General features: G+C 45.5%; 1 long non-coding RNA gene across 2 annotated transcripts; it reads left to right on the forward strand.

Annotated features, from left to right (window-relative positions):
• The first annotated feature begins 15,702 nt into the window (after positions 1 to 15,702).
• Positions 15,703 to 41,436, forward strand: LOC146813803 (uncharacterized). Of its 2 annotated transcripts, none has more exons than XR_014962445.1 (3): positions 15,703 to 15,726; positions 33,993 to 34,146; positions 41,041 to 41,436. It is a non-coding gene; the product is annotated as an uncharacterized LOC146813803 (long non-coding RNA). The 2 variants fall into 2 exon arrangements; XR_014962446.1 differs by lacking the exon at positions 15,703 to 15,726 and adding an exon at positions 16,167 to 16,279.
• Positions 41,437 to 72,089: the final 30,653 nt, after the last annotated feature.

A 72,089-nucleotide genomic window follows, 5' to 3' on the forward strand; every position in this document is an offset into this window, starting at 1 on the left:
AATAAATTAGATTAAGAGAAGAGTATAAATAAAAGTATCGAATTACCAAATACCCAAATTCAACTAACTGATTCATCGCCAAATGAGGGGAATATCACGAGGTTTGAAATTAATAAAGGTATTCAATGTATATTAGGGTTTAGGTGAAAAGATATTCCTTTCATGTCAGCGTATGGAAACGTATCCCTCCCGGGAGAGCAGATCAATGAAGTGTGAGTGTTGGTGTTATGGGCCCCACCAATGAATGTATTGAGTTAATGTGCTATTGCAATATTTGGTCTGTGACGAAGGGAGGATTTGACATTCCACGCTGCATCAGTTTTTCTGGTAGCAGAATGATGGTTGTTATTGTTTTGGTTTGGTGATTATAGCTTATAAAGTGCTTATTGACTATTGGTTATTGATTGATATTGGTTTATGTACTAACACTCTATGTTGAGTCGCGTCGAGTTCTATGTTGTTTGCACGGCTTCTGGGATGTAGGAAGTCGGAAGTTTGTAACGGTTCCGTAGTAGAGCAGAGGTAAGCGCTGCTCTCGGGAAAGACGGAATTGTTGTTGCCCTGTAGGTACACAGGGAAAAACGTGTAACGATTGAAGTTGCATTGTCTGGGTTCGATCCGGTGACATCGTCGTGTGTTGCCATTAGAAATAACTCCTGTATGAAAGAAGTGTATGGTAGCGATGGTCACCTGTGAAGTTTTGGTCTTAGGTACCAGGAGTCCAAATGGCACTCCGATAACGCTTATCACTAGAAAGGTAATAGGTGCTCCCTAAGCTAGTTAGAAGGATAAAGTAGAGGGAGGTGCTACTTTATCAACGTATGTCATAATTCTGTAGTAGGACAGATTGTTCGCTGTTCTCGGGAAAGACAGGATTCTGTGTGAATTTACTACATTCTCTAGTGTGAAAGTGTGTGAATGTGAAGGCATTCGGGTTAATTGTGAAACTCTAGTTTTATTTCTCAGGAGCATTGGGTCTCCAACCAAGTGTTTTCATTCTGGAGAAACGGTTAGCTAATGCTTGTTAGAAGAGTAAGGTAGAGGGATGTGCTGCTTTATCAACGGAAGTAACGATTCCGTGGTGGGCCAGAGGTAAGCGCTGCTCTCGGGAAAGACGGAATTCTCATGAGAAAGGTCTATTGCTATTCCTTGGTTAGCGAAGCGGACAATGTTAGTGTTTTATGTTGTTACTAACAGAATTGTAAATTTGAAACAAAACTTACCGAGTGGATTTTGTAAAGGAGGGGTAGACAGGAGCAGGAGCTGCGGCAGCGGCTGCTGACGTCAGGACGACCGCGCTGGGATTGGCCAGTCAGTCGGAAACGTAGAACGCTCCGGATTGGTGCGTTAGTGTACGCCGCGCTAGGAGTGGAGAAGCACAGGGTGACGTAGATGCTTCTGTGTGGTGCGTTAGTGTGAGCCGCGCTACGATTGGACAGAATAGCGGTACAGTTGTAAGGAGAGACTAGCGATACACAGAAGACAGGAAAATGTATTACGATCCACCAGAAAAAGAGAAAAAGTCCTGGTTTGGAAAAATTAAGAAGTGGTTTAAGAAGGACAAACTGATTGTGACAAGGGAAGGACAGTTACTTCCTCCACCGAAAACCCCCGCATCCTTTATGGTTGCGAAATATGGATATCATACTTGTATTTGGTTAGACAATTGGGTAAAGTATAGAAGAAATGACGGAGTCCTGGCTTTCCCAGAACATGGTTCATTTAACTTGGCAGTTCTGAGAAATTTAAGAGAGAAAATTATGAATTTAGAAACAAGACCTAGACCAACGCAATTTGAAGCATTGACAGAATGGGAAGAAGAGATGCATGACCGAGAGAGACAGCGGAGTGGCGGAAGGTTTGGTAGACCATACGGATATGAGAATCATGATGATCGGATGAGAAGGTGGCGGAATGCTAGTATGACTGAAGGATTGTTTCCTGTAAGAACAGCAGAGGATAATGGAGGAAGAAAATGTACAGAGAAAAGACATAATGTGGAAACGAGAGGGTATGGAGTGAATGAATCAGAGGACGATGTTCTTGATGACATGTTCTATAAAAATCCACTCCCATATCGGTCAGAACCAGAAATATTAACCCCAAGTGCCCCAATGAAAGAAACTTTACGAATCATAAAATCGGAACCAGAGTTCCAAGATTTGGGAAAAAACAATTCCATTAGAGAGGTAGAAAAGAAATCCGGAGGTTGAATAAATGGTGAAAATTCAGCGGAACTAGCAAAGACAACCTTAGAATTAACAGAGAAAATAAGAGAATTGACCAAAAATCTGGAAGCTGTAACAGTTCCAGTGACGATAGGTCCAGTAATGCCTATTTTTGATAAACAAAAAGATGTCGAACATTGTTTAACGGTCCCTTATAAAAGCAATAAACAGGTTGAACAACCAAAATTGAGTCAAAATGATAATCCATGGAGACAGACAATAAGTGTGATTGAACCAAATGTTTCCAATAATCCGTTTGTAGGCCAGAATTGTGCAGAAAGACGTATAACAACAGTGGAGTCAATATTAGAAACACAAAAGGATTCTGGACAAGGAAATGTAGAGAAGTCAGTAGGACCATCTACAGAGGAATTAAGTGAATGGTTGAGAAGCTTGCAGAAGAAAGACAAAGAATCTCAGTCAATCGATGTGGCCAAACTACGAATGGCACTGGAAGAGTTAATAGTAGGAACTATCCCTACGGAGAATTTAGAAACCTACCAGGATGAGTAGTTGTTATTTCTGTGTAAAAGCATAACTTGGAGAGCAAAAAGTCTCCATGAAAGATTAGAAGAAGTGGCAAATGAAATGGGTATAGATATTGAAAAGGTAAAAGCCCTACAGAAACCATATCGAATAGATTTCACTGAAAAGGACATTGAAAATATGAATACCGCAGGACAAATGAGTCAGATTAAGGAAATAATTATTTTGTTGAGAAAATGGGGAGATGTGGACAAATGGAAAAGTAGATGGTATCGAAAACGAGATGATGTTTCAGATAAAACCTTTTCAGCTTTCCCTGTTAGAGAAAAAGAGACGGTAGTAACAGAATGCCCTATGAGAGAAATTCCAGGAAGAGGATATGTACATGTCCCATGGACTGGGCAAGATATTTTGTCATCTACAAATGACTTCCCTCGACTACGTGAAAAACCCGTTGAGTGGTATAGACAGGTGGACAGATTTGTAAAATTGTCCAAAGTATTGTGGATTGATCTAAACAGCTTGTTTGACATAATAGTACCAGCAGATCGATGGACAGAGTGCAAAATCATGATAGATTGGCCAACACAAGAATACCCAAGCGATCCAAAAACAGGGGCTCCAGACCCCGAGGTAATGAAGAAATACGAACAGGTTATTGCCTTTCTGAAAAACAAAGTACCTCCTAAAGAGACAGATTGGGTGAAAATTGACAGAACACATCAGGAAAGCAAAGAGTCAGTACACGCATATTATGAAAGACTGATCTTGGCCTCTAAAAACAGTTTAGTGAAGATGAAAATCTGAGTGAAAAGGATTTAAATCATTTTGTATACAGATTTGTATATGGTCTACGTCCAGAAATTAGTGAGATGATAAAACAACATACTGTAGATTGGCAAAATAAGAAAATAGATGAAGTATTGAGACATGCTAAATATTTCAGTGATGAGATTGAAGCAAAACAGCAAAAATTGAAAGAAAAGGCTATGTGGGCACAAGTAAAGGTAGCGGAGAGACAGGAAGCTCAATTAGCAGAACAAGCGAATAATACGGGATCAAGACAAAAATGTAGTCCTGGGAAAGGTAAAGGAAATATAGAGGAAGCTAAGCAGAAATTTCCATGTCATAATTGTGGTAGGATAGGGCATTGGAAATACGAATGTAAATTTCCCCCAAGTACTAACGATGAAAATGCATCATTGAATCCACAGGTGCAGAATGAGGTGAGTGGTCAACCGCAGCAACAGCAGCAGGTTGTTACCCAACAGAATCAGGTGCCAAAACCGCCATTTCCACAGAGCAAAAACTCTCAGAAATGTAGTCATGAAGCTGGATTTTACAATGAAGAACAGGTAAATAAGCTACCGCGCGCTAGCGCTGCTTCGCAGTATTGGCTGCAACACGATGAGAGTGATTCAGAAGAGGTTTATTGACGGTGCCGGAGGGAGAAAGAAGAGTGCGTACTTGGCGCAACTCTAGAAGTAGACCAGACAGGCCCATTTGTAGATGGAAAGGTTAATAATGAAAATATTACTTTCCTAGTTGATACTGGTGCTACTCGATCAACTGTTAGATCAGCTGATGTTAAGAATCTTCCTCTCTCGGATGAAACGATCCAAGTAGTTGGTGTATCCAACAGGCAGATTAAAACTTACCTTACAGAACTGGTGAAAGTGAGCATAGGAAAATTTTCTGAAATGCACCGCTTTGTCGTGTGTGATACCAGTCCTGTAAATTTATTGGATAGGGATTTGTTGTGCATAATGAACTGCACTATATTTTGTACCCCGGATGGAATAGCATTTGAAACCCCAGATGATTATGTGTTGTATAAAATGACAATGGCAAACAGGGAGAAGGAGGTTACTGAAACCTATGCTGTATTTAATCCTGATGAATTACCTAAAGAATTGAAACAGTCTGTAAAAGCAGAAGTTTGGGATTTCACAGGAGAAGATGTGGGATTAATGAGGAATATAGATCCAGTAAAAATAACAGTAAAGGAAGGTATAATTTATCCCAATGTCCCTCAATATAAATTGACACCTGAAATAATTGAAGGAGTAACTCCTGTGATTGAGAAAATGATAAAACAAGGAATTGTGAGAGAAATAATGAGTAGTCCATGTAATTCACCAATAATGGGACTGAAAAAGCCTAATGGGAAGTTCAGGATAGTACAAGATCTAAGAAAGATAAACTAAATCATTGTGTCATGCTGTCCCATTGTACCAAATCCATCTGTGATTTTATATCAGATTCCCCATGATGCAGAATGGTATACAGTGATTGATCTATGCCATGCTTTCTTTTCCATCCCATTGCACCATGACAGTCAACAAATTTTTGCATTTCGTTTCGGCGAGCGTATTTTGGCTTGGTGCCGAATTCCACAGGGGTATACAGAAAGCCCCTCAATATTTAATCAGCTATTGAAGAAGTCCTTGGAAAGTCTAGAAATGCCCGAAAATTCAGTGTTAGTTCAATACATCGATGACCTTCTTGTGGCATTGAAAACCCGTGAAGCTTGTGAGGTAGACATGATAACCTTGCTAAAACATTTGGCAGATGGAGGACTAAAGGTGTCACCATCAAAATTACAATTTTGTAAGAAAGAAGTACAATATTTAGGACATAACATTGAAAAGGGACTGAGAAAAATAACAATAGACAGAATCAGGATCATAAAAGGAATGAGAGCACCCATGACCCAAAAAGAAGTGAGAATGTTTTTGGGAATAGTTGGATATTGCCGTCAATGGATCAGCAATTTTTCGTTGATCGCAAAACCTTTTGGTACGACTGACGAGAAGCGATGTGAAAGATCCCATTGATTTGAACAAGGAAGAATTGGCAGCATTTAAATGATTGAGAGATGGACTGTGTGAAGCACCTGCATTAGGTATGCCTGATTATGAGAAAGAGTTTGAGTTGTATTGGAGTGAGAGAAATGGATGTGCACTCTCTGTTCTAATACAGAAGCATGGAAAACTGAGGAGATCAATTGCATATTTTTCATCAATGCTTGACCCAGTAGCTGTAGCCCTACCTGGGTGTTTGAAAGCAGTAGCTGCTACATGTCGGAGTTTGGAACAGAGTGAGGGAATTGTGATGGGCTATCCTGTGAAAGTGTTTGTACCTCATGATGTGGCGATCCTTTTAACAAGGAGTCGTACTCAGTATATGACACATAGTCGGCTGACTAAGTATAAAAAGGTCGTATTAGGCGCAACAAATGTAAGTCTTGTGAGATGCTTGAATGTGAATCCTTCAACATTGCTGCCTGATGCTGAGAATGTGGAAGTAAGAGATGAAGCAGATTATGACTGTCTGGATGTACTTGATTTCTGTACAAAACCACGACCTGACATAAAAGATGAACCCTTTTTTTCTACTTAATTACAGCTTCTCGACAAAAACACGCGTGCAGCCCTGATTACTACTAATGGCATAACGGGCTAGAAAGCTTTTTTAAAACCATCATGCAGCTTTAAACGGCTCGCAGGCAATAGTAATTCCATCCGGTCCATAGCATCAAGAATGTTTACTTGCATTTGCTACCACGTTCAAGAATTGCTACATCCCTTCCTCGTAATGGAATTCCACCGCGCTAACATTATGAGAGCCATAAATTCTGCTTTGCGCTTGTTTCCTCCTTTCCTCTATTAAGTTCCGTACAGTGTTTATTAATTTAGACCCAATTAATTCATAGATGGTGCAGAGAGCATCACTATAGCATCACCAACCTGGGTTGATATTTATATTTAAATGGTTATAAGAGAATATACCATTGTGCCTTTCTTTCACTCTTCTTTAATTTCAGCTAAAGGTACCGCTGACCTGACTGCACACAACGAAAGTGGTAAGTGTACCACTTCTAGTAGTCGCCACAATGTGCGATTACAAACTCACCGGTCCTGAAGAAAGGCTATGGATCCTCACAGACAATAAGGCTGAAACATGTCGACCAAGACCAAAATAGTGCGGTAGATCAGTAACTCAATCTACGCACGCACCACTCTGTTTTTTTACCTTCCCACCCCACCAAATCCATTAAAGCATTTGCCTATATGGTAGTGTAGGGACTTTTAACTCACTTCACACCAGCACACCACCCACCTTTTTTATCTCTGGACGCTACTGCAATACCAGTTGGTCAACCTCCGGGTGGAGGTCAGCATATTCAAAAACTAAACCCTATGATGATGCTGTCACGATACAGAAAGGCAGAGAATCAAGATATACCGCCCGTATCTTGTGTACGTGAATGAGGGTTTTTTAGACGGATCAGTAACAAATTCGACCCTGGTACACAGGACAATTGGTCCATTCCCTCCCTTTTTGATTTTTGTACTGACGCATGGAAGCCGAATGGACCATAGCTTCTCCTTCTCTCCATCTTGATTAAATTGTTTCAATATAGAATGTAGTCAGTAGTTGACAAGATAGAGTGGCACTTATCTTGACTGCAGGGCAGCGAAGAAAGAGGCAGGAAGATGGTGCCTCTCTATTCTGTTTTGGATGACCATAGACAATTGGTGGGTTTGATAGAGGCGTGATTCAAAGCCTCATGGGAAATGTAGTGTGTTTTATGTTTACAGTTTTTTGATTGGCTGATGTTTTTTGTGAGTAGTAAAGATTGAGAAGCATAATTGGAGCCTCTGGTACTGCCATAGAATCATTTCCATCATGAATCAGGAAGTGACAACACTGGATTTCTCATCTTCCATCCTCAAAGGAAGTGACATCACTGGATTTCCAATTATCCATCTGCACAGGAAGGAATGTCACTTCTCTCCCCTCCCCGTACCTACTTAATGGCTGTCACAACGTGAACGTACAGCGGCCACGCACACAACAAAGTGCCAAAGGCAAGCCTGCCTGTGCCTGTCCACACCTAGTGCCAATAACTCTGGACCTCCACCCTCCTGCCTCTACCATGCTGTGACCCTCTGCGCCCTCAACACAGTCCGCTGCTCCATATGCTGTTGCCTCGCCCCATTATACAACACCATGGAGGCATTCCGCTTTCTGCAAGTTTTCATGCTCTTACCCACCCCTCAAAGCACCAACAGCACCCAATAACCAACTATCTCACACTCACAGTACCACAGCCACCCACACAACACTCCACACTTGCATGCATACTCCTCAACATTCGCTCAATCACCAAGCATGTCAAAGAGACCTTTGACCAACTGCAGACCAATGCCCATAAAGTGCTTTTCCTCACAGAAACCTGGCTGAATGCCTGCATCAGCACCTAACATCACCTCAGCCATCCCCTGAGGCAGAATTGCCATCATCCACGAGAACACCATCAGCTGCACCACATCCACAAACGTGTCATCCTCAAACATGGAACACCTGACGTTCAAGCTACAAGTCACAGCCAACTTCACCCTAAGTGGCACTTTGAAAACAGTTTTTATTTATACAACAGGTATCAATACTCTGAGAAAAATACATGGCACATAGTAAGTTTGCAGGCTTAGTGAAAGTTAAAACATTCATGAGCAGCAACAAGTAATAGCATATTTCTCCATCAATTCTCACTGGGACAAAAACGGGCACGGGACTCTCTTCACGCTTCCCCTCCCACCTTGTGGATTCTAGCTCGGGAGTGGCAGCTGCCAGGTCCTTCCCCCCTTGTGTATCTGACTCAATCTTGGGTGTAACTATTATCACAATCATCGCTCCCTATTTCTAGACCATAGTGTATCAGCCATGGGGTCCAATTCTTGGTGAATGTCTTGGGGCAGCCTCGAGCTTTGTATGTCAGCCTTTCTGCAACCATCTACAAGTCCATACCCGTCCTCCATTCTGCAAGTGTGGGAGGATCAGGGCCCCCCCGGTGTTTAGCAACGTCCCTTCTGGCCACCATAAGACCCAGGTTGCACAAAGATAACTTTGCGCAGGGCAAATCAATCTCAGTAGAGATTCCCTTGAGCACATATTTGGGCTCCCTTTGGAGTTAGGTCTCCAGCATCGCGCTCAACTCCCCCAGTATCTGGTAACAGTAAGTTGCTATATAGGGGCAGTCCCACAGTGTGTGTATGTATGTGCCACATTGGTTTTTACAACTCAGGCAATTGGGCAAATCTGCTCTCCCCATAGTGTGAAGGCGTACCCTATCGAAGTATACTCTATGGAGGACCTTGTATTGCACCAAGCGCAGTTGCAGCTTAATCGCAACTACTCTTGGATGCATTTGTGCCTCTTCCCAATCGATATCTGGCAATGGTCCCGTTGTGCCTTCCCATCTAGCTCTAAGGGGCCCCAACCTATCAGGGATGATATTGATTAATGTTTTGTAGGTCCAAGATATCTGTTTATCCTGGATTTCCTCTTGTAGCAATCTGCCTTCAAGTAGGGCAAATTTGGGGATCTCTGTAAGGTCTACCACTTCCGCTCTCCAGGCATGTTGCAAATGAAGGAATTTATGCCTTTGGGAATTATGCATCTGGAACGCAGCCTGGAGTGCCTCAAAGGAAAGCAGGGTCCCCACCTTGAGAATTTCACCCAGTGTGGAGATCCCCACCATTTCTCATCTTTTAAAACCCTGGAGCCTAATCATTTCAGGCAGTCTCGCTCCTTCTCAGAGCGGTGTTGCCTGTGTCAGTTTATTATTCCATTTCATCTGATGTTCAGCACTTTTCCAGGCCTCAATGACCCTCTGCGTGGCTGGAAGCAATCTGCTGGTGCCCAACCCCCCGTATAGATAATGCAAATATGAGTGCTGTGGGAAATGCAGCCTTTCTAAGGTGTATGTGGGGTGATCAGATGTGCCGCCCAGTAGTAAGCCTGTATCTCAGGTAAAGCTATCCCTCCGTTGTGCTGATTACATTGAAGTGTAGAGAGTGATATGTGCGGATGCTGTCCGTCCCAAAGAAGGGTACGTAATTCTGTGTTAATAGCAGTGAAAACGGACTCCAGGATTCAAGAGTATGTGTTTTGCAGTAAATATATGAATTTTGGGAGTGTTATCATCTTGTACATGGCCGCCCTCCCAAGAAGTGTCAGAGGGAGTCGTCTCCATCTCACCACATCTTCCCGAAAGTCGACCAGCACCGGCTTGACATTACGGGCGATGCACCGTGCGTTTTCAATAGAAACATAGGGGGCATGGGAGTCCCCGACATCAGGGCATTCTGTTATGTGAGTCAACTCCAGTGGCTATCATACTGGACTGCAGGTCATTACCTCCATGAGATAGGGATGACGCAGCAAGCATTGGATCAGGGTATCCTTTATACCCTGCTGTTGCCTGGGGGCGGACACCACCCGCGGCTCCCACTTTATTGAAAGTAGCACTTATTTACAGGCAAAAAGCAATACAGTACACTAATAAGTTACTCCCCTACACCCCCTAACGTTCCACTGGTAGGGATCCCCACACCTATAGGAGTAATCACAGCTAGAAGCATTTCCAGATGAAACGAGAGGGATTGAATACTGTTGGGATGCTATTTGCTGACACTATGCTACTAGATCACGAGAACTTTGCAAAAGAACAAGGCATTCCGCGTTCCCTTTATGCCCTACATACGAGCATTACCAGGTACATTAAGCAGAAATGGGCGCCGGATAGTAAGGAGACCCCCACAAACAAATTAGTACATACACTAAACTTCATGGGTAATGGAAGACACTTGACACAATGGCTGTACAGGGGTATTCGTTCCCATGCGGCAATTTCATTTGTAGTGCTTAGAGATAAATGGAATGCTGACATTGGTAGAGAAATAACAGACAAGGAGTGGGAGTGCCTTTTGGGGTACCCCAAGAAGGTCTCCGTAACACCAAATTTAAACTCATTCAATATATGGTGTTACATAGGGCCTATCTTACACCGCACAGATTAAGTAAGATTTACCCAGAGCTGGGAGTTCAGTGCCCCCGTTGTCTTGCACAGGCTGCCGAACTGGTACATATGTTGTGGGCCTGTCCGTGATTGGTCACCTTCTGGGCAACTGTTATAAAGGTCCTAGGGACAGTAAGAAATATAGTAGGGGGGTGACACGGCAAAATACTGCATACTGGGGCTGCGTCATAAGTGCAAGAAACAGACAGTTTCTTGCACTTATGACAGTACAATCCTAATTTGCTAATTTAGCTCTGATATTGACAAAACGATCAATCACTATGAGGTGGAAGTTCGCGCTGCCCCCTGCAACGCTCAACTGGTATGAAGAAGTGGTCAGGTGGGGGAGGGCCGAAAGCATGGCAATAAGGAGGGAAAAGTAGGGGTTTACGGAAGACTCCAATTTCACTGGAATGGTATGCAATGCTAGAACTTTTTCGCATCCTCTGAACCCGTAGCACCATGATATGCTGTAGTGTAGATATTTACCAATTATTCCAAGAAGTAGATATAAAAACAGAACCACCCAGGTACTAACAAATCAGATATACACACAGCTGCAGGCCATGCATTTAGGAATATATATGTGAATACAACAGAACCAAACGATTTCTTGGTCTACGAGAGGACAGGGGTGAGTCTGGGAGGGGGCGGGCGAGGGAGGGATTAGAATCCTAGATCTAGGGAGGAGAGAGGGAAATTTTATTCTGGCGTACAGACTATTAATATACCTTCGCTGCAAATACTGTTACTGTGATATCTAAACCTGCTACCACAGCCCATACTGTGAATAAACCTTCTGTTGATTATATATGCTGTAATGGTTGACCTTTGTTTACAGTATGGAACACTTGTATGAACCCATAAATGTATGATTCGCTGTCACGCCGGATTGTTAAGCATGAAAATCAATAAAGTATGTTAAAAAAAAGCAGTGGAAACGTAAAGCCCCATGTACCGGAAGCCCTCACTGCCACCGGGATTTGTGTCGGTATGTTATCCACTTCGAGCGGGCCCCCCACAACGTAAAGACTAGATTTATCCCAGTGGATAAGGTAGCCAGAGTGTTACCCGAATTCTCTGAATGACTGAAGTGTCAACAGGAGTGTCACAGCTGGGTCACTAATATATAATAATATATCATCCGCATAGAGAGAGATTCTCTCATTCTCATGAGTCCGGTGTCATCACTAAAGCTGCGCACGTCTGGGTGGGCCCGGTTTTAGCACGCCTGTGGTTCCAGTACTAGCGCAAATAATAATGGGGAAAACGGGCAACCCTGTTTGATGCCCTTTTTCACTGGGAAATCGGCTGACGTCTCACTATTTACACACACCGTGGCTCTAGGGTTAGTATATAACAAGTCTATCCATGCCACGAAAACAGGTCTGAAGCCAGACCTCAGTAAGACTTGACGCATAAAAGGCCAATGAACCGCGTCAAAGGCCTTTTCAGCATCTAGGGAAAGAGAGGCTTAAGGGCCGGTCTACTCCTGACTATGTCTAGCCAGTTGGCTAAAGCGGGTAGAGTGCTTGGCCATACAGCCCGATTGATCACAATGAATCAGCAAGGTAATCACCGTGAGCAGGCGTGATGCCAGTATTGAGACCAGTACTTTGGTTTCAACATTAAGTAGTGATATCGGGTGGTACGAACCGCAATCGTGGGGCTTTTCACGGGTTTCTGGATCACAATTGTGGCTTGACGCAGGTCTGGTGGTAGTGTCCCTTCCTTAAGGGCAGTGTTAATAATTTCCAGGAGGTACAGGGCTACTAGGTTGGCACTGTATTTGAAAAATTCAGATGGCAATCCGTTTGGAGTCTTCCCGGGTATTTGCCTCGAGATAGCGCCTCTTGTAGTGTTAGATCTTTGTCGAGGACCAGTCGATCCTTGTGTGTGACTTCGGAGATACAGACAGTGACAAGATACTGCACGCTAATACGGAGCCCTTTATGGGAATCCTCATAGAGAGCTCCGTAATAGCGTGCAAATGCATCTGTCACTGCACTTGCAGTTGTGTGAACCACCCCAGTCTCATGAATCTTTACTACCCACCTTGCCTTCCTCTCTCTATTACCCAGCAACGCCATGAGTTTCCCGGCTCTATCCCCAAACTCATAAAGTCGATGTTGCATGGCCAGAAGCTGTGATCTCACCTCCCTCTCCACTAATGTTCAGTACTCCCTGCACGTCACCGCTATCTGGTGAAGCAACTCTTCTTCTGGAGTGGGGCTAATGCACACCTCCAGGTCGAGGAGTTTCTGTTCCAGGACCTCAATCTGATGTGTCTCTAGTTTTCACTTCTGGGCTATTATGCCCTATCTCGCAGCACAGCCTTATATGCCTCCCATAATGTTACTACCGAGGTCACTGTGCCCTCGTTTTCTCTGAAGTACAGCTCCGTAGCTGCGCAGATTTCCTTGGCAACCCTGTGTGCGTGTAGGTCCCATGCTGACATACTCCTAAGTAGCACTTTCATCTAAAGGCCACCAGGACTATGCACCAACTTCACCACTCACCCTCGATGCTAGCAATTACATCCTACTTGGAGACCTGAACCTCCACCTGGAAATCACGGAGAACCTCAAGAGCATTCATTGAAGACCTTGGAAGCCTGTCCCTCACCCAACAAGTAAAGGGATCTACCTACTTTGCAGGACACCTCCCGGACTCTATTTTCACCAGCATCAGTAACACCAGAGTTAACGAGCCCACACTAGTTCCCTGGGCAGACCCTCCCCATGTCAAGATCATTATCTCTTTTTCGGTTTAACGCACACTTACCACCGCCAGACCAGGCCCCCAAAACTGAAACAGCATTACTGACAAGGACTGAGACCCTGCTCTCAACACTCACCGATCAGAACACAGCAACAGCCTTCCTAAGCCAACAAGAATTTCAACAATTGGATCTACCACCTGGCTCCCTTTAAACACAGCAATACAAGATTCAGATCTCAGGAAAGTTAGTACACAGAGGAACTCAGCGTAAATGGGGAATGAGACAGAACAATGCAGACAAGAGCATGTTGATGATACCACCAAATTATCCGACCCACCAAATGCGCAGCTCTGGCAGACTGCATCGATGCCAGCACCAACAGGAGCAAAGAAATCTTCATCAATGTGAAAGTTTCACCTCACCATTGGCTGCCTCCAACTTTATCTCCCCCTCGCAGGACCTCCGCAACAATCTATCTCAATTCTTCAGCAACAAAATCACTGCCATTTACAGCAACTTCAGCCCACAACCGTACCTGACAGACCTCACTAAACACCTCCCGATCTTATCAAAAGAACCAGTGCTAACCATGTGGCCAATTATCTCCCCAGAAGAAACTACCGCCACCATGAAGTCCATCCACTCAACTTCCTCATCGGACCCCTGCCTCCACCATCTTACTCCAGAGGACTGAAACCCATCAGCGCCATGCTCACACCCAATCTGAATGCCTCCACATCTTCCACAGCCTTCCCAGATGCTTGGAAACACGCAACTGTCCTCCAATTGCTGAAGCAACCCTCTGCAGACCCCTCAATGCTTGCCAATTGCAGACCGATGCTGCTATTCCCAGCCAAGGTCTTAGGGAAGATCATCAACGGACACCTCACTGAATTCCTCAACAACCATCAACTACTTGACACCACTCAGTCTAGTTTCAGACCCAAACAGGGCAGGAAACTGCCCTCATTGCTTCCTCAGATGACATCTGCATGACTCTAGACATGGTGTCCCTCATCCTCCTAGACCTCCTTGCAGCATTTGACACATTCTCCCACTCCATCCTCATCCAATGCCTACACCACATCTGAATACAAGGAGAGGCACTCCAATGGATTTCTTCTTTTCTGATGGGAAGGACACAGTCAGACTTCTGGCACTGTACACCTAGGACGCACGCGACCTCTTCTGCAGAGTTCTCCAAGGATCCTCTCTGAGCCCAACCTTCTTCAACACATAGATGATTCCTCTAGCCAGCATTATCCACTCTCACGATATTAACATCCTCGCCTACACTGGTGACACGCAACTCATTCTCTACCTCACGGACAAGACGCCTAGTACCTGGATCAAGTTCAAAGCCTGCTTGACTGAAATCACCCGCTGGATGATGACCATCTAACCAAAGCTGAACAGCGATAAGACGGAAGTCATGATCTTCGGGAAGAGCACATCACTGTGGGATTCCACTTCGAGGCCAACAGAGCTAGCAGTGCTAGGATACCCCCCCCTCCCTCCCCCCCCCCCCCGGGTGATAGTGTGCGCTACAAATCTGCATAGCATAACACATATAAATTATCAATTATTGTGCAAGTCACCACCAATGGCAGAAACCTTTATGCAGTGCCTAGCAGTGTGACAACAATGCTGAGACCTGCTTGAATAGACTGGCTTTGAATCATCATTCTCAATGAATGACTTCCCAATTACACAATGGGAGGGAAATGGACAACACATTACAGGGGGTAATATAAGCATGCCTTTACAGAATGGTTGAATGGCTTTTTCATAGATTAATAGAGATGGTGGAAAATTAAAAGCTAAGCAAGTTGAAGAGCATTCAGACTCACGCCCAGTTAGTGTTTGAACTCTGCGCGCTTCAGTTTACACAGCGCGGGATCATCTGAGGCACAAACCGTAGCCCATGCCAAGGATAGACTACCTGAGGGCGGGGAACCTGAGGGAGCGGATTAGTGAGCACAAAAGAAAAGTCGTTGGGGCTGGTCAAGAGCAAGAAGGATCCGGATGCCTCAACACTCATCTGTCAACATGGGATTTAATGTACAGCACCATTCTCAAACTCCTGAGAGGCCTCCTTCGCAGCACGAACATATGCAGTGAGCACTGATCGAGCCAAGCCCGGCACACAGAGCCAAGAAAAGGCAACAATGCTGGGAGTAGGAACACCGAGGGCCATTAGCTCCTGGCATCAGATTAGCTGCAAGCGCCTTCATTCAAGTCTCGAGGCCCTGATGAGTTGCCAGGGCTGCATCATGGCGGGAGGATCCTGGGAGTTCACGTCAATCCAATCAGTACAGGCGGATTGAGGATCAAGGTGCGCAGGTGCAAACCTAGCCGTGACGCAACAGAACATTGTGCGTAGTACAACGCGGGAACGTGCCAACATCATGCTGGGAGTAGAGGTATCCCCCTTGAAAGCTCTTTTCTTCTCTTCTCTGTTTTTGGAAAATATATCTTTATTTATTATCGTATTTCCATCATCCTCTAGCGAGCTTCTTTATCTTTCATATGATTCATGGTTTCCATAAATCGATGCCCTCCGCTGGGGTCGCGCCATAGCTCTTGTAAATGGAATACTCCGAGGCCAGCTGCTATCTCGCGCCAACGGCTGGCTTTTGAAACCGGGTGTGGGCAGCGTTAAAGCTCCGCGCGCTGATGTTATCGCGGTGGAAACATTCACGCAGATGTAACTCTTGCGCGAGACTTCATCAGCCTTTGTGGACGAAGTGATGAAATCTGGCGGGCGCCCAAGCTACGCAAAGGAGGCACGGCCCAATGTGTATGAAAGAGAAGTTACGAGCCTCAGAATGGTGGCTGGCCAAATAGCTGGCTTGACTTCCCTGCCTAAACTTGTAAACAATGTCAATTAGTTTTACATAGACGCAGTAGACACCAGCCACATCCTTGAAGATCGACGTTTCATAAGCCCTGCCCTGCGTAGCCGAAGAACTGAAGGTTCGTGTTCTTGCATCTGCTATGTTTAATAATAATGCTATTATTATTATCATTATTGTTCTCTGTCATGTTTGTTTTGTCCCCGTCAATGGCAAAGTGTCAATTTTGAATCTGTCACTAGCAGCCACTTCTGCACTCTGCTCTTCCTGCTAGGTACCTCTATGTTAGAGAAGAGAGGCAACTGGTCATGCAGTATCATCCCCAGAAGTGATTTTGGGGGTTGGGGGTGCAAAATGGGCCACAAATAAAACAGGGCAAAAGTCCTAACAAGCATTTACAATGCAATATGTCTCGCATTTACAAAAGTTAGAGCTATTGGCATTGTAAATGACAAACCTTTTATTTATGTGTTGGTTTTGAAAACAGATAAATAAATGGCATTGTCATTTACAATGCCAATAGCTTAATCTCTCGCAAATGCGAGACCTGTTGCATTTGCAATCCAATAGTTCTCGTATTTACGCAAGTTTGAGCTATTGACATTGCAAATAACAATGCGTTTTATTTATGTTTCAAAAACCAAAACATAAATAAAAGGCATTGTCATTTACAATTCCAATAGCTCAAACTCGCGTAAATGCGAGACCTGTTGCATTGGAAATGCTTGTTACAGCAGGGCATAAACAGCAACAAATTATGGAACCCCAGCCATTTTGGAAGCTACCAACACAAGGGTGTCTGATTTCTGGCGAGTTATAAAACAATTACAGCCACATTGCTATGGCCCTTTGATATCCCCAACCTGCCCAGGAGGCTTCAAAGGTTCCTACAGTACAGTTTCTGGAGACTCAGCCTAAACACGGACAAGATTCAGGCGCACAAACACACTTATATGGCACAACGGAAAGGAAAGGCGTCCCCTGCAGTGGCCTGGTAAGCAATGCCTTGGGCCCTGTCACTTTTCTATTTACAAATTAAGCACTGAACTATCCGTACATTGTGGGTGAAATCTGAGAGGAAAAAAACCCAGTAACTCTAGTGCCTTTTTTAATACAACACTTTGGAGCACTTTTCTGCATATTAAATATCTGGTGTTAGCTAAGCTTAGTAGCTGTAATGGCGCTCAATGTACTGACCCCCGTAAGCATAGAAGGCTGAACTGATTTTGAGGTGATGTGAACCTGTCACTTTTAGATGTACATGAATATTAAAATTACTGAGCAATCGCGCAGGCTACATTTCTGGAAGTGCAACCACAATAAATTTGTTCCACCACTACTAGACACAGCCCCCCCTTACCTAATGAAGGTAGCCTCCCCTGACCCCCCAACCTCCCAATTTTTTTTCGATAAAAACGTATCTATAACAACTTTAAAAAAAAAAAAAGGATAACACACTAACCATGTGCCTCCATCTGAAAGGATACCTCCCTGCAACCCCTTGCTTTCATTTGTCCACCAATGCAATCTATGCACTTTAATCCCGTGTCAGATGAGTACACGCACCAGAAGGATGGCAGAAACCCTGACCTCCAAGTGATAATATGGACAACTATTATAGTCAAATAATGTAAGATGCTGCTTTTTGGTAGACTACCTAGAACATCTTACACTGCAGAATATAAACAGGAAAGGCATGTGTGCACCAGACAGTGGTATATAATAAAAAATGCTAATTCGGAAATGGGCTACAGAAGTGCACTCCCTTCCTTCCGAGTAAGAAGGTGACGGTGCATAAACACTGGTATAATGCCGTAATACTTCACAAGTAAATGCAGTTACAAGTTAATTCCCGCAGAATGGGGAATAAGTGTGAAGATCAGTTTTTTACCAAGCTGTATTTCACACAGTATTTTATTTTTATAGGAATTAATGGTAGGAGGTAAATCTGAGAGATGGCCTGGGGGCGGGTCGGGCATCTGGCAGGACTAGATAAGAAAGGAAAGGAAGCTGCTTTGTGGGTAAGTAGTACATACTCCCAGTGTGCTGGTCAGGGGTGAGGCAGGGTCCAGTAAACAGAGCAGGGCTGCATTGTATAAAAAAAACACAGAAATTGACACAAACACACAGTGAGAACACATGGCAGCGACAGGGTGGGTGGGGGAGCTAAATGAAAGCAGGCTCATGTAGAATATAAGAAAGGCATGCAGCCCCCACCCCTTTACACCCAAGACCCCTGAAGCACCTGCTATCCTTAGGAGGGGGAGTATGTGGGGCTACAATGCCTCATGCTTCCTGGGAAAGTACATTTGAATGTAAAGGAACAGCAAAACTCGGGGTAGGTGGGGGAATAAAATAAAGTGCAGCGGCGGTAATTAAGGTTTGAGTCCCGGCGTGGGCAAGAAAAATGCTAATTAGGGAAGGGGCTATAGAAGTGCACTCCCTTCCGAGTCTGTTGGGGCAGCGAGTGGGGGCTGGGTGTAGCTGCACACGTCCAGCCTGGCAAGGCAGAAACTAGGAAAGGGGGATTTGTGGCAAGAGAGCAGAGAAGCGGTCTCCGGAGGCAGAGAAGGGCTGCAGCCGTTCCCTCCAGCTCCCCCTCTCCGTCTCTACGGTGGTTGCCCGAGCATGGGGAGATGGAGTGCCCGCTCTGCCTGGCTCAGTGCTGGAGGGGCACGTAGGAGGCTCGGTTGGGCTTGCTCTCGCTCAAGGCTGAGCTGGGAGGAGGGTACGGGAGGGAGGTGTGATGGCTGCGGGGCTCCTTCCCATCAACGGGGGGTTGATGGGAAGGAGCTGCGCCCATGTACGCTATAACACTACCATATAATATGCAAAAAAAAAAAAAAATTTTCCTAAGCATTAGTTAAGAACAACAAAAAACAGCCCCAACCACCAAACTATTTTTAAAACTTGCACCACTGTTCTCTGCCCGCATCCATACAAAGCACACGCATCTCCGTAGATTGTAAATAGAGTGAGTTTGAAAAAGAAAGAGTTAGGCAGAGATTAAGAGAGAGGGGTGGGCAGAAACAGGAAAAGAATATATGGAAAGCGGAAACGAGATAGGAGAAAAGAGAAAGGTATAAATACAGAAAACGAGAGCGTGGCATGGACTGTCCAAACAAAAAGCATATACACATCATGGCAGCAGCCAGGAAGAGAGGCCCTAAAGAAGGGGGTGTTGTGATCCTCGGGGGCGTACATGGCACAGATGCGGTCCCCATGCCAATAAGAGTTTCCAATGACCAAATCTCAACTGAAATGTAAATTGAAACAGCACGAGGGGGAGGGGCCGCGAGGATGGCTAAACTAGGCATCTCGAAATAAGCCCCCACCAAAGGAGGGAAAGCACGGCGACTCTGCGCGCCCCCGCCAGCGCACTGTCTGGAACACACGCGCAAATCACAACATACAGTGAAAAATGCACTTTGCCAATCCTGAGCTAAAATTTAAACTAAATGCACGTAATCAGGGGCACAGGAGTAGCACGTTCTGGCATGCACAAGGACAATGTGTAGGAAAGCACCAGCAATGCTCTGAATTATGTGTTTTGGACCATTCACAAACAGTGACCAACCAAATTGTTATACGTGAAAACAGACTAGAGAATTTCGACATCTTTTTGGGCACGAGCTACAGGTTCCATCCGCAGGGCGTATTTCTTTATACCGAAAAGCAGCAGCCTGCTTTTTAAACCAGTAGTGCTGTCAGTGTGCTTTAATTTGATTATAAAAGAAAAAAGATATGCTTCTGGATGACAGAAAAGCATTTGGAAAAGTACCAGCCAGGCGCACAAGCGTCGTTCAGTACAGTGAAGGAAACTGGAGCCGGGGCTTCCGGGGGTGACGCGGCTTCTTTAAATGCCGCGGGTTGGTCATTTCTACGCTCTTTCAACACCGACTCAATTTGCTTGGAATTTATCCAGTCCTGCAGAGAGGTAGACTATTGTATCTTTTAATCCATTGGCTGGAAGTCTTTGTGTGGTAGAAGCCACATCCGTTTAATGAGAGACAGACGGCAGAATGCAATAACAAGCAATCCGCTATGACGTATTTGCTAGGCTTTTCCTGCCTAGCCACTTGGACGGCCTCGTCTGCGAAAAGGTTTCTTGTCTTTATGGGGCCATGTGTTTGGCCCCATAAAGATAAGAAACCTTTTGCGACCAACGCAAAGCAAGTGAGTCCGTCCAAATGGGACGGCTCGAAAAGCCAAGCAAAAACGTCATCGACACCTCTGTTCCAATGGCTGGCCACCGTTTAGCATAAATGGTGACGCCGGCCAATGGAACAGAGGGGCGGGGCTTAAAGCCCCTTACAGAAAATACCCTGTTAACACTAAATCTCGCCAGCGAGACTGCGCATGCGCGCAGCCTACGCCAGGCGAGACCTAAAAAAGAAGTGGGGGGACTAACTTAGGCAGTATGCAAGTGACATCACGGCACATCGCACGTAACAGGAAGTGGCATCACAAGAAGTGACATCAGATCTTAAGCCCTCACATATAAGTTTAATAGGTCTATAATGGGTACATTTGAACGTATTTCGACTATACATGCAAACCCTCCTGGTGTAGGCAGAAGATTCACACTTTTGTTAGCTACACTAAAACAATGTTGCCTTTTGTCAGCGTAAATCTTCCTTTAACGAAGGATTGAACAAACTAACTCCACCGCCAGCGTACCCACCAAGTGTAATATTCCATATGCAGCACATTTCCATGTAGATGTGATTCCTTTACCTAGCTGCGCACTCCGGAGGTGAGACCACTCTCGTATGCCAAGTATTCTTATTTAGCCTTAACCACCTGCACTCATTTTAGGAGTTGGGGCAAATTCTTCACCAGCAGACCATGACCCAAAGCAAGAGAGAGACAGAAAGGGAAGAAAGGAGAGGGAGAAAAAAACAATGATGAAGGTGTAAAAGGGGATGAAAAAACAACTTACAAGAATAAGCAATTTTCGGATATTAAAAGAAAAAGGTTATTGCAGCCTTGGCATTCAGCAATAGGACCCTAAGAAAATATTGGGGGCTCTGCCTTTATGCTTTTGAAAATGACACACTTCCCCCCCGACCCCCCCCCAATGTTACCGCCACATTTAGCAGCAGACATCTCTCATGTTCATATTGGTGGCATAACTATATCTAAACCTCCTTCACATTTACAAGAGCAACCTGATAGCTCATCCTGGATTCAGTACCACCAGAATGCCAACACAAAGTTTGGACCATAAATTTCAAAGTAAGAGTAACCAGCTCCACATCAAAAATAAGTGTAAGCTGCACAGTATCCAATGATGAAATGGAAATGAGTTGGCCTAAAGGCTAGGGCGGTCGACCTCGAGCCTGGGGAACTGGATTCGAGTCTCGGCAATGACGCTGAACATCCTGTGATTCTGGGCAAATCACATAATCTCCCCGTGCCTAACCAAAATGAATGTGTGTCCTCATGTAACGTAACTGGTGCTATGTAAAGCGCTCTGATACCCGATTTGTGTCAAGTTCGCGCTATATAAAGCTCTAAAAAAAAACATGATGACAAAGGTAACTCACAAGAAAAAGGCTATGCAATACCAGCCCCAACTAGCACTTTCAAGAAAATATTGGTCGTCCAAGGGAAATATTACTAGTTTTCATAGTAAAACTACCCAAGTGGGGAGATGTAGGAGCAGCGGAAGACACCACAAACTATCACCAGTAATCAGAATCTACTACACTAGACTATGCTCGCTAAGAAGACCTATGTATATTCTAGACATGTTACACTGCTAACATGGTGCACCAGAGACGGTCTATTTGACCTACATGTTTACAGTAAGAATAGCTTGTAGGCTCACATATTCACAGTAACCTTATCCTGAAGGACTCTGCCCTCGGTAAGCACACATGATCTTTCATTTCATAGCTAGCATAACTATGAATTACATCTGTGTCCCAGACCTAAGAGCAGTAAAACAACAAAGCTAACCTATGTTATTGTTTTAATACACTACATTGCAAACTTTGCAAAACCACTGCAGTGGGTAGGTGTGAGATGGACAAACAACAAAAACAGCCATAACTCGGCAGGGTAACAACTTGGCAAACTATAACACAGCCATATCTAGCGCTCTCAAATTTCCAGAGTTACAAAAATGCAACTTGTCTTCCTTTCAAAGAAAACAGCTCTTTAACACTTAGGGCCTGATTATGGCAGTGAATGTTCACCGCCATCGTGTGGCCATTCTCCGCCCACCAGATAAGGATGGCGGGCGGTGTCCTGGCGGACGGAAAGCCCGTCAGCCACGGGTCCAATGCAGGCAATCGTTACGATTGCCTGTCGGACCCATCCAGCATACCTAGAATGGTGGCGGTGCCTAGCCGGCATCATCCGCCACATTAGGATGCTGCATTCCGCCAGCACCCGTTGCAATGGTAAACATGCACAATGCCACCTCTACAGTGGCAGTCGCATTGTAATTACATGTGCCGGACCGCCACCATATAGGTGGCCGGTCCCAATTTCCGGGACGATGGCGGACGGATTTAGTCCGTGCGCCATCGTAATCACCCACTTAGTGATTGCAACTGGTATATAAAGCATACCATTTCAAATGTTTGGAAATAAATTTTTGGGTGGTGTGACAGATATAGATACTTCTGCACAAAACTGAAATACTTGGGTCATATAGGAGCAAGCAGGATTATGAAAGGCAGTCCTTATTTGAAGTGAGAAGTGCACATTTGCGGCATCTGCCTGCCACCCACGCTTCAAACTCATGTGCCAAGAATTAAAGACAAAGCATTAACCTTTGATGCAAAAGAGGAGAAATAAAGATATGCCCATCAAAATGGCTGACATGAACAATGTGAAAGCAGAAAACATTGGATCAATTCTAGCTTCCCAGCTTGACCAAATTCTGTAATCCTAGGCAAATCTCTCTTGTGTTTGATTTAATAGGCTCTAATGTTGTACCATGTATAATAAGAATCTAGGATGCGGGGAAAGGAAAAACCAAATAGGTTTGCGGCCGGTAAGAGATGTTTGATGAAAGTTTGACTATAAGGCCCGCCTTCTCCTTACGCTCATGGAGCTTTAAACAGGACGCTGCTAAAGAAATGATAACATAGGGGGTCATTACGATGGCAGACAGACTTAAGTCCGTCCGCCATCGTCACAGGAATTGGGACCGGCCACCTATATGGCGGCGGTCCTGCACATGGAATTACAATGCGACCGCCGCAGTACCACCCCCTAGTCAGTTTCTGCAATGCGATGCACGGTGACCTCCCGTCCCACAACAGGGTTTGCACTGCACTCTCAATATTATTAAAATAGGAGTCTGGTACTTTGAAGATTTTTTTTGCAAGACATACACAAAGCGAGGCAGTGCTAGCATTTTAAAGAGAGCTGCCCTTCCCAGAAGAGTAAGGAGAAGGGTTCACCAATTTCGAACATCTGCCTGTAAGCGGGTTAGGGGCCCTTGTAGATTAACGTCATAGAAGAGCGAGGGGTCGGGGGTCACATAGATCCCCAAGTAGCGAAATCCCTAAGCAGCCACAGAAACCTTGCAGCCCTTGGGTAGTTTTGGTATAGGACCGTAGGTCAGGAATAATATGGATTTAGTCCAATTTATGGTGTATCCTGAGTGGTTGCCAAAGAAACGGAATATGTGAAGGATGCAGTGGATTGATGCTGTCGGGGCTGCTATATATCCTACAATATCATCAGGGAGAGTCTATCTTTGTGACGTTCTGTCCATTGTAATCACCTTATCAGGGGCCCCCCCTCACCCACATCACCATTGGTTCTAAAACCAATGCAAAAATAAGCGGCGACGGAGGACATCCCTGACGAGTCCCCCTGCTCAACTGGATATGCCGGGACGTATGTCAATTAACCACTATTTGCGCCTTGGGGCTGGTATAGAGGAGCTTAATCCATTTCAAATAATTAGGTCCGAAACCCATTCGCTCCTGGACTGCGAATAGGAATGGCCATTTGATGGTGTCAAATGCCATCTTGGCATCGAGTGACAGCAGTGCTGCATCTTCCCTTTTCGTGTCCGCCCTGTCCAGTACTCCATGCAGGCGACAGAGATTGAGGGTAGTATGCCGCCCCGGCATGAAGCCTGATTGATCGGTATGTATTATTTTTTCGTTATGGGGATGAGCCTGTTTGCCAACGCTTTGGCAAGGCTTTTTGCCTCTGCAGTGAGCAGTGGGATGGGCCGGTATGAGCCGCATTCTTCCGTTGGCTTGCCCTGCTTGTGAATCGCTACTATCGAGGCCAGTCTGATCTCATCTGGTAGGATGCCTTTCTGATAGCTGTCTAAGTACATGACCCGGCGGTGAGGTGCCAACTTAGTAGCCATTAGCTCGAAGAGCTCAATTGGGAGCCTGTTGGGTCCCATGGCTTTACCAGAAAGTATGTCCCAGATAGCAGCCTGTAACTCTTCTTCTGTGATGTCTCCCTCCAGGGCTTCCCGCTCCTCAGGAGACAGGGCAACAACTGGGATTTGGGCTAGGAGGTTTTTAAAATCAAGAGCAGAGGATGTGGTAGTGGATGTGTAAATTGTTTCATAATGAGTGGCAAATGCCTCTGCTATTCTCTGAGGGTCTATTAATTCTTCTCCCCGTGCCCCCCCTCAAGCAGTGGACCCAGTGGGTTGCTTGATCCCTCCTCTCAAGCCAGGCCAACAACTTTCCCACCCCACTCCCCGTGTTCATATATCTTATGATAGGTGGCTTTCTGTCTAGCCCTAGCTGCCTCTGTCATAAGCTGTCTACAGTCTTGTCTCTTGGCATCTAGTGTTTGCTTGATTAAATCGTCGTTGGTTTGGGCCAGCTTCTTTTCATCTTTGAGTATTTCCCCCACAAGCGTCTCTATACGCTTCGTTTGTTCCCTTTTATGCCCACCATCAGAGCAAGCGCTCTGCTTTTTATGACAGTTCCAAATCCACCCCAAAGGGATTTCGGCGAAGTCAATGATCCCACATTCTCCTTGAAATAGAGATCAATATCCTTGAGCAATTCTGTTTTAATATGTGGGATTTTTAGGGACCATGGATTAATAGTGAGGGTTGTGCGTCTGGGTTGAGAGTCCAGCACCATCCGAGCCAGGACTGGGGAATAATCGGAAATACCCCTCGCCAGACACTTGGCCTCAACAAAACCAGGGGCATCCATTGTGTGTGTGTGAGAAAGTTCCCTCTTTCTTGCATGGTATGCCCCCACGTTTTGCTGAATTGCTGATGTTCTTTGACTGAGTGTGCCCTGGGCTCCTGCTAATCAGGTACACAGGGCCTATGTTCCTTCCCTAAAACTGCATTGAAGCCTAAACCCAATTGGCATCTCTGGCCACATGTCAGCCCCTGGTAAATGGTACCACAGGTACCCAAGGTACTGTGACCAGAGAAGGCCTCTAAGGGCTGCAGCACTTATTGTCCCACCCTCAGAGGCCATGTACCCTCACACTCACACACTGCCTTTGCAGACTGAGTGCCTAGGTGCAGAACAAAGTGAAGAGTCAACGTGGCACACATCCCTGTGTGCCATGCCCACAAACCACTGCCCTGGCATACATCAGTCACCCCTCTAGCTGGGTGCCCTATGCCAGTGATGAGGGTACAGGTGCATAAGCCCTGTACCCCTATAGTGCCCAAATCCATTCCTGGGCACTGTAAGTGCAGTGCTGCCATTAAAGAGTATATGGTGCTGGGAGTTTGTCATAAGAACTCCACAGCACCATAATGGCTACACTGAAGACTGGGAAGTTTGGTATCAAACTTCTCAGCGCATTAAACCCACACTGATGCCAGTGTGGGATTTAATGTAAAATGCACAACAGAGGGCATCTTAGAGATGCCTCCTGAAATTCAACCAACTCCTAGTGACCTGACTGAGTGGCTGCTTAGGCTGCCACCACCAGACATGTTTCTGGACCCCTGGGTAAAGAGCTTGCTGCTCTCGGGGGCCTGAAACAATGCACATCCTGGGACGAGGTGCCAAGCCTCCCCCCCCCCCCCGAATGGGCAGGGTTCACGAAGGAGAAGCTTCAAAGGCATGCTGCCATTGTGAGCCTCTCCAGACCATTTGCTCCTTTCAGCAACTGGTCCCCACTGGAAGTGAGGAAGAGAGGTGTGCCCACCTCTGCCAACTACCCTAAGGTGGGGGAGGCGAGGTGAAGCACAACTTCTATCGATTGTTCCATTCAGCGTTAGGTTAAAGTCACCTCCAATTACCAAAGTACCCACCGGGAGGTCTTGGATAAATTTGCTTAGGTCTTCTAATGTGGCTTGTTGTGTACGAGGAACATATGTAGACATTAGACTCAACGGTTTCCCTTTCCATGTACCCATTGCAGCTGCAAATCTACCCTGGGGATCCACCCACGTTTTACGAACCATGAATGGGCAGGTCTTGCGGATAAGGATGCCTGTCCCTCGGGAGCCAGAGGTGAACCCAGGGTGGGCTGAGTTGGTATCCCCTTCGATTCAGGGCTTTGCAGGTGTTGCCAACAAGGTGGGTCTCCTGCAATAGAACTATTTTGTGCGTCTGACGTTTTAAGTATTGGAGCACGATACCCCTTTTAAGTTTGTCCACCAGTCTGTTGACATTCCATGCGAGGAACTGTAGCTCCCTTCCCATCCTGTTATTCATGGAGGTGTACGTGTGCGTTTTTGACGGCAACTTCTTGGCCTATATGTGAAGTTCTCTCTTCCCTGGGGAGTCCAGGACCAGGAGCACCCCTCACCGCACCCTGCAAGTCTCAGGATTATTGGGCTTTTCTCCCTTCTTGCTGTAATGACTGAGCTAAATCATAACTCGAATACCCTCCTTCCCCAACTGTAACTAACACAACCCCCCTGCACGGCAGATCCATAGCCACCCGCCTCCCCAACATTGCAGAGTGCATGTCGCCACCCCAAAACCTAGTAGGTGCATAGTCCGAGCCCTACCCCGGCATCAATTAACTACGTTCGAGCTTGTGAATCATTTGATGAGAGAAGGCTATCTCTCCACCCCATATTTCTTTCATACTTTCGTTACATACTGGTTCGGTACTGACTGTCTTGTGATTTAAGAAGTTCACCATTTGAGTCTGCTTTGTTTCTAACTCTCTCCAGGTCTCGACTCATTGCTGTTCAGTCTTTAGTATCCCGATTCCAAATCCGTGCCATCGAGCTTGAGCCTGGGTCATCTGGTGCGGCACTCGGCTTGTGGTCCTGGGTTGTTCCTTCGCGCCCACTGGTCTATGTGTGCTTTTGGGCAGTGCACCAGCCCTCTAGCCAGTCCCATGCCTCTTCTGGACCAGCGAAGAACCACACCTTTCCTTCCGCTTCAACTCTCAACTTGGCAGGGAACAACATGGCATACCGTAGTCCTTTTTCCCAAAGGGCCTTTTTGATTTCCAGGAAACTGCAACGTTGTCTCTGAACTTTCAGTGTGAAATCAGGAAAAAATGTGATTGTGCTATTTTCAAACTTGATCACTGGGTTTTTAGGTGCCGACTGGAGAATGGCGTCTCTATCGCGGAAATTGAACACTCGCGCCAGTAGGGGTCACGGGGTTGCGCCCGGCTTTGGCCTTCTCCCGGGCACCCTGTGTGCTTTTCGATCAAGAAGTATCTAGAAAGGCCGTGACTTTTATTGGTTCATGACTAGATCTTCCACGAAGAGATCAGCTGCTGGGCCCTCTGCTTTCTCCGGCACACCTAGGATTTGGACGTTATTGCGCCTAGCTCTCCCCTTGTAGTCATCCAGGTGGCTTTCCATTCTTTCCGCTGTTATTTGCAACTTATTGACTTGTTTTTTAAGTAAGGTTGTGTCAGATTCTAGGGACTTAGTGGTGACCTCTACTTCTTTGATTCTGGCATTTGTGTTTCGAAAGTCCGCCCTGATTAGGGAAACTTTGGAGGAGACCATATCTATCCTGCACTCCAGGGAGGTGCGCACCGTCGTGATTGCAGCCATAATGTCTTGTAATGTCAGGTCATCTTGTTTCCCTAAACACGCCGGCGTTGCTCCCTCTTTTTGTGTGTCCCCGGTACCTTTCTCATTCCCTGTTGCCATGCATACTTGTCTAATTTTGTATGCAGCAAGGCGCGGCCTCCTTTTCCTCCCGCCATTGCTGCGTGCTGGGTCTCCTCAATGGGGATCCTAGAGGGGGCCACCGCCTGCACGGGCCAATGCGGAAGGGCCTTGGTCGGCCTGTCGGTTTTTACCAGCTCGCTCCCCCCCAGGCGCGTGCTGCCCAAATGCAGCTGTGTCTACTGGGCGCTGTGCACCTCCTACCCCAGTGAGTCACGGTGGTCCCTGCTCGTGGTCCGGTCACTGCTTATTTACTTTGAGGACCTCACGTATGTGCTCCCCAGTCTTGGCTCAAAATTAATGTTGAAGCAGTATGCGGCCGAGTGATCTTATTTTTGGGGGCCGGGCAGGGTGTCTCGATCCCCGGTATCTCCCCCTCAATCGCCTCTGTACCTGGGCTCAGTATTTCTACCCTCCAGGCGCCTCAGTCGTTTCCAGGGCCAATACGCAGTTGTTTTCCTGGTTACGCATGTTGGCACCGGTCAGCTCTCCAGCCCAGGCCGCACCCGATGGTTTTGGCCAATTCACCCAGTGTGGGTCCTCCCCTTACTTGCTTTCACTGCCGCCAGGACTACAGCGGCTAGCTCTGATGTTATCTTCCACCACCTGGTCACCAATGCAATGCGGTGAGTGATCCGTTTTCACTCCGCCCTTGGTTCTGTGCGGTGATGCACCTCCAGGCAGCCTAGTGGGCCGGCAGACCAGCCTGTCTTCCTTTCTCCGCGGAGTGGGTTTATTTTCCACTCTGAGCCCACACCCTGGGTCAGTCTCCTGTCCACTGGACCCACAGTGCGCCAATGCCGCCGGCGACATGACACCGCCGGGCCACAGACGGAGAGTTGTAGACGGAGGCCTCTCGAGTCCGTCGCCCCGGTACGATTTTCTTGCTTCTGGGTGGAAAATGTTCGATCCTCGTGGCCCGGGACGACACCAGGGGGGAGTCAAGGTGTTGGACTGTTTGATGTCAGCCCTCAAGATCTGATTATGATACAGATAAGTACGATGCCAGGCGTAGGGGGCGGAGCTGCGTTAATGTGCGCCCATCTTCTTTGGCAGTTGGCCACGCCCCCCTCCGCCCGCCATCCTTATCTGGCGTGCGAAGAATGGCCGCACGATGGCGGTAAACCCAGTGGCCGGTTCACCCCCATCGTAATGAGCCCCATAGTGTCCAAATGAGTTGGTATGGATGGCATGTATGAGTATGGTGAATGAAAGTTTCACAACTGGATGGAAACAAATAAGATACTATCGGGATCCTTGTGAGATCTTGATGAAAGCCAACTAACCCCTTGAGGCATTGGTGTGATGGCTGAAACATGCTGACCCAGGGTTACAGAGGATATTAATTTTCTTAGTGCATCCCCACCTATTTTTAACTCCGTCAGGGTGCCCTTTGAGACTATAATTAACACTGAGCAACCCCTAGACTATTTTAAATCTAGGATCCCGCCCAATAACCAAAGAGCTACCTTGGTAACCAAGGTTCAGCCCACCCAGCTACATTAGGTATCCAAACGAGGACTCTATGATGACACTTGGAATTCCAGTGGGTGACAAGCCTTTTTATACCATAGGGTGATCCCCTTGGGCTGGCTGGTCTGGAGAGATAGGCCAAGCACAGTAGGGGTTCGCTCCTGTTGTATTCTATGGGTAGGTGTTTGGGAAGGTGAGCAAACCCTGTATCACTTCTCACTCACTCCTTTGAATATAGTAATAAGAATCTAACCCACATATATAATGCATTTGACACTTGACTTTCATGTGGATTTTACCTGCCAGCCACAATCTAACCTCATGCACCAAGAATTTAGGACAAACATTGACCTATGAGGTTAAATAGGAGAACTAAAGAGATGTCTATTTAGTGACTGAATTGCACAAAAGGAATGCAGAAAATCTGTGTGCTGCCCATAACCTACATATGCCAGGTGGGGTCCGTGTTGATGATTGAGGGCTGTCATCCTGGTTCATTGCTCTATCGAGAAGAGGGCCATTGCACTATGCAATGCTGTGACCTGAAGGGGACGTTTTGCTGTGTGCGATGTCACAAACACGGTGCCGTGGTGAAGTGAGAAGGCTGTCGCCCTGGAGCAGCGTGCAGCTTTAAAAGAAAAGCAAGTCATTACTCGCAGGGGAAGATCAACAATTCAACTTCCCAACTATTTAGGAGGACCCAAGATCTGCAGCTGGATTCAGGGAAGCTTACCATATAGGTAGAGGAGGGTGTGGATGCCTACCGCCTCTAACGTAGCATCCAGTCTTCTGCCCACCACCCTGCCGCAAACTTGTTACAGGCACTCCGATCCTCCACTCCAGCAGGAGCGGGAAAGACTTAATACTGGGCCACCAATATTGGGCTTGCTCTGACTGACACACTACAGTGAGGAGGCACTTTGACTTTTTCAAAGCCATCAAGGAACTTCTAAGACTTGAGCTCACTAGCGGGGCCTAGCTGGAATGCTGCCTCACATAAATAGGTAATTACCTCGATCCTTTTACAGGAAAGTGGAACTTGAGTGCTGATTCAAGGAAAGCTAATGTGCCTGCCTTTAGAAGACTGCATATATTATTTGCACACAAAATACATGGGTGGATGTAAGGGAACGCCAATCCACCCCCATGTAAAACCTACCTGACACACGGTAACGTAAGGCAGCGCAATGGGCTGCCTTGTGTATTTTTTTGTTCCCCAAAGCCACGCAAAAACCATCCTATGAGGAGGCTATTTCCTCTTTTTATGTGTGCTGCAGAATGCAGCCTGCATGCGAAGACTGAAATAACGAGGAGAAATGGATATATTTCTCCTTGTTATGGCAGGACTCTGGTAGACTCACCAGTTTGGTGCGCCCTGCACTGGGATAAGTAGCACTATATAAGAAAAAATATTTCAGCACCTCCAAAGGGGAAGTTAAGCAATATATATATATATATTACCTACTGGCGGTTGCCAGTAGGTAGTTATAGTTAGGACCCTGTTTCCATAGGAAAACCGCAACATTCTATTTTGAATAACTTTGGCGCCGGTCGACGAATCCTCGTGAAATTTTCAAAATAGGTGGGGCGCTATGCTCCGCTCCTACCCTGAAAGTCTCGGGGTGATTCGTCAAGCGGGGGCTGAGATAAAAGGGGGGTCCCAAAACGCGTTTTTCCCATGCATTTTTCCATAGGACCTTTAGACACAGCTACAGCCCGAACGGCTGAACAGAGTTCCTTGAAATTTGGCAGAGAGGTAGTCTACAGGTCAAGGAAGTGCCTTTTGTAGGTTTGGTGTAAATCTGTTCAGTAGATTCTGAGAAAATAGCCTTTAAATCAATATATATATCTGAGCCAGCTTACGGTGCGCTTACGGTGCGCTTACCGTACGCGTACGGTGACGTGCGCGAGCGCGATTCTGATTGGCTGTTCGATCTAAGTAAACATTCGAATCGGTCGAAACCAGGAAGCGGCGGCCGCCATTTTCTCTCTCGCACTCTGAGGGGGGCAGCAAAAACAAAGACAAAAAACATCTAAAGGGGCAGTATATTCAGTTCTTAACCAGCCAGCATCGATATAGGTGTCCCCAAACAACCCCCAAGCCCAAAAAAACAATTTTATTTATTTTCGAAAAATCGCCGATTACGCTTACCGTACGCGTACGGTTAAAATTATTAAAAAAAAAAAAATTATCCACACTATCCCCACCCCGTGTGCAAATGGTGCCCGTAGTGCACCATTTGTGCATGGCATCTAATTAATTGGAAAGTACAAATGAATACCTTTCACAACGAAGCGCATAATATGTCCCCCATGTGCGCACGGTGCGCGAAGCGCATCGTGCGTACATGGGCCATCCCGCGTAACGTGGGCACGCGGTGCGCGCAGCGCACCGCGTGACCACCGTGCGTGCACGGCACTAACTGCGTAAAGTGGGCGCGCGGTGCGCGAAGCGCACCGCGCGCGCACGGAACGAACTGCGTTAACTGGGCGCGCACGCCACGAATGGCGTAAAGTAACTTAGCATTTAAAAAACCGTACAAATTCACTGAAAAAACCATAGGTTTCACACACGTTATAGTTAGGAATTAGCATTTAAAAAACCTTGCAAATTCACTGAAAAAACCATAGGTTTCACACAAGTTATAGTTAGCTGTACATTTCACTCGTAAAAAACCAATGAAATTCCCCCGTTATAGTTAGTGCAGGCAACTATAACTCACGCGACCGCAATCCTCTGCTGATGACATATGTGTCTTTATGAAAAAAAAATATTTGTAATATATGTATAGCTAAAATTTAATGGAAGAAGACATGGGCAAATAAGTGTCTAAATACAGTATTAGCATCAGCAGAGGATTGCGGTCGCGTGAGTTATAGTTGCCTGCACTAACTATAACGGGGGAATTTCATTGGTTTTTTACGAGTGAAATGTACAGCTAACTATAACTTGTGTGAAACCTATGGTTTTTTCAGTGAATATATATATATATATATATATATATATATATTCACTTAAAAAACCATAGGTTTCACACATGTTATAGTTAGGTGGACATTTCACTCGTAAAAAACCAATGAAATTCCCCCGTTATAGTTAGGTCAGATAACTATAACTCGCACGCCCGCAATCCAGTGCTCATGACGTCACATATTTCATCACTCATGACATGGTCAGTGGCATCACTCATGACATCACTGATGACATCATCCTTGTGATAGAGTGGCGGTCGCGTGAGTTATAGTTATCTGACCTAACTATAACGGGGGAATTTCATTGGTTTTTTACGAGTGAAAAGTCCACCTAACTATAACATGTGTGAAACCTATGGTTTTTTAAGTGAATTTGCAAGGTTTTTTAAATGCTAATTCCTAACTATAACGTGCGTGAAACCTATGGTTTTTTAAGTGAATTTGTACGGTTTTTTACATGCTAATTTAAAAAAAAAAAAAAAAATTATTGTTATGGTTTTTCACCGATTTAAAAAAAAAAAATGTTTTTCCACCCTTCGGTGTCCTTTAGGGACCTCCTGACAAAGGCTAGGGGGTCAGGAACTCTCTACCCTGCCCCCTTTTCACGTTCGCCACCTCTCTTTTTCACTCTCGCACCCACAACAATCAAAATGGCGGCCGACACTTCCTGATTTCGACCGATTCGAACGTTGACTGACATGTAACCACCAATCAGAATTACGCTCGCGCACGTTAGGGTGCGCGCACGGTGCGCGGCTATAGATATGTATGTGCTTTTAAATGCAATTTTCTCAGGAACTACTGATCAGATTGACTCCATATATGCAAAAGGCACTTCCCTGACATGAGGACTACCTCTCTGCCAAATTTCAAGTAATTCTGTTCAGCCGTTCGGGCTGTACCTTCGACTAAAGGTCCTATGGGAAAATGCATGGGGAAAACGTGTTTTGGGACCCCCCTTTTTTCTCGGCCCCCGCTTGACGAATCACCCCGAGACTTTCAGGGTAGGAGCTGAGCGGAGCGCCCCATTAGTTTTGAAAATTTCGCGAGGATTCGTCAACCGGCGCCAAAGTTATTCAAAATAGAATTTTCAGATTTCCTATGGAAACACGGTCCTAACTATAACTATCTACTGGCGACCACCAGTAGATAATATATATATATATATATATAATACATACAATTTATTTTGTGTGAATACTGGGAAAGACCAACACATCTGACATTCCTACATTGCATGCATACCTTGTAAACAGGGACTGAACAAAGTGTGCTATGCTGACAAGATGTAAGTCTTTGTTTCCTCTGTATTTGCATCTAGGTGTGAGGCTCCTGACTGCTATCAGCCAGGAGACTCGAACAAAAGGAGACCTGAAGACCCCTCAAATTGGGCCAGGCAAAGCCAACCCTCACTGCACACTGCCAAAGGACATGAGGAGTCGAGGCCGACTACCCACAGAAAACTGTTACACAAGGTATATAATAAAAAAAGTCACGGAAAAAAAAACAGAAGCTAAGATTAAGTTATTGTTAGCTTTGATTATAAACGGGTAGCTTTTCTTTTCTTAAATCCATTCAAAGGTTTTTACTCCAATCATGAGCAAAGCTTCCTATGGGAGTTAACCTCTTCGGTGCCCGTGACGAGCTGGACTCGTCATGGGCCGCGGTGGCGCTGTGCCCATGACGAGTCCAGCTCGTCACAAACCCCGCCCGCTAATGTAACGGCCGGCACAGGGCGGGGAAAGGGGCGGGCACCGAAGGGGTTAAAAAAAAAAAGCATCTGTTTTGACCCTCTTAACATTTTTTTCTACCACTTTGTTGTTATAATTAGGTCAGACTTCCCATAGGAAAAGTGGTTTTTGATTAGTTAATAACTTTGGTGCCATTTGATAAATCTTCCACAAACTTTCCCAAAAAATAAAAAAATCATCCACCTCAGCTCATTTCTGGAAAGTTTCGAGGTGATCTTTCAAGTTGGGGGGCCTTGAAAAGCGTGGGTCCTGAAATGCTTTTTTCAAGACATTTTCCATGGGAAAAATTAGACAATGATGCAACCAGACGGCTGAACAGAATTACACCAATTTTTTTCAGAAAGCCTGCTCTTTATGTAGAAGTGTGCTTTTTAGGTCTCGCCTGACCCAGCGCTTGGGTGCTGGTCTGGCGAGACCTTATGTGAGGACTTCAAAAAATGCTACCGCCGGCTACAGCTTGCAGTGCATGTGCGCTGGCAAGCTGTGGCCGGCGGTAGCATTTTTCCCCCCAACTTTTTAGCCAGCTTGCTAGAACGCGCAACAAGCATGCGTGCTTGCACGCGCATCCCTTGCGTGTTTTAGCGCGTCATCGCGATCACTTTCGCTTTCACAGCGATTGTGATCGCAATGACTTTCCTGGCTAATGCTTGTTTCCCCCAGTTTCCTCCTTTTTAGTTTCATTTATTCCAGTTCCCATGTCCCCTCTTTCTTCCTTTGCCCATCCAACCTCCGTTTTTGTTCTTCCTTTTTCGTTATATCTCCTGCCCCCTTGCCACCTAGTGTGCTTCCTTCCCCTCCCTTGTTCCTCCCCTCCTTCCCGCGTGCACCATGCAGTCCTTCAGCATCTCACCTCTTTCCCCCCATTTCTACCTGTGCTGCCTCTAATCCTATAACTATCCTCCCCACCTTGCTGTCTCTTTCTACACATGGTCTGTCTCATTTCCCTCATTCTCTGACTGCCTTTGTCCCAGTACCTCCTGATGCACACCACCACACATCCCTCTCTTAACCTCTCTCTCATGCTCCTTCTCTCCTACGTCACTCCCCCTAATAATACCATGCCATTGCACCTACTCCTATACCCCCATCTCAGCCTACGTCTCACTTCTTCCACATCATTACTTCCCCAGCCCTCCCTTTGCTCCCTCTCACCACCTTTATGCATCTTCAGGTGCACACTCTTAAGTGTGCACACACCCTTTTCATGCCCTGTACTCCATTTCCTCGTATCCCCTCTAGAGCAGCACTCTTTTAATGTTTTCTCCTCCACTTTCTTCCTTCCCATCACTTCTCTTTGCCACCCATTTCTTACAATATCCCACCCTTGAGCCCCCTCCCTCACTTTCTTTTCTTCCCTTATTACGCTTCCACATTTAATTCTTTCACCTCTTCCATCTGCGCTTCACGGCCTTCCTCTTCTCCTCTCCACTATTCCCTCGGAAGCCCTTTCTCTCCCTTTTCCTATGGTCGCTCCCCCACCCTTCTCCCGCCCTTCACTTCTCCAGCCTCCGTCTCATCCTCTCATCCGTATCTCATTGTTTTCGTCTCCACCACCATCGTCTCATCTGTATCTCATTATCTTCTCCACTCTCGCCTCATTGTCCTCATTTTCTCTCCCTCTGCTTATCCGTCCTCATCTCCTTTTATTCTCCCTCACCCCTCTTTCTCATCTTCCCCTCATATTCTTTTCTCGCCTTGCAGCGTCCTTCTACCCCTCTACCTGCGTAAAACCCTTCTCTTCTCCATACCTCTTTTATTCTCTCCCTGCTCGCTTCTAGCACGTATTCCGTCCCCATCGCCACATATTCATCTACTCTCCCCCCTCTCCATCCTCCCTTCTCAACTCTTTCTGGCCTCACCCCGACCTCGCACCTTATTTCCTTCAAGACAGTCTGGATGCTTCATAGCTCATCTGGCCTCGCTAACCCCCCCAACCTCCTTATCTCTTTCTTGCCCCCTCTCCAGCCTCCCTCTCCTCTGGCCTCACTTCCCTCCCTGCCCTCCACATCTCTTTTTTGCCTCCCTCCTCCCCAGCCTCCCTCCCCTCTGGCCTCACCATCTCTTTCTTGCCCCTCTCCTCTCCAGTCTCCCTCCCCTCTGGCCTCGCTGCCACCCCACCCTCCTCATCTCTTTCTTGCCCCCTCTTCAGCCTCCCTCTCCTCTGGCCTCGCTTCCCCCCCCCATCTTTCTTTCTTGCCCCTCTCCTCTCCAGCCTCCCTCCCCTCTGGCCTCCCTCCAATCTCTTTCTTGCCCCCTCTCCAGCCTCCGTCTCCTCTGGCCTCGCTTCCCCATCTCTCTTTCTTGCCCCTCTCCTCTCCAGCCTCCCTCCCCTCTGGCTTCCCCCCTCCCCATCTCTTTCTTGCCCCCTATACAGCCTCCCTCTCCTCTGGCCTTGCTTCCCTCCACATCTCTTTCTTGCCTCCCTCCTCTCCAGTCTCCCTCTCCTCTGGTCTTGCTACCCCCCCACCCTCCTCATCTCTTTCTTGCCCCCTCTCCAGCCTCCCTCTCCTCTGGCCTCGCTTCCCTTCGCCCTCCTTATCTATTTCTTGCCCCTCTCTTCTCCAGCCTCCCTCTCCTCTAGTCTCATTCCACTCCCCTCTCATTTTAGTTTCTTTTTTCCGCCTACATCCTCACCCTTATCTCAGCAACTCCCCCCTCTTCTCTCCACCTTCCATCCTTTTCTCCTGGTCCTTCTTTCCCATTCTTTATTCTCTCACCTCCCCATCTCTTTCCTGCCCCCTCCCCATGCTTCTCCATTTCTATTTTCTTTTCTCTCCTTCCACAGCTTCTGCTCTTTCTGTACTCGCCACTCCTGAACCTGCCTCATCTTATCACCTTTTAGGTCTCCACCCTCCATCTTCCTCCTTTTCCATCGATGTTCACTCGTCTCCCCCGCCCTTCTATCATCTTTAGATCTCATTTCATCTCCTCTAGTATGCCCCCTTTCTCCTTTCCCCTATCTAGTCCCCTCCTAAATCCGACACCTTCCTACTGCTGTCCTCATTTCACTTCCCATTCACTTTCTCTTCTCTCACATTCTATCCCCACTGAACCTCCTGTTCTCTTTATCTCTCTCTTTGCCTTCCTGGCACACTTCTTACTAATTTTACATCCCCATTCCTCTTCTTTCCTCCTTCCATTCTCCTTCCCTACCTCTTCCCTCCCCAATCCCCCAACCACAACCGCACACACACAACCACAACCACACACACAATAACACAAACACACAACCACACACATCACCACACACAAAACCACAACACACAACCACAACCACACACACAACCACAACCCCACACAGAACCACACACACAACCACAAACACACACAAAACCACAAACACAACCACAACCACTCACACACACACAAAACCACAAACAACCACAACTACTCACACAACCACACACAACCAACCACACACAACCAACCACACACACACACACACAACCACACACACACAACCACATGCACACAACCACCCCCATACTCCCCCACACACACCCACAACCACACACACACACAATAACTCAAACACACAACCACACACACACAACCACCCTCACTCACAACCACCCACACACAACCTCAAACACACACAACCACACACACACACAACCACACAACACACACACAAACAACCACAAAAAGTTTTTTTTGCTGTCAGCATAAATACACTGTCACCAAACAAGATGACCATCTCTGGAAAGTTTGGGAAGTCACCCCCAACTTTGAAACCACTTGCTGTTGCAGAGTGTGTGCTGTACACATGGCAATACCTTGACACAGCAGACTGTTGCAAGGAATGCTTTGAGCCTCGGAGGATGACAGACCTCAGTCTGTGCATTAGTTCACCCCGTCTTGTCGCTGCATAAAAACAGGGTGCCCACTGTCCAGCATGAAGGGAGACATTGTGATCGGGGCTGGAGATGCTGTTTAGCAATCTGCTTAGAACATTGTGTTTCATTTAGGGCATTAAACATAAAGAAGCACTGGCAACGCTGATAAAATGGATTTCATTTTGAGTAGTGACTAAAACTTTTTTTAAAGCCTGCAGTACTGAAACAAGCATTTGCAATGCAATAGGTCTCGCATTTGCAAAAGTTTCAGCTATTGTCATTGTTCATGACAATGCCTTTTTAATCTATTTTATAAAACAAACACATAAATAAATCTCATCATTTACAATGCCAAGAGCTAGTGTTGCATTATTATTAGCAATGCCAACTGCTCACACTTTTATAATGCAAGACCTATTGCATTGCAAATGCTTGTTATGATTTGGTGTAATTCTGTTCAGCCATTTTAGAGAAATTAAAGTTTATAGATATCTGTTGCTGCAGGACTCTCACAAAATGCCTATGGAACCGCACAGCAAAATAAAGCATTCTAATTGGCTGTGCCCACTAGAGTCTCTGAGCAATGTGATTGACGGCTGCAACTTGAAGAAAATTTTTGCAGCCGACAATAGAGGACATTGGGACTCAGTCTCTGTGTCCTAAAACTAAATGATGATAGAAAGGTAGGGGCTAACCTACCCCTTGCCATTTTTTTGGGGGGGAGGGAGAGTTTGGAGGGGCCCTACCCAAGAGAGCCAGTAAAAAGTAAAAATGTAAAAAAAAATCTCAAAGGTTGCTCTGGCAGTACCCCTGTAAGAGCACACGCAGTGGCTGCACAGGCTAACTCTGGAGTACCCCGGTATGGGGAAAAACACCCTTGGCCAATTATATGGTTCTTTTTTTTATTTTGCGCGACTGCGGGACTCTCGCCTGCCTCCCGCGATCCCAACCATTCAGGTATGCGAAGATTTTTAACCTTAATTTCTCAAAAACGACTGAACGCTTTACACCAAATCACAACAAGCCTTGGCATAGACAATAGGTCTCGCTTTTGGGACCTTATAAGAATTTAGATATGCAGCACAATATCCTTGGTGCAACAACATCAACTGTTGCATGGGTAAACACTTATAAGGTCCCAAAAGCGAGACCTATTGGCTATGCCAATGCTTGTTTTAGTAACTTTTGATCTGTTTGAGTTACACTTTTTTAGTTAAAATCGTCAGAATATGCAGCAGATGATGTATTATGTGGCAAATATGGCAGAGCCATAACTATGTGGAAAAGATTTGCAAACTAAGATATTTTGCAATTCATGTTTGAACTGCTGTTGTGGAAAAAGGGAGGAGAACGCAGATGACACAAAGTGCATGGCTCGGAGACAAAGGGTTTGTGATTCCACTTTTAAGTGCATTTTGAACATTCTGTGATTGGAAACATATTCCACTTTGTGAATGTATTTTAATGTCAATAAGTCGCATTAAACCTTAAATAATCACATGTATCCATTGGTTGATTTAAATAACATAATAAGATGTAACTATTCAGTGAAATGCCAAACAAATACTAAAAATTGGGATGTTTTGCTCTTACGGGCAACACTTCTGTCTCCGCCCACTGGGCCAATCCTCGGGCTAGTCTCGCCCTCTGATTCTCTGCCCACCGTTCCCCTACTTTGTTTTCCCAACTTTGACCACTGATTGTATCACCACTAAACAGTAAGTCAAATAAAAGCATTAATAGAGTCAATACACATATGCAAACACACAGATTCGTGTCAATCAATCAATCAAGGAAACATTTAAAAAATGCGACAAATCACCCATGAGGGTCTCAATGCACTGGAGATGCTGGCTGCTGCGTGGTGGTTTCCTTATTTGAACAACCATGTCTTAAGTTTTTTCCTGAATTGCTGGAGAGATGGGGTGATCCTGAGGTACAAGGTTTGTGGCGTGTTGTTGGAGGAGGGTGTGTAAGGTGTATAAGAGAACATCTGAAGGGGAATTAATGGATCATTGTTGCATCCAAAGCTTTATGCTGGGCAAGGGAGCAGACATCGGTCTACTAATGGTAGACTCGGTAGGAACAGAAAGGACTGCGTTTCGGAAAACCTGGAGGTGGAAACGCTCGAAAAAACAGAGACAAGTAGAAAAGATGGTAGGTGATCAAAGGCAAGTAAAATATTGCGATATCTGTGAAGCTGAAAGTAGATGCCAAACTCATTGTAGGCAAAGTTGTGTAGTGTATAAATGTATTTGGAAACCCTTCGGCTAGACTGCTTAATTAACACAAAAAAACACTAGAACATAGTCTGTGGGGGTGTGAGGGAAGGGGCGGTAAGGGGGAGGGTAGTGAGCTGAGCATCCGCTCCAGCGTTGATTTGTCATGTATGCACCCTCTGATGCAAACTGCAGATTTTAGGATCAATGCACTGCCAATGTTTTGCCGTACACGTGCCATGGATTTCAGACATTATAATAATCCCAACCTCAGTTCTGAAACTCAACCCCTGGGCACAGAACAATAAGAAGTCGGTGTTACCAATACTTAATTACATTATGGAGAGTGCCTCCTAGAGGGCCATGTGCCTGCACGAGGCACTGTTGCGCTGTGCAATTCGTAGAGCCGCGTGCGCAGGAAAGTACATTTCCTTGTTTGAAGGGAAACAACACTCCTGGCGCTGACTTTCTCGCCTTCAGGCTGCGTCACATGCTGCACTGATACCTAATAGCTTGACATCCGAAAACGGTGCTCACCTGCCCTGTGTCTTTTTTTCTCATAGAACCGGTGCAACCAGATAGTGCCGGTGCGCGGCTGGCTCCGAGCCATCACTCTTGAAGGGAAAACAGGAGCGCAGCGTGGACAGTGACGGATGGCGGGCATTACCCCGGAAGGAAGACGGTGCTCACCAGCCCCCAGCCTGATGGAGGGCCAAGGGGAGGGTGCAGCCGCTGGCTTCACGCGAAGCATGGTGACACAGTAACACGGAAACACACTAACACGTCTCATGATGACCAAGAGACCGTGTTTGTAACCAGCGAGTCAGCCGCCGCCCTCTTAATTGACGATCCGGGGCTGCGCTCTAGTAATGGCATAACGTGAACATATTTACCACATCAGAAGGATAGAGCCAAGGGAAACAAGCAATGGCTGCGCGGCTGTGAATGTGAAAGGAAAATGAAGCTGACAAGGAGGGGTGGGAGAAGGGAGGGGGTAGGGGAGGGGATTCACGTGTTGTAAGGCTTAATGAGCCATTACAGAAAGCCAGATGGCGGCTGCGTGTGTGAACGCAAGCGCTAGGCCACCAAAAGCCTGTGGCAGCACTTTGAAAACCCACACACTACAATTCTCGAAGAGCAGTGCATGCGCTGGCTCAGCGAGACCTAAAAAGCATGCTTTCTGGACAAAGATCTGGGTTTCTACCAAATTTGATGTAATTCAGTTAATCCTTTTGGCTGTAGCCCTTTCAAACATTCCGCCCCCTTTTCTTGGCCTCTGCTTGATGGCTCACCCTGAAACATTCCAGTATGGAGCTGAGGGAAAAAAGAAAACCTTTTTGGAAAGCTTTGTGAAGATTTGCAAAACAATGCCAAAGTTATTAGCCAACCAAAGAGCCATTTCCTATGAAACCATAGTCCTAACTATAACTAGAGTAGTGACATCCACTCTATAATTGCCCGGTGATTTTTTGGTTTACTTATAACTTTGATGCCATTTCACAAAACTTTCCCCAAAAAGTCTTGTCCACCTCACCTCCTTCCTGGAAATTTCGGGGTGATCCGTTAAGTTGGGGCCGAGAAAAAGGTGGGGTCCCAAAACACGTTTTCTACATGCAGTTTCCCTTAGGAAGAATTAGACACAGCTACAGCCAAAACAGCTGAACGAAATTTCACAAAATTTGGCAGAATGCTAGATTTTTACCAAGAAAGCATCCGTTTTGTAAATTTGGTATGAATCCATTCAGTAGTTTTTGAGAAATTAAGGTTAACCCCTTCTGTGCCACGCCCTTTCCCCCTCCTGTGCCGGGCGTTACATTGGTGGGTGGGGTTCATGACGAGATAGTCTCGTCATGGGCACAGCGCAACCGTGCTCCATGACGAGACTATCTCGTCATGGGCACTGAAGAGGTTAAAAAATATATGTATATATGGCAAGGACCCACAATACAACAGAGAGGAGTTGGCCTAACGGCTAGGGCGCTCGACCTCGAATCTGGGGAAGTGTGTTTGAGTCTCAGCAATGACGCTGAACATCCTGTGATTCTGGGCAAATCACTTAATCTCCCCGTGCCTAACAAAAATGAATGTGTCCTCAATTTTCTTTTTTATATATTTTTATTGCAATTTTGAAGTTTTTAACATTCTGAGGTCGTTCAAAACTGTATACATACCTATACGGACAATCATCGTGAAAGAGTACATGCAGCTGAGGTTCATAGCATAAGTACATTTACAGAACATGTATGTATACGCCTCTACATTCGTAATATTAAAGTGATCAGTTGTACACTACATCTTTCTTGTTCTGTGTCACTTCTTTCCTTTGCTTACAGATGATAGCGTCTGTGAGATATACAATTGCACCGAGCATGGTTAAGTTCAATTGTCACGTAGAATGCACGGTAGTTTATCACATGGGAGCTATGCATATATGATCACCTCCGTATAAAGCTAAAAAGTCTACAAGATATGCTAATAAGATATATATATTTTAATCCTCTAAACTAGTAACTTGCTAAACAAACTGCCATCAAGAACGTAACGCAGCTGGGCCTGGATATGTGCATCTTGTACGTGTATATTATATTAGCTCGCCAGGTTGGCACTTTGGCTCATGCATACAGTTAAGAGCCGGGCGCACTAGGTGATCGGTTGGTGACCAGGGTAAGCTCACGGCAGTGGGTTCAGGCCATAAGTGTATTCCGTTATAGGTCACAGCTTAGATATTAGGTGACGTGCGCCCATTTGCTTGGGGCTTTGGTGTTTGTGTTAGCTTCCGTCGGGGGGCGCTGCCATCGTTATTATTGATCCCGTGCATGAATGCTATAAGGATGGTGTCCCAATGTTTCGCTATCGGGTACTTGCGGAGTCCTGCAGTTTCCTCCCTGTGTAGTGTTGTACTTTCTGCCTGTGCCCATACCGTAAGTGATTTTTCCCACCTGACTATTTCCGGGGGGCATTGTGTTTCCACCTCTTTGTGATTAGTCGCTTCGCCACTATCCGTCCCAGGTCTCTAAACATGGAGGTGACTTTATTCTTTTTAGACTTGGCATATAGACCTAGTATACAGACCTCCCAGGTGTGGGGTAGGGGCACGTCAGTGCAGTTGGCGAGTGCTACCGTTACTGCGTGCCAGTAAATTTGAAGGGAGGTGCAGGACCAGAGCATGTGCAAAAGGTTTGCGTTTATCTGCTGACATCACGGGCACGCGGAGCTGGCAATGTTGAAGTACTTATTTATGTTATCGGGCGAAAGGTATGCTCTCTGTATTATATATGTTTGTATGAGTTTGAATTTTGAGCTTCTCGGTATGGATGAGGAGCTAGCAAGGACAGCACCCCATTCCTTCTCTGTCCACAGTTGCCCTCTATCCGTTTCCTAACGTGTACGAAGACTCAGCATGGGCTTCAATGTATGTGTAAGTAGAGCTTCCACCAACCAATGTACTATGTGTGAACCCGCAGCCATTACGTGTAAGTACTGCAACAGCAGGTGTGTTGTCGGTTCGGTCGTTATGTTCCCCCCCATGCTGTTGATAGAGATCTTGTAATAGAAGTGTGTAGAAGAAATTGTCCTGCAGGTAAGTCATGGTCTTCTGCTAGTGCCTCGAAAGAGAGCAGGGAGCCGTCTGCATAAAGGTCGCCCAGAGTATCTACACCCGCTGTGTGCCAGTGTGTAAGAATCCCTTCTGAGGTGCCCGTCCTTCCTCTGTGTGTCCCTGTGAGTGGCAGTATCGGGGCACAGGGGGTTACTGCTCGGGTGAGGTGTAGGCTCCTCTTGTAGCATTTATGCGCCAGTTCCAGATGTATCTGGGATGGGCATGGGAGTTTAGCGATGGGGTGGAACAGATGGTAAATCTGAGATTGTGTCCATGGCTGTTGCATGGTTGCGGTCTCCTCTAATCCCCTGCCACTTAACCACCTCGTCACCTGGGCCGCTAATTAGTATAACTCCATGTTTGGGACTGCCAGTCCTCCTTGGCTGGTAGGGGCGTATAGTTTCCACAATGCAACCCGGGGTCTGCCTTTGTTCCAGATTAAGTCATGGAACATACGTTCCAGCTCACGCAAGATTTTGGTCGGGACATAGATCGGGAGGTTTGCAAAATAGTATAATCATTTTGGTAGGATTATCATCTTTATCAAAGTGATGCGGCTCATGCCATTCAATGGGAGTGACTTCCAAAATTGCACTTGGGCTCTAGATAGCTCTGGTTAAGTTTCCTTCTAGTATGTTGGCTGGCGATCGATATATGAAGTCGCCAAGATAACTGAACGTAGTGGGGTATCACGTGAGAGTGGAGCCATTTATAAACACATCCGTCTCTACCGTATTTTCACTAAAGGGGTAGACTCCCGATTTTGCCCAGTTCACCCGAAGTTTAGACACTTTCTCAAAGTCCCTGAGCACGTCCGCTATGGTCATGGGAATATCATGTAGATCACGCACATACAGTAGCAGGTCGTCTGCATATAAAGAAACGGCATGCGTCCCATCACCTAATTGTATGCCTCACGAATCTCCATCTATGCGAAGTAGCATCGCTAGTGGTTCCATAGCTAGGGAGAAGAGTAACGGGGACAGGGGGCATTCCTGACGCATGCCTCTTCTCACCTGGATGGGGTCCAAAATGAGCCGACCTGTCCTAACTCGAACAATAGGGCGTTGGTAAAGAAGTTGGACCATGCTCATGCATTGGTCCCCCAGTTCGTATTTGTGTAATACTGCCGCCAAATAGGGCCATTCCAGGCAGTCGAAGGCCTTCCCCAGGTCTAGCACTTGGCAGCCAGAGCACGGCCATCTGTGCAGTGCATATTTCTGTACCCTGAAGAACCTGCGTATATTAAGTGAGGTGCGTCTGGCGGGGACGAAACCATTTTGGTCAGGGTGTACCAGTGTTTTTACCAATGGGGCTAAGCGCTTAGCCAGGGTCGATGCGAGGATTTTGTAGTCAGTGTTTAGGAGAGCTAGTGGACGATAAGAACCTGAGGCTTCGGGGCTTCTGCCGGGTTTGAGGAGAGAGATCAGTAGCGCTTCATTATGTGTGTCAGTGAGTGTGGAGTCATCTACAGCAGTCTCATACACTTTTAGCAGCTGTGGCGCTAGGATGTGTGCGTAGGCCTTGTAAAATTCTGTCGGCAGGCCATCAGGTCCCGGTGACTTACCGTTAGACAACGAGAATATGCTTTCCCGGACCTCCTCTAGAAGGATAGGGGTCATTCAATTCTGCTTTCTGATCACGCGTGGGATGTGGCAGGGTGATTCCTTCAACATAGAGCTGCAGCTCCATTGGGGTAGCTTGAGCGTGGGATTTGTATAAAACCCGATAATGCGCCGTGAACTCGCGATGTATGTCTCGCTGTGTGTATACTGTAACACCTCGTGCCTTGTGTACTGATGCCACAGGGATCGTTGTCTCATCGTGGCGGATCAACCATGTTAGCAGTTTCCCTGCTTTATCCCCCATGTGATGCGTTTGTGCCGAATGCGCTGCATAATTGAGGCATCGGAGCCGTTCTAGTAACCAAGCGTGTTCCTCTCTGAGGCGTGTAGGTTGTCTGGGGGATCCTTCAGCTGCCTCCTGCTCACTGGGTGCCAGCTTTCTCTTTATAGTAGTGAGATCTTTCTCTAGCTGTACTCATATGCCTGCTTGTACTCCCAGACAGTGCCCCCTCACGGCCACCTTGAGGGCGTCCCACTCCAACAGGGGTGATGAGGTTGTGCCTGCATTTTCTTCAAAATATTGTGCTATGGTAGTTGTTAACAAGTCACAAAATGGCGCGTCAAGTAAAGTGTCTGGTTGGAGGCGCCAGACAGGGATCACCAGGACATCACCTTCCCACTCTATCTCCAGCACATGCGGGTTGTGGTCTTAGTGTGTCCGCCCCATGTAGTGCGACCCAGAAACACATGGCAAGAGATCGCTGGATACCATAAATCTGTCCAAGCGTACATGGAGACCATGTGCACCCGAGTAATAAGAATACATTCTGTCTTGCGGGTTTCTATGCCTCCAGGCATTTGTCAGGTGTCACTGCGTCACCCAGTTATTTAATGCTTTCATTGCAGTATGTGTGGCTGTGCCAGGTGGGGAGGAAGGAGCGGTCCAACGAAACGTCTAAGGCGCTATTGTAGTCACCTCCTAACACCATGGGGTGTCATCCCATGTGGCCAATTCGTTAGATAGCATTTCAAGAAAGGCGGCCTATCGGAATTAGGTGCGTACGATGACACAATAACCACGGTGTTCCGTCCAGGGCCCCCATTACTATTACGTATCTGCCTTCCGCATCTATTAAAGAGTCCGCCACCCGGAAAGGAGTCCCTGGCCTCACCCATATCAAAACTCCCCTTGCGTATTCTGAATAGCTTGTGGCATATAATTGCCCCTCCACCTTCTGTGTAGTTGTGTCACCTCTGGTTTGGGCAAGTGTGTCTCTTGGAGGAGAGCTATTTGTATGTGATGTCGTTTTAGATATGAATAAATGAGGTACCTGCACGATGGGCTGTGTATACCTCTCACATTCCAGGTGCTCAACCTAATGTGTGCCATGGTGTGTGATTATCGATATCGTGCAAGGCCTTGTCAGGCCGATGATCGTGTAGAATTGAAGCATTGTGTATGAAAACAGTTGCAGATTCTGTGCCCCCATTGAGCCAATGCCCTGACTATCATATCTCAGTGCATAAATGATGGCATAATAAACAAACTGTATTCAAAGAAAAATACCAAAAGGGCGAGTGTGCAACAGGCAACCGTCCAAACAAGAAGTAAAAGCAACATTTAACTAATGTCTAGGGGGGACTACAGCATTCAGCAATCTACGGGGGGCAAATAATGGGGGTTTGTCTCCTGCAGCTCCCCAACCTCTGGCCAAGTGCGCGCGGGTCAGGGCTGCAGCTCAAATGTCAAACATGATGTTCCCGTTGGGGGGGGAGGTGAAGGATCCCCTGCATGTTAACACTGGGATCTGTCTCCAACTATGACTGCAGCCTCCCGCTTACAGCTAGAACTCTAGCACTAATACACATGTCTGACATTGAGAGCAAACAGATGTGCCATGCAATCTGAAGGCAGATCTATGATACTTGCGTATATGTTGTCATAGTCTTCTTTGTGTTTGGCAGGAAATGTAAAAAACAGGAATCTAGACAATGTCATTAGAGGTCTGTGGTGTGACCTGAGGCAGTTCACATGAGTCTTGTGAGGCCAGAAAGCTGTCCGAGAGATCGTCGTCACTAGCCGGTCCTTGCTGGTCAGAAGTCGAGTTGGCCTCTTCATCCTGTGTTCTGCTGATGGCCGCAACCGCCTGGAGGGCCTGGAGTTGGCTGCTTAGTATCAGCTCCGGAACTGGTCCGAGGGCCTGAGAGGTCGAGGGCTGTGTTTTGTTCTTTACCCTACGACGACGGCGTGGGGAGACAGTGGGATTCAGCTCTCTCATTCCAGTGGTCTGGGCCCTGCCGCCCATGGAATCATAAGTGTCGAGCCAGTCCTCCGCCCCCTCTGAGGTGTTAAAGAAGTGAGTCTTTCCGTATGCGACCACCCTTAGCTTTGCCGGAAACAGCAAAGAGTACTTGAGATTGTTTTGCCGGAGCTGCCTTTTTACTGCCGTGTATGAGTATCGTTGTTTCTGAACGAGCAGTGTGTAGTCCGGGAAAAACATGACTTTGTGATTGTCTACTTGTACATCTTGTAACTTCCTGGTTTCTTGGAGTACGGCATCTCTGTCTCTGTAGTTCAACAGGTGGATTAGAAGTGGTCTTGAATTGGAGCCCGGGGGCGGGGGCCTAGCTGGCATTCTGTGTGCCCTTTCGATGACAAAGTGAGGAGAGAGGGCTTCCCCAGGCATCAGCGTGCGGAACCAATGTTCGGTGTAGGCCACCGGGTCTTTGCCCTTCATCCCTTCCGGTAGGCCCACAACATGGATGTTGTTGTGCCGAGCCCGGCCTTCAGCATCCTCGGCCCTGTCTTCCAAAAACTCCACTCGGTTGAGAAGGCCCTGGATGTGATTCTCCGCTGTGGCCACTCGTGGGGAAACGTCAGCAATGGCATTTTCGCAGTGGTGGTTCGGTCTGCGAGCTTTTGGTGGTCCGCATGGAGCAAAGTGAGATTGACGGCCACCTTGTCTATTTTGCTTTCCAGGTAGGTTTGGATCTGGTTCATTGTTTCCCCAAGCTTCTCCACCACCACCAGTACTGCATCCAACTTGCGGGACATCGGATCAGCTGTTCCCGCTTCTGGCATTTTGTCTGCCTGAGCTCGAGTTTGTGGGAGTGGGACTGCTGTGCTCCCAACACCAGTCCGCGTGAGTCCTCCATGCAACATGGGCCACTGGGTGTCCACGCAAAAGGTCAGGCGGCAGATAGGGCACCGCCACCGCCCTCCACGTATGCTCAGTTATGCGAGTGGCAGTGCCGGTCTGGTAGGTGGAGAACGTGAACGAAAGTTGCTGCCTCCAGCACCACATGGTTTTCCCGGTCCCGCGACGCACTCCCTGCAGGTGGGATTCCACAGGATGCAGGGCGGCGTGTCAGGTGGGTCGTCAGCGCCGGGCTGGGCCCACCACTGCGGCACTGTGTTGCCCATCCTCGTTGCCAGTGCTGTCAGAGTTCGCCGCCCCTGGGCATCCCATTCACTCTGTCCCTGGCGCTTCCACAATGCACGGTCGTATGCATTCACCGCCGTCTTCCGCGTCCCCACTAGCGGCCGTGCAGTATGAGTCACAGTTGGGGCGAGGGGGTGCAAGCCATCAGTGCAGCGTGGCCCGGGGCCATTGGCAGCAGGGACATTGGGCCGGGGCTCAATAGCCTGTGCGTTGCGGAGGGAGTAGGAAAAAGTGCGCTGTAGCAGCGCCACTTCGTTGGTGGTCCCCACAGACAGGCGCTGCATCAGGCACTGTCTGGTCTTCCCGGTCCCGCAACTCACTCCCTGCAGGTGGTGTGCTAGAAGGGTCGTCAGCACCGGGTCGAGTATTTATGGCACTGTGTTATCCGTCCCCACTAAAAGTGCTGCTGGAGTTTATTGCCACTGGGCGCTCCGTTCACTGTGTCCACGGTGCCTCCACGCTGCACGGCCGAATCCACTCACCGCCATTTCCCGCGTCTCATCCAGCGGTTGTACAGAGTGGGTTACCACGGGGGATGCAGGGGTGCAGTTCATCTGTGCAGCGCGGCACAGAGGTTGTTGGCAGCAGGGGTACCGACCGAGACTCGGCAGCCTGAGCGAGTCCATGAGGACGCCTCTATATTGCAGGTGGGGAGGAGGACTCGCACTGGAACAGCACCTCTTTGATAGTCCCCACGGCAATTTGGTGTTAGCCAGTCCCAGCGGCAATGGGAGCATACAGCATTCCCGCTATGAACTTCGCCACGATTCAGGGCCTGGTGGGCGGAGCCAATCCCCGGCTCAGCGTAGACGTCGTCCCCTGGGATGATGGCGACCTGCCGGGCGGCTTCAGAGTCGGAGAAGTGTGCCGCGAACTCTCCCGTCCGCTACAGTTGCTCGCCTCACCAGAGCATCAGTCCAGCTCCCGGTGTATTTGTGGGAGTTATCAGCCCTGGCGGATGTCTGTAGGCGGAGATATGTGGTCAAAGAGGGAAGCCGCCAACGGAGGTCTACTCGAGCGCGTACGACTCCATTGCTGGCGTAACCACGCCCATGAATGTGTCCTCATGTAATGAAACTGGTGGTATGTAAATGGCTCTGATACCCGATTCGGGTCAAGTTCACGCTATATAAAACTCTGTAAAAAAAAAAAAAAAGATAATATCTAATTGGATGACACCCCATCAACAAAGATGTAGCAGCAACCATTTTAGGACTCGTGACTGCTTGGTCCTACAAGCAGATTAACAAAAAATATAGGGGGGGCAGGTTAGCGATACACTGTCACACTCCCCCTCAGCCCCCACTGGCCCAAATCATTTTTTAAAATTGGAATGGCAGATTTGTGGGATGATTTTTTAAAAAAAAATTGTCGGCAACCTGCCCTTTACCATTTTAAACCAGGGCCCTGGGGTCACCGGTTTGAGTTGTTTGAGCCTTCTGAAGGCCACAGGCACCACATCCGCCTGGGGTTGATCTAATTTTCTTTGGGAGGGCATTGCCCCTTCCCTGACCTGTAGAATGACCCGAGGACCCCATCTACCGTGGCACTAACTATAGATCCCACAAGCACAGACAGGGAAAGATGTTTTCTCCCACTAAGGGAGCAGAGTTAAAATCTGCTCCCACAGGGTAGAAGCATAGTTGTTGCCAACTGTAACATCACTTTAACCTTTGTTCTTTACAGTGAATTTCTACCTTTTTTAAATGTAAAGTAATATTTTATTACCATACACAACGTCAACTCCAATGCTGCGCACAACCTTTGGCTGTGCATAGTGTTGGGTTGGCTGCAGGGCCTTGCCACAGTCTAGGCCCTGCCTCCAAACCCCTGTGGGCAGCCTACCCCCCAATGTCCATGGCCTTCGGGAGTGCAAAGCATGAGGTTGGCTGCAGGGCCTCGCCTGTGGCCAAGCCGTGCTTCCAACCCATCGCAGGATGCCAACCCCAATCTGCACACAGCCTTCAGCCAGGCCCATTATCCAATCCCTACGAGCAGCAAACTCCCCAATTGGCATGGCCTTTGGCCTTTCGCGGTGTGGAGTTGGCCGCAGGTGTCAATGCCTCACCGTGCACAGAATGGCCATCAGCCTGTTTGCAGAAGTCAACTGCAGACAGGCAGGCCCAGCGTACTTTTAAAAAATAAGTGTCCCACAGGAGCCTTCAAGGATCCTACAATCATGTTGGACTCCCGCAGGAGTCAAGGGGGCAGAAACCCCCAAAAATATTTTCTTCATATTTGGGCCTGGGGAGCCTACTGGGACCCCCCTCCACATGATCTCGGGGGTCAGAGTATCTTACCCTGCTCCCCAGCTACTTCATTTTTTTAAACTTTCAAGACACAGGGACAGAGTCCCCGCATCCTGAAATGGCAGCCGCAAAATTTCTCTTGATGTTGGGGCTAGCCAATCACAGCGTGAGCATGCGGATCTGTGGTATGATAAAAAAAAAGGGCAGCATCCACCCCTTTTCCTTTTTAAACCCCTGGGGTGGGCCAGGGTCTAGGGGTCGCCGGTTTGAGTTTAAAAATATATTTATGGGGAGGCTGGCATTGGCCCCCGAGCCTTCTGAATGCCCCTGGTACCCCATTGTCTGGGGCTGATTTCTTTTGTTTGGGGAGGGGCATTGCTCCTCTTCCTGAGCTGTAGGATGGCCCCAGAAATACCATCTCAGGGGCTCTAACTATGACTCCCGCAAGCACAGACGGAGAAGAATGTTTGAGCCTGCTGCATTAGCAGAGTTAAAATCTGCTTCCGCAGTGTGGAAGCACTGTTGTTACCAGGATGGGCAAAAAAGCCATCAGAGGCTGTGGGGGCCTTGGGACTCCCCCTGCTGCCCCCAATGCATTTCACAGATATGGGTGCCCCAGGTGGGATCGGAGAACTCACCAAAAGAAAGTGACCCACTTCTACCGGCACCCACAACAGGTGCTGGCTGGGGAGCCGTTTGGAGCCATAAGGGTATTGGGGCTCCCCCCCCACCAATAAAAAATGGTGCGAACGGGGCACCCACTTATAAATAAAAAGGCAAAATAAAGAATAATAAATGGAGCAGCTGGGTTGCTCATTTATTATTCACTATTCCTGGACTGGAGTGCCCCATAATGCCCTTCAAGGGCAATTTTTCATATGTCTCCTCCTTTGTGGTGCCCCAAGCTACAAACTGCCCAGAGGCACCACCATGATGTTACAAAAATATAGTGGGGACTGGACAGGGCCGGACTGGGAACCGAAACTGGCCCTGGCAAATTGCTCGTCCTGCCCCCCGGGGGGGCAGGGAGGGTGCGGCCGAGCTGTTTGCTAGGGCCGGTTTCGGCCGATTTTGTTACAGGTGGCTGATTTTGACGGCCCCCGGTAACAAAGACGGCCACCCAGGGGTCCAAATCCCGCCCACATCCCTGCTGGCCCACCGGGGAAATACCTGGTGCCCTCCACGGCCAGTCCAGCCCTGGGGCTGGAGGGAGTGCAGCAGCTCACCAGAAATACTTGTTTCTTGGGGTCCATAGAAGATGAACCCAGGAAAATGTGATAATACTTTTTAACATACAGAGAGTTGGGCTTTTCCTCTTCAGTTGGGAAACGCAGGGACCCCTTCTGTTTGGCTTATAGCTGCATTATGTGGCTTGAGAAGCATAAAAGAAAAACTTTAACATCTGTTTAATGTTGTTTTAGCTATAAATGCATTGAAATTACCCCTTGATAAAACCAATAGCCTTACTTATGTTGAGAGTGACTTACATTTTAAAAAAACTAGAAATTCTGAGAAAAACCAAAGTTTAAAGTGATAGTTCACCAGCTATAGTTAACTGAACTAACTATAACTTGAGCCCTCAAGTTGCTGTAACTCGGGCTGTCTCCGTGCACTGCTTATCCCTCACATATTACATCACTCATGACATGTTGACAGCATTGATAATATCACTGATGACATCTGAAATTACATAGTTTATGACAACACTGTGCATAGCTGGGGCAAACGTTATAGTTTCTTGAGGGCTCGAGTTAATTGTTACTGATGTTTTTCTATGGAGTATAACCCAAATGTATGTGCAAACACTGTAGTGCTTTGTCCAAAATTGAAAAACCCAATAACATTTGATGAAAGAAAATGTTGAATTTCAGTGTTTAAAGTTTTTTTTAAATGTTATGTTGCAACTGTCATTTTCACCTAACTCTAGCTTCTGTGGCATGGGGTTGGCCTCCGGCTAAGCCCTACACCCAACCCTGCTAGGACCCAGCCCCATCCACTGTGCACAACCATGCGCAGGGGGGGAGGGGGATTGGGCACAGGGCCGGTGCCCAAACTCCAGTGGGGAGCATTGTTGAATATAAGGGGTGTCATTTTAAGTAAAGTATTACTACTAATTTTGTCAAAGGATCAGAACACCAAAATATAAAAAGTGAACCTATTGGCTTTACAAAAGGGTTCAAATATCAACATATATAAAGCACAGAAAATTACCAATAATTATAAAGAAGTGTACACTTCATTAATTCATGCAGTTCAATGTCTAATTAAAGTGACTGTCATTATAAAATATAATGCAGCCATAGAACCGATCACAAGGGGACTCTGCACTTCAGCTGAAAAGCGTAGAGCTCCAGCCAGGAGTGCTTTAAGAAAATCTGGTAAACTCTCCTGGGGTCATATATTTAAGGACTCAGAAGACTTACTGATTTTTTTATGTTGTTGGGAGGCTGCTGCACTCCATGCAGCAGGCCAAAACATTATAAAAATGCTTGGTGGTGCCCATGCCCTTCTAGGAACGCCACCAGGCTGAAAATTATGTTTAAGAAGCCCTCGTAGGGCATTATGGGCTGCTCCTTCCACTCATTAATTATTTATCTATATTTTGGGTGTCCCTTGACACCCATATCTTTATTTTTGGGGGGCTCTGGAGGGCCCAGGGCCCATTTGCCACATGAACTCCCTGCCAGCACCCATCCTGGGGGCCAGCGGGAGCTGCAATTCATTTCTTTTAAAAAAAAACAAAATATTGGGGAGGGTGGCTTGTAGCCCCACCTCCCTCAGCCAAAACTGGACCCCTTTCCCTGAAGTTGAAATTTATTTAAAGGAGACGGGGCATGCGTCCCACGCTCTCTGAGCCAACACTGTGCCTGGGCCCCCTATCCATCCCTGAGGGCCAAAATTAATGTATAGGAGACATGGGTTTGCTGCCCAATCCCTGAGTCATTACAGGCCCCGGGGACCCATGTCCCCATGCCTGAGGTGAATGGGCAGTACCATTCTGGGTTCAGCAGGAGGTGACTTTGCTCCCACCTGGAATCAGGTGTCGGTGAGGCTTGGTGAGGGGGGGCCACACGTTACGCTCCCCTTTTAAGAACAATCGGCCCCAGAGGATGGTGTCCCTGGGGCATTTGAAGGCTTGGGGAAGAAGGGGCTGGCGTGCCCCCTCCCATTTAATTTAATATTGTCCCAGGGTGGTGAGGTTACCAGGGCCTCAGTGAGGCTTGGAAGGGGTGCTGCACACCCCTTCCCCTTTAATTTACAATAGGATCCCTGGGGCCTCAGGGAGGCTCGGGGAGGGGAGCCGTTTGCGTCCCCCCTTTCAAATTGTTTGCACTGCCCCACGCCCTGGCCCACCCTGGGAGGTTTGTTTATGTAAGCAGAGATCTCCAACTTTTCTGTGGTGAGAGCCACTTCTGATCAGTGAAAATCATTGTGAGCTAATGAACGCTAACCAACTCGCACATTGTTACCATACAACTCGTGCCCAACCTCATTGATTTTAAGCCTAATGTCCACAGAGCCATAACCTGGTGTCATACGGTGCAGAATAAGCACCTGTTTGCAGCATAGGTTGATAATGCAAAAGTGAGGTTTTTAAATAAAAACACAAGACGTCTTAAACCAAACTAATGGTACAAAATGAAACAAAAAAGGAAACCACATACATCTTTGACGTTATAAAATCATGTCATGGTCCCTCTGGGTCGAGGGTGGCCTGTTGTCACACTCTAGTAAAAAAGAAGGAAGGATGGGAGCAAAAGGATAAACATTAGAAAATCAGCGAGTTTTTGCTGATCCGATACTGATTCTCGGAAAACATTGTTCGTGGTGTCAGAGTTGAAAACCAGTATATGCAGGATCCGCATACCTGGAGGAAAAAACAGGGGTGATCGGGAAAACTACTTACTTCGACAAGGCAGGCCCTCTTCCAGTGTACCTACTTGGCGTTTCCCGGGGACCACATCTTGCCGATGCGTGTTCTTCCGGGCTGTAAGTTCAAGGGCGTAGCACGGTGACAGTACTCTCACTCCTACGTTTCCCGACCAACAACTAGACCGGTACTGATCCGAAAATGGCCACCTCATATGGAGTGGTCACGCAGATCCAGTGTGGTATTCCTTAGTTGTAAAACAAAACTGAATTTCTCATTACTTTTATCATTATTTTGAAGTAGTTATGCATTAGCTGTTTGGCTCCCACCAAAAACTGAGTTAATTATGTTTAGGGTACTTTTGTTTTTGCTGTCACGATTTTTAGTTTTTGTGAAAATGAACATACATATACATATATAAGTGAGGAGATCCAGCACAGAAATGATGGTCTATCTATTATTGTAGTTGTTATCTGCTGTTGACAAACCCATCAACGGTGGGGGTCAGTATGTATGGTGGATGGTTCACATTCATAACAGCTTGTCATGTTCTATGACTGCAGGGATTTTAGTAATCAAATATCTCAGTTGGGAGAAGGAGGCTCTCTAAGTAAACTGGCCCACGGGTTGTTGTAGTTGAGGCCATTGGTATGTTTTTTTTAAGTTTAAACACCCACCGTTGTTCTCTTTCGAAAAGTCTTCTTTCAGAGTTGGTTAAGACCTTTATATGTTCTAGAATCACCCATTTATAATCTCGAACTGTGTGGTTCATCTCTAAAACATGGGATGACATTTTTGTGGTTGTTCGGCCACATCTTGGATTACGTCTGTGTTCACAAATTTCATCTTTTCACCTTCTTCGTCGTCATTCCCCTATAATGCAGGTTGCAGGGGCAAGCTATCAAATACACCACTCTTTGTGTATTGCAATTCGTCAGTTCCTGAGTTGCCAAGTCATCTCATTGTTAAAAACCAATATCTTCATAGCCTTTGTTAGGTGGCATACACTACAGTTCCCACATGGGTAGTGGCCCAGAGTTGGCATCACGGGGTTATGTAAGACCATTGTCCTATTCTCAGTCATGCGTGGTCGGGTATGGACTAGCATATCTTTTAGGCTCTTTCCTCTCTAATAGTAGAACATGGGGCGTGGTATTGCCAGGTTGCCGCTGTTGAGTATGCACCAATGTTTCTGGATGATTTTAGTTACCAGGTTGGACGCTATACAGAATGTAGTGATAAATATGGGTCTCTCTTCAGGATTATCTTTTTTTATGTGAGGTTCTAAAAGGGCATCCCTGTTATTGTTTTGAGTGGTTTTTTCTTTGCCTGGGATACAATCTTTTTGGGATAATTCCTAGCCATCAACTTATTGGCAAGGTGGTTTGCTTGTTCTTTATAGACACTGAGTTCCGATCACTTTTGCATTATCAACCTATGCTGCAAATGGGTGCTTATTTTGCATCGTATGGCACCAGGTTATGTTTTTTTTTCAATCGAACACCACATAATAATGTTCACACATTCATGTTTTTCATTGACACTTTCTCACGCAATGGTGTTTCACTGATGCATTTTTAAATTACATTCAGTCTTAGACTGGTACACCTAAACTTTCCTTTATATTTTCGCAGAGAAGCAGTAGAAGGACCCCAAATAGATGGTAATATGTATTAATGTTCTGCACATTGCATGGCATGCAAATAGCATGTTTCTAATAAGGAACCCATAGGAGTGTTACCAAAGGAACTAGGTTCCCATGGTCCTGAAAAAGAGCCAATAGGGGCATGGCTCGAAACATGTTGACCTTGAAAAACGCAGGTTCATCATAACCTTGCTTTTTTAAAACCAACCCCTAATTTTTAATCATACTGACTAGAGGCATGAATAAAGTAGGTAGACCTACTAGTCAGGTATTTTTAACTTAATTTAGCTTTACCCACCAATCCCCTCCTTTAAGATCCTCTTTATCATTTTATAATACACCTAAAAAGTGTTCCCATGTAGCCGTAGGTCGCAGCACGCCCGATCCATAGTGGATCAGGATGGATCATATGATGAAGCATGCCACTAAGGAGCAAACCTGGTGGGTGAGGGTTTTATAGGAAAAACAAAGTTTTTCTTTTCTTTTGGAGCGTTATGAGATGTTCCCCACTGGTTTCCAGTTTTTGCATTAATAAGCATAAAACATTAAGACATAATTGGCTTAATCGAAATTGGAGAAAAACATTAGGGGCCTGATTACAAGATTGGCAGTGTGGCGCAGGATCCGCTCCACCACCGCACCACCAAACCCGTGGTCGGGCCACTAGATTACGAGTGTTTCTCATGTCTGGCGGCTTTTTCCTACACTCCCACTGTGGTGCCCAAGAAAATAGGACCGCAGTGGGCACGCCAAAAACAGTTCCTGCACGTCATGGATGGTAAAGTCCAATTTACAAACATAATTTTGTTCTCACACTAAAATATTGAGTTGAAGGACTTTTCCTTAAGATTTAAATACCTAAGTGCTTCAGTTCTTCACCTCTGTGCCCTGGGTCACAAATCTGACTTCAGCACTCCTCATTTTCAGGCGGCCCTACTTTCTGCAGCCTGATAATGATAATGCAAAAAAAACACAGCCTTCCCTTAACTTTAAAAGTAAAATGAGGCCTGTGCTTATTTAAAAATAAACTCAAGGATGTGAGCTACTCTGAAAGTGTCTGCAAGCCACTGGTAGCTCACGCTCAAATGGTTGGAGACACCGATCTAAAGCGTGGAAGCGCTCACTTTTATTTTTTTTTATTTTACAGCGGATTTGCAAATCCATTGCAAATTTGTACTAAAATTTTAAAAAATATATTTTTTAGTCCTCTTAGGCTACCACCAGGTCTAGGGAGACTGGGTATACCTATCCTGTCCCTTTTTTAAAAATGTTTTTTTCAGGAAAAAGGAGTCCTGAGTCCTGTGACGGCAGCTGCCACATTGTTGTTGATTTGGTGGCAGTCAGTCAGATCTCATCTTGAGATTTGTCAGACTGCGGGTCCACCATGGCGTGAAATATATAAAGGTTTTAAGCGTTAATAGCTCGGAAACTACTGAACAGATTTACACCATATCACAGCATCCTGCCCTTCGTGTAGTAGTATTCTGACATTTGCATAGAGAATTTGATTTACCTGCCTAAGAATTGGAAGCAGCTGTGACCACTACTGCCCATCAAAGACAAGTTCCTTGCCAGACACCAGTTGAGACGTAAACGCAGAAATCAAGTAATCACCAGTGTCTAAAGGTATGCTAACTAGGAGAAGTGCTTTTTTAGAGTTCAAGCTACTCCAGAGCCCGAAAAGGGGAAGACCAAAAGACCATGGAGGAAGAAGAGGCTGAGGAGGTCGAGGAAGGAAACAATAAGGACTTGGACAATTTCAACAAAGGCAAGAAATTATGGACAGTAACCCTGGTAAGGTAGCTCACTATTGTGAATTTGTCTAACTATGATCTGTTAGGGGTGGAAAAGAGTGTTCTGAAAAAGGGACTATCTTTCTGCCCAACATCAGATATTAACTATGTTCAATCAAGGATTGGCCTATTTCTTTTTTGGTGTAAACTGAAAATAAAAATACTGTATGATTTGAAGCCTGCGTCCAAGGGGAGAGGTGAACCTTATGTAGACCTGACCACAGAGGAGGAACCCTTCAATATGAATGATACTGACTCGCTCGTAACACATTTTACCAGATAGAACATAATTCCACCCAGGGCACGGATAGAACCACAGAAGGGGGCCCAAAGATAACTGAAGTGAGTTTGCAGAATAGCCTTGAAACATTGGGAGCAGGTGGGCATAGGGACGCCTTGATACAAATGGAATTCAATGTAGATTCAGGGGCACCCAGTGGCTACAAGCCTAAAAGTAAATTTGTATTCCAAACTCTATACAATGTCATAGACACCTTCCAAGAAACAATAGGTGCTAAAATTAAAAAAATTGAGAAATACAAAGACATCTCCTATACATAATAATACGAAAGAACAGAGGTTAGCAGTGGAATCATTAGCCAGCAATGCATAAGTCACAAACAAGCCCTCAGATAAAGGGTGCACAATAGTCTGGCTTAACGCTAAAGACTACTGTGAGGAAGCTATGAGGCAGTTAGGTGATACATCCTGCTACATACCCATTGAGGCTACTGAATACACAAATTCTATTGTTACTTACCGTGCACAATTACATGAGTGGGCCTCTCTAGGCCTAATGGACAACAATGAGTATTGATTCCTTAAGGTGGATTTTCCCACTACTCCTACGGTATACCCCACTAGACCACAAGGGAGACCTATTGTTTCAGCTAAAAGAAGTCCTTCTGAACCAACAGCCGTATATTTGGATTCTTTCTTGGGCTCTGCATGTACCCAACGGGTATACAACAGATTTTCTGAAGAAAAAAAACTATAACATACACTGGGAGCCCCAATACCTGTTGATGTCCCTAGATGTATGTTCATTTTATACATGCACAAACCAAACACAAGGGATTGTGGCCTGTAATTATTTTTTGAGAAATCGCTCACTCAAAACGCTTGGCCATACTAACATGCAGAGACTGATGATGCTGCAATGCCTAGAACAGAATATTTTTCTGTTCTTTGGCATGTATTACAGACAGATATTAGGGGCAGCGATGTGCACCTGCTTCACATATTTATTCAGGGGTTGAAGGGAGAAGCAGGGGTCCTGGTCGGGCCAATATACTGATTATATCATCTTATGGCTGAGGTGCATAGACAATCTCTTTGGCCAGACTGGAAACCCAAAGCAGCCCTGGCAATTTTCTTGGCCCAACCTCTGGGAAAGCACTGCATCGCCCCTGGAAATGCTTGCTGCTTTTGTTACCCATGTAGCTGCAAAATCTGCCTCCACCCTTCCAGCCTCCTGGGAAACGACCGATTCCCAGTACGGCCAGTCTGGCCCTGCCCTGATGCTCAATACAAGGCAGTTTATTTTTTTTACATTTATTTATTGCATTTTTATATAGCGCGGACTTTACCCAAAGGTGTCAAAGCGCTTCACAATAGAACCAAGTACGTTACATGAGGAGAGTGTTACAACATTTACATGTTACAGTTGAAGTTATTGAGAGGTTACAATACAACAGTTTGAATGGTAGCTTCACATATACGACCAGCAGCAGGGAAATAGAAATGCTTGACATTTCTGTAGAGGTGAAGGAAGGTAGCTTACAAAACAAACTTTTCAGAAAAGCAATAGCTTGCTGCATGCCAGCAGCAATCATCCTATTGGCCTCAAATGAAGTATCCCCTATGGGTAACTCCTTAGGGCCTAAAGGAACTGCTCAAAGGATGAGAGCTACCGGAAGGAATAAATGGTAATATTTAATAGATTTATCATATGTGGATACCCACTCAAGATAATCAGTGATGCCAAAAAGAAAATGTAGACATGTTATTTATAAATAGGGCTCCCGGTTTTATGGTATTTTTTTTGTTGAGATTTCTGTGTGTATTTATCCATGTTTATTTTGTGTTCAATATATCTGTGTTTATCCATATTTATTTTGGGTTTTGTGGAAAAATGTAACTGAAACTTGTATATTTCCACATTTATTTAACTGATAAATATGCACTCATGCTTGAATGCCTGCCAAGTTTCTGTGATATGAACATCCGCAGAAGCTAAATCAATGCACTAATATGAAAATATGCAGATTTCAGTATCAACCTTGTGCATATCTACTGCTGTTTAGGCCTCTTTACTAAAATGTCTTTCTTTTTTAAACACTTACCTATCAATCCACTCAGCTATTGGTCTGGAAGAGAGTATTTATAATCACTCAAAAAGCAACCCAATTTCCGTTTTTATCCACATTTAAAAATAAATACAGACAGGAAAATAAATGATTTTCTATCTGTATTTATCCGTAAAAATCAGTAAAAACGGAAAACAGGGAGCCTTATTTATAAAACAAAGACATATCTGAAAAGAAACAAACTAAGGAAGTGAGATTCTTCACTGCGTTTAATGGCCAATCCCGTAGTTTGAGGACATGCCTTAATGAGCACTGGTGTCTCCTGAAAACTGCCCCCTTTTTGGGACGCTAACTAGAAACACACACCTCAGAAACTCTCAGAAAGTACCTAAGAGACATTATAACCAAAAGCCACCATGAATCCAAGAAAACAGATAATTGGTTAGACACAGGCAATTTTATTTACAGATGTACTACCTGTTAAGTGTGTAGATACACCATCAATAGGAAATAGTTCAGTTCTCATCTCATCAGAAAGTATATTATCAGGTAATTTATAAATTAAGGTACAGATAATTGTATCTATGCTTTGTTGTGTTCATGCCAACTATTAAATGGGGGTAGTACAATCTTCCCACTATGAAAGAGGATACTGGTGCACCTATGTGCAATCTTCAATGAACACAGAACATATCCAGTTGCATGACATTCCAATAGTGTACACAATGGTGACCCTAATGTTTTGCCATTTTTTGGCATCAATATGGCCAGGAAGAAACAACTTTGAGGCAACCGTGAAATGAACTGCGGATTGTAGAATCACATTGGAGTATTTAACTCGAGACCAGGATCCCAAAGGGACTTAACATGGATAAGGAGCTCTCAGTTCCTGTTGGCTGAAGCTACATTGACTGATCAGACCTTTGGTGATATTTTCTTGATGTTACACAATGTATTCAACACTTAGGGGGTCATTAGAATGGCGGGCGGACCCCCGGGAATCGGGACCGCCCGCAATGCATGCGGCGGCCCGCATCTACAATTAGGATGCGCCCGCCACTCTGGCAGGTGCATCCCGCATTCATGACATTGTGGCGGGCGGTGCTTTCAGCACCGCCCGCCGCAATGCCACAAAAGCAAGTTGTGCCTTTCAATACACAACGTGACAGGCACCGCGTGGTGCCTGCCACGTTGTACATTGAAATGCAGGGGGGTACCATAGGTACTCCCCATGTGCACCCCCCAGAATCCCTGGGGGCCCGCTACGGGCCCCCGATGTGGAAGACCGCCTGCCTTTCCGTGGCAGCAACAGGGCAACACCCCGCTGGCATCATATTATGGATGGCGGTGTCTACCAGACACCGCCACCATATTAACTGCTTTTCCGCCCGGTAGGCAATCGGGGAGATTGCCTACCGGGCGGAAAACCGGCAGACGGTCTTTCCGTCCGCCGGGGTCCCCCCCGCCATAGTAATGTGGCGGGGGGAATTGGCATGTGGGCGGGAGGAAATGTTGGGTGGATTGCCACCGCCATGCGGGCGGTGGCGATCCGCCCGACATACTAATGGGCCTCATAGTGTCTTTTTGGCTTTGTTTTCTTATTTTTTTCCTTGTCAGATGCAATAATGAATTACCATAGTACTGTGCTTGAATCATATGTTTTGTCTTATTATGATCTGCTATATAAGCTTATTATTAAATGCCCACTTGGGCAGTGATATACAGGACAGTGGGGGCTTCTTTTTATGACTCATTGACATTATGACAGCCACAAGTGCCTAATTTTGGCTGGACAATATTTGCTCACTTGGACCGGATACTTTAGCAAATCTAATATGGTGCATACCATCAAGAATAATTCTATAGGCAAGTCTTGATCTGTGGTGATCTTCTATTTGCCCTTGTAAGAGGAAGTGATGTTGTGGGCCATTGAATGTGTCATTTGTCATTCTTAAGAACCCTACTAAAAATCACAATTTATCTGTAAAGCGGCTACTACAATGGTCTTGATCATATTGTTCTGGTTGCAATTTTCTTAGTCTACAAGCATGTCTATCGTAACAACACTGAATGCTCTTATCCAAAATGGCCATGATGAAATTCAGGAAGTAGAGGGGTGCTATTTACATGATGCTGCAGCACTCACGAAATATCAAATGTATTACTTTACTTGAAATAATTGATTGTGGCATTGTGTTACACACTTGTACTGAGAGTTGCCTCCAGTTCTAAACAATTGAGTATCTCAAATGGTGTAACGAATATGTCAGCTCCTTTATTTCAATATGGCCTGATTTCAGGATTAGATTGTTATTTTTCAACACAAGTCTCTTGAATAATTGCAATATTCTTATATGCACTGCCAGATTTTGATAAATTATTTATGAGATGGCATTACTGTGAAGATATATGTTTTGTCAATTGATTTTTTCTATTGTTTGGCTTTATCATTGCATGTAGTAATTTATTTCTGTTTATTATCACAAGCACTTTATTTGGTCATCTGACACGTGACGCTAACACTTGAAAAAGGCTTTTGAAGCCAATCGTGTCCCCATTTGACTTTATGTAAATAAAGTCTTCTTGTTTCATGGATCAGACTGCCTCTTCAGATTTGGGGAGTGATGGTTTTCTGACCTCAAAGAACTATATATATATATATGTATATATATATATATATATATATAGAGAGAGAGAGAGAGAGAGAGAGAGAGAGAGAGAGAGAGAGAGAGTTAGATAGATAGATAGATAGATAGATAGATAGATAGATAGATAGATAGATAGATAGATAGATAGATAGACCTTTTTCACTGAAAAATCCACAGGGACGTTATAGTTAAGAATTTGCATTTAAAAAAACCTTAGAAATTCACTGAAAAGAACAAAGGTTGCAGGGAAGTTATAGTTAGGCTCAGGTTTCACTCGTGCAAAACTAGTGAAATTCAGCAGTTATAGTTAGCTGAGCTATGTAAAATCCACTCTGATAATTATTTTTATCACAAGTCCTTGTATGAATATTGCAATATAGAATGTCCCTCTTCAATGTTGAAACATTGGCTATTTAAATGCCTAATAAGTGACCACCCCTGCATTCGTATATTGTTAAGATTCATGTGTGTAGTTGAAATGGGCTATGCTTTAAATTTTGCCAGAATTAAAAGAACTGTCACGAATGATTGGCTGGAGGGCCTGTGTCACATTACCGAAAGGTGCAGTACGTGTTTGTTTTTGGAAAAAAAATATATATATATGTGTCTGTATATATATATTCACTGAAAAAAACAGAGGTTTCAGGCCCGTTATAGTTAGAAATTAGCATTTAAAAAACCTTAGAAATTCACTGAAAAAACCACAGGTTTCAGGGACATTATAGTTACTTGGACATTTCACTTGTACAAAACCAGAGAAATTCGGCCGTTATAGTTAGTAAGGCTAACTATAACTCGCGCCCCCGCAATGTACTGCTGATGACGTCACATATTACATCAATCATGGCATGGTCAGTGACATCACTGATGACATCTCAAATGACATCACTGCTGACATCACTGATGACACCAACTAGTGAATGTGTGTTTCTTTATAGTTTAAATATGTTTTATATATATATATATATATATATATTACCTACTGGCGGTCGCCAGTAGGTAGTTATAGTTAGGACCACGTTTCCATAGGAAATCCGCAACATTCTATTTTGAATAACTTTGGCGCCGGTTGACGAATCCTCGCAAATTTTTCAAAATAGGTGGGGCGCTACGCTCCGCTCCTACCCTGAAAGTCTCGGGGGGATTCGTCAAGCGGGGGCTGAGATAAAAGGGGGGTCCCAAAACGCGTTTTTCCAGAATTACTTGAAATTTGGCAGAGAGGTAGTCCTCAGGTCAAGGAAGTGCCTTTTGTAGGTTTGGTGTAAATCTGTTCAGTAGATTCTGAGAAAATAGCCTTTAAATCAATATATATATCTGAGCCAGCTTACGGTGCGCTTACCGTACGCGTACGGTGGCGTGCGCGAGCGCGATTCTGATTGGCCCTTAGATCTTAGTAAACATTCGAATCGGTCGAAACCAGGAAGCGGCGGCCGCCATTTTCTCTCTCGCACTCTGACAATCGGTTGAAAAACCAAGTGCAAAAACATGTAAAGGGGCTCTTTACACAGCTCCCAAGCACCTAGCCATGTCGAGGGAGTCCCCAACAATCCCCCAAGTGAAAAAAGGCAATTTTAATTTTTTCGAAAATTTCGCCGATTACGCTTACCGTACGCGTACAGTAAGAAATAATAAAAAAATAAAAAAATATCCACATTCTCCCCACCCCATGTGCAAACGGTGCCCGAAGGGCACCTTTTGTGCATGGCTTATTAGAGCTAAACAAAACATATATTTTACCTGTCACAACGATGCTCATCATATGTCCTCCATGTGCGCACGGTGCGCGAAGTGCATCGTGCGTTCATGGCCCATCTAGCGTAACGTGGGCACGCGGTGCGCGAAGCGCACCGTGCGCGCACGGAACGAACTGCGTTAAGTGGGCGCGCACGCCACAAATGGCGTAAAGTAACTTAGCATTTAAAAAACCGTACAAATTCACTGAAAAAACCATAGGTTTCACACATGTTATAGTTAGCTGGACATTTTACTGATAAAAAACCAATGAAATTCCCCCGTTATAGTTACTGTAGGCAACTATAACTCACGCGACCGTAATCCTCTGCTGATGACATATGTGTCTTTATGAAAAAAAAATATTTGTAATATATGTATAGCTAAAATTTAATGGAAGAAGACATGGGCAAATAAGTGTCTAAATACAGTATTAGCATCAGCAGAGGATTACGGTCGCGTGAGTTATAGTTGCCTACAGTAACTATAACGGGGGAATTTCATTGGTTTTTTATCAGTAAAATGTCCAGCTAACTATAACATGTGTGCATTGTGGGGGCGTGAGTTATAGTTAGCCCTACTAACTATAACAGCCGAATTTCTCTGGTTTTGTACGAGTGAAAGGTCCAACTAACTATAACGTCCTTGAAACCTGTGGCTTTTTCTGTGAATTTCTAAGGTTTTTCAATGCTAATTTCTATCTATAACGGGCCTGAAACCTCTGTTTTTTTCAGTGAATTTCAAAGGTTTTTTCAAATGCTAATTTCTAACTATAACGGGCCTGAAACCTAAGGTTGTTTCAGTGAATTTCAAAGGTTTTTTAAATGCTAATTTCTAACTATAACGGGCCTCAAACCTATGTTTTTTTTCAGTGAATTTCAAAAGTTTTTTAAATGCTAATTTCTAACTATAACGGGTCTAAAACCTATGTTTTTTTCAGTGAATTTCAAAGGTTTTTTAAATGAGAATATGTAAATATAATGTGACTCAAGCCTATGTTTTTTTTAATTGACTACATATATATATATATATATATTAAACAAAAGTTCAGAATAATTTATAGTTTAGAAAACTATATTCAGTGTTTAAAAAAAAAATTATTTCACAGAAGTTGCGCTCCCTACGCGCTTCCTACATGATGGCTGTGCGCACCTCGCTACCATAGATTTCAGAAGTCGTGTCGGGGTCGCACCGGCATCGCGCCGCGGTCGCGACTTCGGCGTAATTTGAAAAGTATGAAATACCATTAAAGAAATTATCAATACATTTTTTGGTTATAGTGTTTGAGTAATTTAATTTAGAAAACTATTTATAAACTATTTTTTTCAGTATACTTTTAACGATATGAAATCTCACTAGTGCGCGACGTATGGGCGTACCGGAAGCGGCCCCTGCCCGCACGTACTTCCGGGGTCACGCCGGGGTCGCGACGTTGGCATATTTTAAAAGTGTGAAATCTCACTATATAAAGTTCAAATATCAGATTTGTATAAACACTTTCACTGATATCCTTTGAAAAATATTGTATAAACATTTATTTATAGATTATAATTATGTATTCAATATTTCACAGGTGCGTGATGAATAAGAGATGGGTGCGTGCACCCTACGCGACGGTGTGTCAGCTCGAAAAGAATGTGATTGGTTTAAATCATTTTCATTTTGTAAGAGGGAAGATCCATCCTTGTGATATTCCCCTTCTTATTTGTCTTTCTTGGAGACAAGACTTGTTTCTTGTTACTGTCTTCTTTTTTTCAAATTGTGTGTTTTTGATTATTTTTTTAACACTGTGGCTTCTAGTCAGCAAGATATCGACCCCTTGGATCTGGAGGAGGAAAAAATGTTGAACCAGTGAAAAAGAGGAAGGAAAGTATTGTTTGGGCCTTCTTTTCAGTACCAGAGGGCGGGAAGAAAGTGAACGCCCGTAAGGTGACTTGCACAATCTGCCAGCGCATTTTTTCCAGAGGGTCAGAAAAAGAATACTCATGCGGAACCAGCAGCATGAAGAAGCACCTGGAAACTCTGCACCCGGTTCACCGGGCTAGAGAGGAGAGGAGGAGACAACTTAATGAGGCGGCACAACAAGATCCTAATGCCCCGTCTACCTCTTCGCAGCAAGTTCCTCCAGTGCCAAGGCCCCACATCTTCCCTGAACTTTTTGAAGTGGCGATCAGCTGTAAGAAATGCGACACCAAACTCTGCATTGCAGAACACTGCATCGATGTTGTTTTAGCTGCCATAAAAGCACATAAATGTTAAAAAATGTTATAATGTGCTTTTCTTTTTGTGAAACAGCTTGTCTGCTGTATTTAATTTTGTTATGTTCTTAAAAACGATAAAAACACTCAGAAAAAGGAAAAAAGGTTAGAAAAATACAATTTATTTTTTAATTGTTAAAAACAAAACAAAAATCGGTTCTTACAGAACCACATCTATTGGTTGAAAAAAGAAAAATAACCTGAGTGATTGCATGAGAGCAAGGACACTGTGTGGATGATTGGAGAAGTTGAAGGGTACTGCGTTGTTATTTCATGAATGTTTGGGTAGTGGTGGCATGATCGAATGAGTGCATGGATAATGGCTGGGTGACTGGAGGAGTGCATGGGTAGTGACAGAGGGATGGCTGGACTGTATGGGTAGTGCTCAGGGGATTATAGCAGTGCATGAGTTAGTACCTGGGTCATTGCATGAGTACATGCATAGTGACTGGAGGATTAGAGTGCTGCAAGGAGAGTGCATGGTGAATTTATAAGTGCTTAGGTTTTGACGGAGTGATTGGATAAGTAGTAAGTACATGGTGCTGGCTGGGTGATTGGAGGAGTGCATGGGTAGTGACAGGGCGATGGCTGGACTGCATGGGTAGTGCTCAGGGGATTGTAGCACTGCATGTGTTATTGCCTGGGTTAATGCATGAGTACATGCTTAGTGACTGGATGATTAGAGTGCTGAAAGGAGAGTGCATGGTGAATTTATAAGTGCTTGGGTTTTGGTGGAGTGATTGGATAAGGACATGGTGCTGGCTGGGTGATTGGAGGAGTGCATAGGTAGTGACAGCGAGATTGCTGGACTGCATGGGTAGTGCTCAGGGGATTGTAGCAGTGAGTACATAGGTAGTGACTCCAGATTAGAGTGCTGCAAGGAGAGTGCATGGTGAATTTATAGGTGCTTGGATTTTGGTGGAGTGATTGGATAAGGACATGGTGCTGGCTGGGTGATTGGAAGAGTGCACAGGAAGTGACAGGGGGATTGCTGGGCTGCATAGGTACTACCTGGGTAATTAAAGGAGTGAATCAGTAGTGTGTAGGTGGTTAGAGGTCTGCATGGGTAGTGCACAGGGGATAGTAGCAGTGCATGTGTTAGTGCATGGGTCATTGCATGAGTACAATGGTAGTGACTGGAAGATTAGAGTGCTGCAAGAAGAGTGCATGGTGAATTTATAAGTGCTTGAGTTTTGGCGGAGTGATTGGATAAGTACATGGGGCTGGCTGTGTGATTGGAGGAGTGCATAGGTAGTGAAAGGGTGACTGGAGGAATGCATGGGTACTACCTGGGTAATTGAAGACGTGAATCAGTTGTGTATAGGTGGATAGAGGTCTGCATGGGTAGTGCTCAGGGTATTGTAGCAGTGCATGTGTTAGTGCCTGGGTCATTGCACGAGTACTTGGGTAGTGACTGGATCATTAGAGTGCTGCACGGAGAGTGCATGGTGAATTTATAAGTGTTTGGATTTTGCCAGAGTGATTGGATAAGGACATGGTGCTGGCTGGGTGATTGAAAGAGTGCACAGCGAGTGACAGGGGGATTGCTGGACTGCATAGGTACTACGTGGGTAAGTAAAGGAGTGCATCAGTAGTGTGTAGATGGTTAGAGGTCTGCATGGGTAGTGCACAGGGGATTGTAGCAGTGCATGTGTTAGTGTCTGGGTCATTGCATGAGTACATGGGTAGTAACTAGATGATTAGAGTGCTGCAAGAAGAGTGCATGGTGAATTTATAAGTGCTTGAGTTTTGGCGGAGTGATTGGATAAGTACATGGGGCTGGCTGTGTGATTGGAGGAGTGCATAGGTAGTGACAGGGCGATGGCTGGACTGTAGGATTAGTGCTCGGGGGATTGTAGCAGTGCATGTGTTAGTGCCTTCGGTCATTGCATGAGTACATGGGTAGTGACTTGATCATTAGAGTGCTGCAAGGAGAGTGCATGGTGAATATATATAACTGCTTGGGTTTTGGCGGAGTAATTGAATAAGGACATGGTGCTGGATGGGCGATTTGTAGAGTGCACAGGGAGTGACAGGGGGATTGCTGGACTGCATAGGTACTACCTGGGTAATTCGAAGAGTGAATCAGTAGTGTGTAGGTGGTTAGAGGTCTGCATGAAAAGTGCACAGGGGATTGTTTCAGTGCATGTGTTAGTGCTTGGGTTTTTGCATGAGTACATGGGTAGTGAGTAGTGACTGGATGATTAGAGTACTGCAAGGAGAGTGCATGGTGAATTTGCAAGTGCTTGGGTTTTGGCTTAGTGATTGGATAAGTACATGGTGTTGGATAGGTGATTGGAGTAGTGCATGGGTAGTGACAGGGAGATGGCTGGACTGCATGGGTTGTGCTCAGGGAATTGTAGCAGTGCATGTGTTAGTGCCTGGGTGATTGCATGAGTACATGGGTAGTGACTGGAAGATTGGGAGAGTGCATGGGTAGTGCCTGGGTAATTTCATAAATGTTTGGGAGTGATTTCATGAGTGCTTGGATACAAACAGAGTGATTGCAGAATATTGAATCAGTCTCAGTTACTCATGTAGTTTTAAAATCACCTAGTCACTACATTTGCACTCCTGTAATCGGCCAGGCACCTCTCAATGGTTCACTAAGCATACATACAACTGTATAAATACAATCTGAACACATAGATGAGTCATTACATATGATCTAGTTAAGTACAACATGCCTGCAAGGGTAATATGTGGTGGTTTACTTTTGAGCTACATCTTCACCTTTGTATCTAAAATTATGTGGCATCATTCAACTATACCTTTTTTCAGACTACAAAAAGAAGCCTAATTAACAGCACCTTATTTCACCATTCTATCTTAAAATATGTGGCATCATTTAACTTTACCTTTGTACAAACTAATAAATGAAACCTAATTATTAACACTTTATATGAACATCTTTCAAACAGCACAGTTGTGCTGCATCTCTGCCAAACTATCTATAATTATGCAGTATCATTCAACTATACCTTTGTAGAGACACAAAAAGAAGCCTAATAAATTACACCTTATATGAACATCTTTCAAACTACACACTTGTGCTGCATCTTCAACCAACTAATTCAAAATATGCGGCATCATTCAACTATACCTTTGTACAGACTTAAAAAACAAGCCTAATTAATAACATCAGTAATCATCTTAAAAAATACACATATTACTGTACGGACTCTTTTTCAAACAACATTTAAGTACAATGAAACAAACTCCAGTATACAGCTCTACATTTAATAATATATATCAAACAACACAGTTTCAAAATAATGTCATTTTTTGTTTTTTTTAAATAAACCTCATAAATGTATAACTCACCTTGCAAATAAATGTGTTGACTGAAAAATCTCACTAACTCTGACTGGATTTTCTTTTACACACACTCAATATAATGCACCAGACTCAGGGTAAAACCAATATTGGCAAGGTTTCCCTCTCTTTCTCCATACAAATACACATAAGTAACAAATAACATTGCTTCCCAGATTTTTTCAAATTGTAAAACACATTTCCATTGGTTACACATAATAGCCCTTAGCAACTGACTTCTTCCCCCATTCTGCTTAATGCCAGTTTCCTTAGTAACAGTTCATGAAACATTCAACTTAACTGACAGGTCACAAGTTCATCACCTTTTCAAGTTCACCACACAGTGTTGCAAATGCAAGCAGCAGGTGTGGCTGGCTTTGCAAAACATGACCTTATCCTTTCTACTGTACCTTTCAAACATTTTTTGCTGACCAACAACAAACATGTTTTTTAAAGAAAGTACCATGCACCCTATTTTTCAGTGTACAATGTTCATAAACAGCCAATCAGGTCTCTACTTTTTTTAAAACAGCATCTTGTCCACCATTTAGATACCTCTTATTCTACCAACGGACTACCTCAGCTACAGACATTGTTTGATTACTTACAGACATCCCTTCAAGATGCTTTCTGTGTGGATTATTGGGCACAGCTATGTTTTCTGGTGCAAAAGGTATGCTGACCGCAGAGGTATTGACAAAGACCTAGCTTTGCAAAATGTAGACATTAAATGGATTGGACAGAGAGGATTAAAGTGGCATCAATTAATGCCTTTGGTTACAACCTTTTTGCACCTCCAACCCCCTGACCTCATGATTGTGCACTGTGGTGGCAATTACCTAGGCACATTGGGGTAGGTCTGGAAATGCTAATAAAGGACACCTTTGCAGAATTGATGTTGCTTTTTCCCCAAACTGTCTTTGGACCACTTCCATTTCTGTCTTTGGCATATGTAAGAGTATACAATAAATTTTGTCCTCAGATTGAGAAAGCTAGAAAAAATGTAAATAAAGCTGTTTCTGCTTACCTTAGAGACCATAGGATGGGCTCCATCTATAACAACAATCTTCGTTTCAATATGGATGGCATCTACAGAAGTGATGGAGTACACTTCACTGATCAAGTCAACTGAGTGTCTCTCAACAACCTGAAGCTCTGCATCCGCACTTACATGTAGCTACAACAAT

Source organism: Triturus cristatus, chromosome 6 (genome assembly GCF_964204655.1).
Source record: "Triturus cristatus chromosome 6, aTriCri1.1, whole genome shotgun sequence".
Classification (NCBI taxonomy): Eukaryota; Metazoa; Chordata; class Amphibia; order Caudata; family Salamandridae; genus Triturus; species Triturus cristatus.